The sequence below is a fragment of the Drosophila yakuba genome, unplaced genomic scaffold (genome assembly GCF_016746365.2).
Source record: "Drosophila yakuba strain Tai18E2 unplaced genomic scaffold, Prin_Dyak_Tai18E2_2.1 Segkk2_quiver_pilon_scaf, whole genome shotgun sequence".
NCBI lineage: Eukaryota > Metazoa > Arthropoda > Insecta > Diptera > Drosophilidae > Drosophila > Drosophila yakuba.
Genome location: NW_025048801.1, coordinates 1,530,429 through 1,602,517, shown reverse-complemented (window position 1 = coordinate 1,602,517; position 72,089 = coordinate 1,530,429). Strand labels below are relative to the sequence as shown.

General features: G+C 41.4%; 1 protein-coding gene across 1 annotated transcript; it reads right to left on the bottom strand.

Annotated features, from left to right (window-relative positions):
- Positions 1–59,811: 59,811 nt before the first annotated feature.
- LOC120322247 (predicted GPI-anchored protein 58) lies at positions 59,812–60,336 on the bottom strand. The gene has a single exon (XM_039377303.1). It carries the CDS (start codon positions 60,334–60,336, stop codon positions 59,812–59,814), a length of 525 nt encoding a protein of 174 aa, XP_039233237.1.
- Between the last annotated feature and the right edge of the window lie 11,753 nt (positions 60,337–72,089).

The following is a 72,089-nucleotide window of genomic DNA, read 5'->3' as shown; positions in this document are numbered from 1 at the left end:
CCACACCTCCCGCCCAACCGACCGTGGGGCGCTGCCGTGTATCGTTAAGTATGCTAGTATTGATCGCTTTAAAAACGGCAGAGAGTCAGAATTAGAGATAATATGATACAATCTATTATAGTCAGAACATAATACTCTGTAGGGATCATGCAACTCATAATTAGATCTACAATGATTTAAAATTAGAGGTACGTAATTTCTAGTAAATCTGCTCGGAACAGTGAAGTTTAGCCGATTAACCAAATCGGGACTATCCACTTCACCACGAATAAGGTTAAAAATAAAGACTGTTCCAAGCATCGTTCTACGGTTAGCTAAGGAGGGTAAGTTAATTAACAGGTTATTCCAGGTTATAAGAATATTTGGTTTAATGTATTGAATATAGGATTGTTTACGATATTTTTGAAAAGTACAAGTTTGTGTGTCGTGTTTTATTATGTTAGATATGCAATGGTCTTCGACAATATTCTTTGTTAGTGTAACTAGAATAGTTGTTATGTGAGTAGAATTTGCCTTCAATATTTTCCTTAATAATTTGGCCATTATTGTCGAGGTAAGGTGCAATTATGAAAGATGGTCGTTCAATTGAATTCATAGGAATGTGGGACATTAGGAATTTTTTATTAGTAGGTACGTTATACCAAGCGGAAGTTTTTATGTTTATTAGTTTTTTGTAATTAACGTTGCCAATATTGTCATATTTTAGAAATTTAGGATTAAATATTCCTAGTCGTGTTAGTTGTGAACCTATTTCAATGTCCTCGATATATTCGGTAAAATCTTCAATGTTAAATATTAATAAATTAATTTTTTGATCTTTTTTCAAAGAATTGGACTGGTTGTTAATTATTTATATGCCATTATTGAGACTGTCAATAACGTGGTTAAGAGTGCTGATCTGTGCTGTGTCTTGTGATAGAGTCGAAATTTGTTCTTCAATATGTTGTCCGTCGTCTTCGTCTAGTGTGCCGAAAAGATATTTTAGTGTGGAACCTACAAAGTTAACCAGTCCTCGTTTGTTTCGTTTTGAGATGCGTATGCCATTCATTTCTCTTTCCATTTGCTCGGTTAAATATTTAATTTGTGTGACATTTTTAAATTCTTGACATTGTTTAATTATACTATTAAATGTTTCTTTAACTTCTGTAATATTTATTGTGAGACAGTGATGCGTAAAGGTGATGGGGATTTGTATTGTTCCAGATTCAAACAAGATAAATCCTTGATTGTTTTCGATTGGGTTGATTTCGATTGTTCCTGCTGTAGTTTGTGTCGCAGAACAAGTTATTATGGTGATTATCCGATGATTGGGAGGTGTCGGTTTGCTGCAAGTAATTGCTGTCATTAACTTTCTTTTTCTTTTTAAATTTGCTTTTATAATAAATAACGTTTTGACCTCTATTATTTTCGTTATAATGTTTTTCGTCTAATTGTTCTATTCTGCCTGTTTTTCTAAAGGGATTCTTTGATTTTGCGCGCGTTAAGGGTGCTTGTCAAATTTTGTGTCGATTTCGAAATCCTGTCGTTTTTTATTAAGATTATTGATTTTAATTTCTTTAATCATCTGGGTATCATAAGTAGGTGTGTCTACTCTACTAAGGATGTTAGCCGGTATCTGTCCGGTGGTGTTATGTTTAGTCTTGTGGTTGTATATGTATAAAATTGTTTCCATTCGTGTTTTTTTATTTTCTCTATTGTTTTCAGTATTGATAATTCTGATTTTTTCATTTATGGTTTTATGAAGGCGTTCTATGTCTGCTATTCCTGTTTTAGTTGTGGTAATATCTATTTTTATGTCTTCGTTGTTAAGCCAAATTTTTAAAGAAGTGCTTATAAACGCGGTTTTTTGTTGGTCTATGTTCTGTCTTTGCAAGGTTAAAAATTTCACAATCATTTATAATGTTTTGAATTAATTTATTATAATCGGGAAAATAGTGAGTTTCTTTAAATAATCGTATCATTTTTCAATACCAGGGTGTAACAATTTAGAATGTTGAGCAACAATGAATTCTTTAAATTCAGGATAAGATTTTATGTCTTTTAACATTATGATACTTTTCAAAATTTTCACGTTACTATGTGGGTCGATATGCTTTTTGAAAAACTAAAAAGTCTTTATCATTTTCCATGTAAATAACACTGTTATTATTTAATAAGTATTTAATAAGTATATCTTTTGCCTTTGTCAGGGTCATGTCAGTGTATTTGATGGTCAGTTTTATTTTGGAAAAGTATTTCGTTGTCTCTACTTGGTCTACGGTATCTTTTTTAAATTCAATTTGTCTTGCAAAAGAGTTTATGGGTTTTTCTGTAATTTCAATGTAGGTTTCGTTGCTTTCTGATGAACTGCGTATTGTTGCTGCTGTTGAAATATTTATACCCGTTACTCGTAGAGTAAAAGGGTATACTTGATTCGTTGAAAAGTATGTAACAGGCAGAAGGAAGCGTTTCCGACCATATGAAGTATATAAATTCTTGATCAGGATCAATAGTCGAGTCGGTCTGGCCATGTCCATCTGTCCGTCCGTCTGTCTGTCTGTCTGTCCGTCTGTCCGTCTGTCCGTCTGTCCGTCCATATGAACGCTGAGATCTCAGGAACTACTCAGAACTCAACTCAGAAAGTTGAGATTAGGCATACAGACTCCAGAGACATAGACGCAGCGCAAGTTTGTCGATTCATGTTGCCACGCCTACACTTTTGAAAAATGTTTAGATATTTTTTCATTTTTGTATTGGTCTTGTAAATTTCTATCGATTTGCCAAAAAACGTTTTGCCACGCCCACTCTAACGCCCACAAACCGCCCGAAACTGCCACGTCCACACCTTTGAAAAATGTTTAGATATTTTTTCATTTTTGTATTAGTCTTGTAAAGTTCTATCGATTTGCCAAAAAAACTTTTTGCCACGCCCACTCTAACGCCCACAAACCGCCCAAAGCTGCTGCGCCCACACTTTTGAGAAATGTTCAGATATTTTTTCATTTTTTTATTAGTCTTGGAAATTTCTATCGATTTGCCAAAAAACTTTTTGCCACGTCTACTCTAACGCCCACAAACCGCCAAAAACTGTCAGTGTTGAAGACTCTCCTTCGCACTTCTACTAGCTGAGTAACGGGTATCAGATAGTCGGGGAAGTCGACTATAGCGTTCTCTCTTGTTTTATGTTAGGTTCTTTAATATTATTTAGCCAAACAAGGGGTTTGTGTTCGCTCAAAGCCTCAAAGGGGACTCCATAAAGATATGGGCGGAGATATGTGGTTGCCCAAACGATTGCTATTTTTATTTCTTTTTCAATAGTGCTATAATTTTGTTCATGATCATTTAATATTCTGCTTGCAAAGCTTACTGGTTTATTATCTTGCGATAACACGGCTCCTATGGCGAAATTGCTAGCGTCAGTAGTCCCCTGAAATGTTTTTGTGAAATCAGGACAAATCAAAATTGGGTCGTTCATTATGAGTGTTTTCAATTTTGCAAATGATTTATTGTATTCTTTGTTTCTTGTGTCTATTTTAGCTTCTTTTTTTTTAGAAATATTGCCATAGGTTTGCAATCTTTGCAAAGTCTGGAATGAACTTATGGTAATATCCGCATAAGCCATAGAAAGATTTGATTTCTTTTGGTGTCTTTGGGAGAGGAAATTCTCTTTATTAGGTCGTATGCCTTCTGGACTTATAATATGACCTAAGAAATTTGTTTGCTTTTTTAAAAATTCGCATTTGTCCAATTGGAGTTTAAGATTGGCCTTTTTAAGTTTCTCAAAAACCGTTCTCAGTGAGTCTAGGTGTTCGTTCAGAGATGTTGAATAGATGATCACATCATCTAAATAAACAAGGCAATGCTTATTTATGAGGTCTTTTAGGACGTAATTAATGCACCGTTGGAAAGTAGCAGGAGCATTATTTAAGCCAAATGGCATGCGAATGTACTCATAGTGACCATGTTTGGTCGAAAACGCCGTTTTTGGTATAGACTAGGGTTCATTTCGATTTGGTGAAAGCCTTTTGCTAAGTCAATTGTAGTAAAATACTGACGTTTTCTTAATTTGCCTAGTATTTTGTCCATATTAGGAATCGGAAATTTATTATTTATTGTTATTTCATTTAGATTTTGATAGTCCACGACCAACCTGAATTTCGGTTTGCCAGAGGCATTCATCTATTTGGGGACAATCCATAATGGACATAATGGATACGCTTTCGCGTATAATACCTTGTTTTAACATTTCCTCAATTTGCTTATTTACTTCTGCTTCGTAGGAAAACGGGTACGAGTATGGTCTTTTGTAAACTGGGTTTTCATGAGAGGTTTTTATATCGTGACGTATTATACTTGTGAATGTAAGGTTTTCATTTTTGGAATATTGAATGTCATTGAACTCTTTTAATAAATTTGTAAGTCTGTATTTTTCCTCACTATTTAAATGTTCTAGTTTGTATGTGTGTTCTGAGTCTATGTGGTTGTCCATGGCATAGTTTATTTCTGATGTAAAGTAGTTTTTTTTTAAGAGTGCATTAAAGTTTTTTTAAGAGTTTCCATCACATGGATCTAATTCTTTGTGAATAAATGTTCTTTCGTTAATTATTGTTTCCCTCCGAGAGTAGTCTATCAAACCGTTATTCTCCATTAGTATTTTTCTACCTATTAGAATGTCATAATAAGGTGAAAATGAATGAATATAGAATTTTTGTGTTTGTTGGAAAAGATTGTTGGCTGGAAGGTCTACATATTTATTTAATTTAGAATATCCTGTCATACTTCGGACAGTTATTTGCCTATCTTTAACTTAAAGGTTGAAAAAGTTTGAGCTCATCATGTTTATTGAGGAGCCAGATTCCACAATACATCTATATCTGTGGTTATTAAACATGATCTCTATGTATTGGTGGGATATCAGGCTGGTATTGGAAAATTTTCAGCTTTTTGATATTGCTGATCTGTAAACATTTCTGTCTGAATATTCTGTAATTGATCTTCGTGGAACTGTTCGTCGTTATTAATGTAGTGTTCAGTTTCGTTGTCGTAAGCTAATTCGTGCTGTTGAAAATTTTCATTTGGGTGCATACGCGATTGTTCGGTGCTTTCTCTAAAACGCCTATTCGGCACTCTTGGTTGTTGGGGGGGGCTGATAGTAGTTTCGGGTGTTGTTTTGACGGTCATGTAGTAAGTCTGTTCTAAATCCGTTGTATAAATTTCTGTACTAATTAAGTTGTTGTTGTCTGGTCGGAGGAATTTGTCTAAAAGGGGTTTCGTTGTGCGGTTTCGTTGTGGAGGTCTCACCTCACGAAGCGGTCCACAAAATTAGGTCTTTAAATTACTCCGATCGCACAGGTTCTTGTGCGGAGTCACTTTAAACGAACCGAAATCACTTTGTTGCGGCCAGTTCGCGGGTACAATCAGAAAAGGTAACTTGGTCGTACAAGTTTCCTCTTTTCATTATATTGTCAAAGGATAACGAGTTTACTAGGACCGATCCGGTCAAATTAGTTGGAAACATAAGCTATTGCGATCCGTGGTGAAATTTAAAGCAGTACGTCGTCAGAAGAAAGCGAGTACATGATTATGAGCGAAGAAAAAGTAGAGCAAGTAAGAACGCAAACGCGCTACGACAGAGAAGTTGGAAGAGGAGAGAAGCAACAGAAAAGACGAGAGTCTTCAACAACGAGAGTCTTCAACAAATAATTCAGTTACTAACGCTGAAAATTCTATCGGACGAAGCCACTGACCGAGAGCGAAATAAAACAACAATTTCATCTGAAAATTTTGCGAATGCGATTCCGGACTATGACGGAGAGACTGTTCCTGTGGAGAAGTGGTTCAATACAACGCCAGCCACCGAAACTCTCGTTGCTTTAATTGCGGGTCAGCACTTAAAGCACTTGAAAAAGGATTGCAAGACAAATACAAAATGCTTTAAATGTGAAGGCGTGGGATCAAGTATCGAGATCTGTGCAGGTGGTTCAGTCTTTAAAACAACACAAAGCGATAAATGTGAACGGAGTGAAAGTAAATTGTCTGGTGGACACTGGAGCGGTACATTTACGGGAGCCGTGTGCGTCGATGGATCGGAGGTAGAACAAAAATTTGTTGTTGTTCCGGATAAGAATATATTTTGACTTCGAATCCCAGTCTCGTGTCACATTGGACGAGGAGGGGTTCAAGCCTATAATTCAGCCGTTGGTCGACAATTACAAGCCAGCTGAGTCTCCAATCGAGTGTCCTGTACAAATGAGGATCGTTCCGGACGAACAGATAAAACCGTCATCAACCAAGTCGGTATTTAGCTTTGGAAGCGGCTGCAGTAAGAGAGCAAGTGGACGATTGGCTTAAAAACTTCTTAAAGTTGGCTTAAAAGCTTCTTACACTTTCCGATCGACGAGTCTAGTCGTCCCTACACTGCTTTTAACACCAAGGAGGGTTAATTTGAGTTCTGCAAAGCACCGTTTGGATTTTGCAACTCACCTGCTGTGTTCAACAGATTTGTCAATGCTATTTTTCGAAACTTGATACAAGAAGACGTCATGTAGATTTCCGTCAACGAATATAACGTATATAATAGTCAAGTTAAAGAAAGGTGGCAGCAATCTTGGGAGTGACTGGATTTTTTCGAAAATTTGTACGAGGGTATACAGTAATAGCTCGACCGCTTACAAACTTGTTAAAGAAAGACATCGAGTTTATATTTGAGGTCGAACAGATGAGCGCAATGAACCAGCTAAAGGATATACTGCCGAATGAACCTATCCTGCAGTTGTATAACAGGGAAGCAAGCATGGGTTTGGCGGCATATTAATGCGGAGATTCGAAGGTGAAGTTCTTCCAGTTGCAAACTGGAGCAAGAAAACTTCAGCAACATATTCAAAGCGCCACAGTTATATTCTAGAGGTTAAAGAGCTGCGTATTTATCTGTCAACAAGTTTCGGCATTACCTACTGGCGAGCTGCTCACTGATTGCGCATCGTTTCTGAGACAGTGAAAAAGAAGGACGTACCCAGAGAAGAAGCTGAATGCATTCTGTATCTTGAAGATTTCACATTCCATTGAGCATCGTGCAGGAGACAAAATGAAACACGTCGACATTCTGAGTCGCTATCCGCTGGATGTTTTCGTAGTAGCGTCGGAGATCTCAGTTCAAATAAAGGCAGCTCAGCAGAAAGATAACAATATCTCAGCGGTTCTTAAAGTTCTTAAGTCGCAACCCTACAAGGATTTCCAGTTAAAAGGAGAATTACTTTTCAAAGTAGTGGATGGTAACGAGGTCATAGTCCTCCCCAAATCAATGGATAACGAATTTTTTTTTCGTCGCCAAATCGGTTCTGCCTTTATTGAGTGGCCAACCCGCCTGGGTAACCCCCGGTGCTGGCGTAAAAGTGCTTACGCTACACACTCATACCGGTCGTCGGAGCGCTTTCGCAAGAGCGCTCGCGTTGCATTTCTGCGTGAGAACGTTTACGTCGCACAAACTCGCCGTCGATGTGCCGGCGTGAGAACGCTTACGCAGCATATGGTCGCTGGCACTGTGCTCCACTTGCCGCTTCAGTTGTTTGTGCTGTGATTGCGATCATGTTAATCGCAAGGGCGAGGGGCGTCTGCGGGGCTCGGCCAAGGCAGGTTGTTTACCTTAACCAGAACGGATCATTGGCTCCGGGTGAGAGCAAGTCGTTAACTTGTATATTGTATTTAGTACGTATAATTTCACCCCCGATTCAAAATAAGGGAAGATGAACTCCTTACTTTTTTCATCACTTGGAGATTAGTTCCTAGCTGCAGGAGACTACAACGCTAAGCACATTGGAGATAGCGCCTCGAGAACCGAAAGGAACGGAGCTTTACAACACTATAATAAAAGCCGTCAACAAACTTGTTTTCCTGGTAGTCCAACATACTGGCCAACAGACATCAACAACCTTCCTGATCTGATCGACTTTGCAATCACCAAAGACATTTCTCGCAGCAAACGTCGATACATACAGAACCAATCAACAACAAGCACAAAGCATTCACTGTGGAGAGCACACCCCACCGACCTCTTTGTCCACCGACCGTCACCGTGTCGCCAATAAGAAATTCAAATAGGCGACTGGGCTCGCCCAGAACATTTGCCACTCACCTACAAAAAGTCTTCCAACCATACCAGGCTACTAACGCATTTACATTACCAACATTCAAGAGAAATTTTAAAACTCATAAATGAGCACAGTAATCCAAAGAAATACCTCTGCTGCGAACTCATGACTCCAAAAATGATCATTGAACTGCTTCTACTCCTGAGGAATCCGCCTCCGTATGGTGATGGTTGCCTTTCCAAGTAAAGTCACTTCAATTCGTTACTGAGGCGGGGAGATATCTTAGGGCTGTTGGGCTTAGGGAAGCGTTACCGTTCTTAGACTAAGGTAAACTGGTACTGGGCTCTCAAGCCGTCCGCCGTGCTGGCCGCAACCTATTCTTTCTTTCTCTGTCCCGGCAGTATATGAACTCAAGATAGCCAACAGCTGCGCTATCCAGGCTACGGGTGGTCGAAACAACAATACAATACTCCCAATAAACATTGTGCTATCCTGGGATACACTCCGCAGTTAGGCACACTAAAGACACCAGCTGATCAGTGCAACCCTGGAATACCGATGACAAGTAATCGGTGCGTTCGAGCTTATCAGACTAGCTAACCAAGGCATTTCTGCGATTTCGATAGCACGCCATCAAAAGTCGTCCACAATCCCATTGAACGACCCGTGCACACTAGCCCGTGGTTAAGAAACATAGCCACGTCTTAGCTAGAATAACTCACGTTCCGACAGTAATCGAATAATGTCAACAGCCAGGAGCTCCGAACAACATGGTATTGTTTTTGGTAGCTAGTAGTGATGGTGGATCCGTAAGAGCCCGGAACTATATTCAGCCATAACAATACACACCGACGAATAATACGTCGACCACGACAAACGATGTACAGCATAACCACAGCTCCGAGGGGTGCAACTAGCTCGCTGATATTATAAAAGAAAATGCAGTTCGACAATCAACGAGTGTTTAATAACCAGTCTAACGGCTATGAAGGAGACTGGTCTGAATCATGGGTGAGGATAAACTAAATCACTAGAGACCAGAAGGGCCAAAGGCGGGGGACAACCGTCGAAAAATACTGTATTCCGACAGAACTAAAGTATTTTAGACCCCATTGAAGCGCTTAGTCTGAGTGAAAGGACAGTGAGAGGACAACAAAAGAGGACATGCAAAAGGACAGTGAGAGGATAACAAAAGGATTCATGTTTAAGGAAGTTCCGTGATTAGCAAAAGAATGCCTCGAATTCTGGAGGAAAACTCTATTAACTTTTCTTGTAATTAAATGAAGTGTATTATTACCGGCGTCGGGATCACCTGTCATGTTTTGGAGAGAATCGTGTCCATTATCTCGTATAAACAAAGAATCAAGAATTAATAATAAAATAAATAAAATAAAAATAAATAAAATAAAAATTGCCCAATAAAAAAAAGGCATGTAAACCTATGCAAAATAAAACAAGAGAGAAGGCTTAGTTGAGTGCCCCGACTATCTGATACCCGTTACTCAGCTAGTGGAAGCTCGAGGGAGAAATTTTCACAGTGATAGATTTTAGCGGTTTGTGGCCGTCAAAGTGGGCGTGGCAACAAACTTGCGCTGCGTCTATGTATGTCTAGAATCTGTATGCTTAATTTCCCTTAAGCTTTTATAGTTCCTGAGATCTTGACGTTCATACGGACAGACGGACGGACAGATCCACTAGGATATTGATCCTGATCAAGAATATATATACTTTTTATGGTCGGAAACTCTTTCTTTTGCCTGTTACATACTTTTTAACGAATCTAGTATACCCTTTTACTCTACGAGTAACAAGTTTAAAAATTACAATATCTAGTTTAGGCGGCGTGGAACTAGAAACCATACGGTCGCTCAAACCCTCGATTGCCAATTATAAAAGGGCTAAGAATTTGCTGATGACTTGATAATAAAGTTCTATACTTCAGGCAATATTTGAGAAGCGCTCATTAATGGGTCTTTTGGGAGCTCAGTAAATTATGAATTCGCATCTGCAGGCAATTCGACCCCTGGTCACTGTGCAACAAATTTTGGATAGACTTCTAAATCACACCATCACTTGAAAACTGGATCAGAGGACGAAAACAGACTCCGTTTTGTCCGCACTGGTTTCTCAACCGGAGATTCCGCCTGTCCCGAATAGCTTACAACCACAAAGGAATACTGAGTCCGGACTACCGGTAGAAGTTGGCACTTCAGAAATACAGCCTGCAGTGCCAAAAACCCTCTCGGTGGTTCCACTAAAGAAACAAATTTTCGTTTCTCGGCTTTCCCCTGATCAAACATCATCTGATGTATTGCCTTATATACTAGATAAAACAATAGCCGACAACATAAAAGTGGAAAAATTTAATTCTTTTTACGCTTAGGACATCTCATCCTTCAAGATAACTGTCCCTTATGAGCTATTCTCGACCTTATTTTTGGCCAAATAGTTTGGTGGTGAAAGAGTTCGAAGCTAAGATTAAAGATAGAAAAAAAGGGCCCGTGGGAATAAACTTCCCGCACGTGGCCTGATCGCTGCCCATCCTCCTCTTCAACTTCTAGTTCTTTATCTTCAAAAAACTGAACTAAACTTACTAAACTAATTTGTATTTAGATAGCCTTTCCTTTGCATCCCATATTATTTTGTTTACACAGACTTGGATAAAACCAGAGATACATAACTCTGAAGTTTTCCTAGGTATGTCCACAATATACAGGCAGGGGAGGCGGAGTCCTAATTGCTGTTAGGTCTACCCTTAAGTCAAAGGAGGTACTTTTTGACGAGTTTCGTAACTTAGAATTTTTATGCGTAAAGCTGTCATTTTTTTATAGCTTTGTTTATATTACGTGCTCTTACATTCCGCCGTCTTCTGAATTTCCTGAATATATAAATCATTTGTCCGCTATCCAATTTCAAATAGACTGTCTATTAGGGACCAACTGGTTGTTCAAGGTGACTTTAATATACCAGGCACTAAGTGGTCTACAGAAGAACAGTCGAATATTCTTCTGCCTATACCACAGCATGACTTTATTGACGGCTTGTTCGACATATAGTTGTCGCAAGTTAATTATATTCGAAATTCTCTTGGTCGATTATTGGATCTATGCTTTGTTACAAGTCCTGAAAGTGTGTTTCTGACTAGGCAGTCAGTCAAGGCAGTCAGTCAAGGAAACACGCGTAGGGCAGACGAGCAAGCGCAGAGTGCGGGAGCTTCGCGTAGTCAGGACACAGGCGTGTGGCCGGACAGTTTACCTTATTTATTAACGACCTTCCCTTAATAATAAAGCATTCGCGTGTACTTATGTAAGCTGATTATGTCTCCAGTATAAGGACATTTCTCGCCATTGGACTTACAATCCGATCTTGCTAGCTTTCAAACCTGGTGCCGTGATAACGTATTAAACTTAAATGGCTCTAAGTGTAAAGTTATGACCTTTTACGTGCCAACTTAATGCACGCGACTTACACTCTAAGTGGGTGCTCTTTGGACAGAATAACACATGTTGATGATCTTGGTGTTTATCTGGACCCTAACCTTAAATTTTCAGACTATATTTCGTCTATTGTCAATAAGGCCAGGGGTGTACTTGGTGGTGGTAATAAACCGGTGGTCAAAGGAATTTGATGATGCTTACAGGACCAAAACCTGATTTATATCTCTAGTCCGTCCGATCCTCGAGTATGGATCACCTGTTTGAAGTCCACAATATGATCTTACTTTTTGTTTTACGCCTTAATTGGGATGCAAACCTTAGAGAACCTCCTTATTCCAGTATACTAATGTCAATAAGCTTACTCTCCTTAGCTAACCGTAGAACGATGCTTGGAACAGTCTTTATTTTTAACCTTATTCGCGGTGAAGTTGATAGTCCCGACTTGGTTAGTCGGCTAAACTTCACTGTTCCAAGCAGATTTACTAGAAATTACGTACCGTTAAATATAAGTCAATGTAGATATAATTATGAGTTTCATGATCCCTACAGAGTATTATGTTCTGACTATAATAGATTCTATCCTATCCTATCTATCTAATAGAAACGTATTTAACCTTAGATCTTACTAGTATATAAATATTTCCTCGTTCTTTACTGTCTTCTATTCGCGTATATCTTCCCGCGATTCGAGCCGTACGATACAAGGCAGCGCCCCTCGGTCGGTTGGGCGGGAGTTGTGGCCGTGGGACTCGGACGTAGAAAAAAAAAATTAGAGCCAGGAAGATCAATAAGGCAGCGATGACTTAATTGCATATTTATACCTGTTACTCGTAGAGTAAAAGGGTATACTAGATTCGTTGAAAAGTATGTAACAGGCAGAAGGAAGCGTTTCCGACCATATAAAGTATATATGTTCTTGATCAGGATCAATAGCCGAGTCGATCTGGCCATATCCTTCTATCCACTCTAACGCCCACAAACCGCCCAAAACTGCCATGCCCACACTTTTGAAAAATTATTTGATATTTCTTCATTTTTGTTTCGGTCTTGTAAATTTCTATCGATTTGCCAAAAAAAATTTTAGCCACGCCCACTCTAACGCCCACAAACCGCCCAAAGCTGCCACGCCCACACTTTTGAAAAATGTTTTGATATTTTTTCAATTTTGTTTCGGTCTTGTAAATTTCTATCGATTTGCCAAAAAACTTTCTGCCACGCCCACTCTAACGCTCACAAACCGCCAAAAACGGTCAGTATTTAAGACTCTCCTTCGCACTTCCACTAGCTGAGTAACGGGTATCAGATAGTCGGGGAACTCGACTATAGCGTTCTCTCTTGTTTTTAATTATGCACTTTGTGGGAAACCGGATGCAATCCAGTGTATGGTGATGGTCTCTTCTCCGCTGTATGGATATCTGGTACATTTTCACTTGCTTTAATAGAGCCAGGAAGATCAATAAGGCGGCGATGATGCTGCACCCTTGCTATTTCCTCCTTGTGGTCGGCGACCTCTATGGTGTTGATCACATTTGCTGTGTTGTCGAACGCTTTAAGCTCCTTGCCGCCCATCCTGAATGTTTTGTGTAACTATGGTTTTCCTTCAAAGTGTGTTCCTTTTTAGTCCTGGATTCTTCCAAAGTAGGTCCTGTTACTTAAGGGTTGATAGCGTCCTTGCTCCTCGATATTTTTCCTTCGACTGGAGTTATCCCGAGTGTTGGCTTGTTTAAGTTTAAGTTTTCCAGGATATTTACTTTTGGATGTTCACCTTGAGTTTTGCCGGCTATAGAGTGACGGATAATCGCCCGGGTATTGACGTACGGATGGTTACCCGGGGTTTGGACTACTGGTGTTTTCCCGGGTACTGACTATTTTATCTGTGGGCCACGGTTATTTTATACCGGCATAGGGCTTTTTCTGATCTTTTGGTCTTTATGCCAAGTGTTCCCACCTAGGAATCATATTTCTAACTTTCCCCAATTTGGTTTGGGTTTTCTTTTCTTTCTGCAACCTATTGCAACCTATTGTTGATAAACTGACCTGTTTATCGGAGACTCGTTTATTCTCGACTTGCATTTTCTTTGTCGCAATCCAACTGAGTCAACGCGATGATAGTACCCCTTCCCTTCCTTTTAGATTCTGGCTTTGAATCTTCAAATTCTTACGATCTCACGAAAAGGTTGTACGCAACAGAACGTAGTTACTAAGTCTAAAGCCAGTCAAGAAAGTCAAATAGAAAAACCCAAATGCCGAATTCAAATAAATTTTATATATAGTGAGTCAATTTTGCGATGTTAAGACGTATGCTCAGGTGCAAATGCTGGGAAAAACAGTAGTGGGTTAACTAAATACAGGTGCACCAGTTAACTGCATAGGTGGTAGTCTGGCCGCAGAGCTGCCAGGACTTTACATTTTATGCTAAAATTAACCACAGGTTTCGGAACAGCCGACGGACAATCCCAAAGAATTACCAGCCGAGTAACCACTGAAGTGTCCTTCCGAAACGAGAATTAAATGATTACCTTTTACGCAGTTTCGTCCTTAGCAGGGGATTTCTACTTAGGAATAGATTTTTGGAAACACTTTCAGCTGTTACCCGTAGATTTCTGTGCTATTATTAAATAGTGGCAGCCTTAGAAGAGCTTGATGTTGCATTGAGCAAAGCCATTAAAACAAAGACGCTATGCCGTATCGCCTGCAACAAAAAAACTAATGTACGCCGAGTTGGATAGGATGCTCAAGTTAGGGGTTATTGAAGAGTCAACCAGCGCTTGGTCCTCCCCAGTAGTCCTGGTCCAAAAACCAGGTAAAGTTAGGCTTAGCGTCGATAGCGGAAAGTTAAATGAGGTAACGGTAAAAAAATGCATGCCCTTATTAAAAATTTAATATTGAATAGACTCCAAAAAGATCTTAACTACCTTTGATCTTAAGGATGCCTTCTGGCAGATTCCGCTAGACCCAAGCTCTAAATACAAAACAGCATTTACCGTGCCTGCATAAGATGATAAGGTGATGCCTTCAGACTTGAGTAACGAGGTGTTTGTATATCTGGACGACCGGCTGATAGACAATCGATGCAGAGATAAGGAGAGCGAGAGGACTCGAGATCACGCCACCGAAAATTGGCACGCGCCCATGAGAGAGAGAGATAAGGGACGATCAGTACAGAAACTTCGAGAAGGAATGAAAAAACTCGACAAGAAGTTCTGGATAAGTTTCGTGAACAAAAGCGAAAGTCAGTTTGGAATGAGAGCCCGTTTGATGATGACTTATTAGTGGAGTTTTCAAATCAGAGGTAGTTTGACGCTAACTTGAAAAAAAGGAGGGGAAGCGAAGTATTGAGACCGGGTGGATGCGAAAACTTGTAACGCGGAGATCGAAACGAGAGTGTGAGGAAGTGAGAGTTTGGACAATTGGACATTTTTGGAGATAACCTAAGGACCGGTGAGTGCCACCTTAGCAGCAGGAGCGTTTTGGAGCAGCAGCAACAGGAGATTTTTGGAAGCAGAGGAGGACTCGGCGAGACCTGGCCCAGGACCAGCGGCGTGGCAGCGCCGATTCACACCGAGCGTAGGCTCGTGGGAGCGAGATGGGTGATTGGTAGCAAGTGAAACGAAACGAGATGGCTAAATGTGTGTGTAAACCCGCTAACCGAGGTTCTTATGGCATTCAGAGTAGGTCGTAGGCGTGTGCGCGGATATCGCTGAGATGTTTTATCAAAGACCTCCAGCAAAGCGACATGCATGTTCACCGCCTAACAAGGGCGACCAAACTCGCACATTCGTCATGCGGGCAATGACATTTGGAATTTGCTGCGCGCCCTGTATTCCTCACCATGTGCGCAACAAAAACGCAAAGGAGTTTTAGGATCAATGTCCCCGAGCTTTCGAGTCAATTACAAAGGCTCAAATATGTGGACGACCTTATAGACAGCTACACCGAAGACTCTGAGGCGATCGCAGTAACATCGGAAATCCGAGACATTCATGCTGAGGGAGGTTTCCCTATAAGAAATTGGATCTCGAACTCTACCGCCATCCTCAAACATTTGGGAGAGCGCCAAATAGCCGAACAACATTCCAAAAAACTTCGTGGCCCGGAGAAGGTTCTTGGTATGTATTGGGAACCCTCAAACGAAGTTTTTAAGTATACTTTTAGATTCGCGAGACTTAAAAGAGACGTCCTAAATGGAGAATCCATACCAACAAAACGAGAAGCCGTAAAAGTAGTATTAATGTCGATTTTTGATCCCTTGGGCCTGTTATCCTGCTACACGATCGGCATTAAAATGCTACTGCAAAAAGTATGGCAAGCAGCCATAGTCTGGGACGAAGAACTGCCCAACGCCCTGCTCACGTCATGGCAACAATGGAAGACGGTCCTGCTTCAAGATAGCAAATTGGAATTTCCTCGCTTCTACTCCACTTTGATGCCGAATGCCGACCAGATTGATCTGCAAATTAATATTGTTGTTAAAAAATTATTTAAAAAAATATTTTATTTTAATATTTTAGTAAATTTATTGGTGATAAACTTTAAACTTATTCAATATTACAAGACACTATTATCGGATTTTTACTTAGATCGTTCTCGATCCGATCTCAAAACAGACTCACTTCTCGATTCTAATTCCTGATCCAATCAACCTCGTCCAGAAGCTTTTCCTTTTAACCTTTTTGAACTTTCAATTATGTTTACAATAAAATCTTGATGCCGAAAATATTTCTCTGCGTTGTGAAATTCAATTATGCAGTTTGATTGGAGCGCAATAAGTTGATCATGGTTTCGTCTCCAAGCGGAAGCTGTGTTTCTTAGAGTTTAATTATTTATCTTAGCGGGTAGCTTAGCGCTGGCAAAGGCAATGACAAAAGCAAAGACAAAAGAAATGCCTCCTAGAGTGAAATTTAAAATTTGTTTATAAAATGGGATACAGTGCTATTTGTAATATTATTTATTTTTTATTCGAGATAATGCGTCTGCAACGACATTTGTTGTTCCGGGTTTATATATTATTTTTGGGGTGAAACTTTCTATGAAAGATTACCATCTTTTTAATTTTACGTTCGGCTTTTTATCCGAGATTGTAAAGTATAAAGATTGATGGTCTATTTGTATTTCTATACCGATTACTCCGTATAAATAATTTTTAAGAAATTTTCATATTTGCTTGTTGTAAAATATTAATTATTTGAATTTTATCAGTATAATGTTGTCCAATTGTATTTGAGAAGATTATTATGTCATCCATATAAACATGACAAGTTTTACCAACTTCTTCTCTTAATATATCGACAATTTGCTCTTTGAAATATTCTAGGGGCGTGTGGTAATCCAAATGGCATACGTAAAAATTCAAATTTCCCATTACTAATAGAAAATGCTGTTTTTTCAAATATCTGATTCTTTCATTAACATTTGGTGGAGTCCTGATTCCAAGTCAATTGCTGAGAAATATTTTGACTTTTTAAATTAGGTATTATTACAGACGGGTCTTGCATCGGGTATATGTCCGGTATTGTGCTTTCGTTTAATTTTTTATAGTCTATAACTAGTCATGTTTTAGAGTTCCGTCTTTGTTTTGACCCTTTTTGGGTACTACTAAGACTGGTGAATTTTAGGGCTTCTACTAGGACTTATAATTTGTTCCTTTAAAATTCTATCGATTTCATTATTAACGAAATATGAGACTGACATAGCATAAAGATATTGTTTGCTATAAATTGCCTTACTTATGGTACAGTAATTGATTAAACGACATAATTGCTTATTAATAGTATATGACGCATCTGTTATAAACTATAGGGTATTTTACATAAATTACTAAGAGTTCTTTATGTAGTACGATTTTGAACACAGAGATATCCATTAGGTCTACAATGATTACAGGTCTTATTTCGTGACTTAATCTTTCTTTTATGTCTTCATGGTTTAAAATTTTAGTATTAAAGACATCAATTTTAGCCAATGTGTTAGTATCGATTACATTTTTCAGGTCAAATGTTAAAAGTTTTAGGCGATGTTTTCTTAATGGTAAATCTTGGTCAATAAATACACGTTTAAAATCGTCAGAAAGAGATTCTATTTCTTCAAACAATTTGGAATTGATTCTATTTCTTGAAACAGTTTGCAATTGATAATAAATTGCTTGTTATTATTTTCTATTAAGTTATTGATTGTATATTGAATTATGACGAAGTCATCATGATCCGGAGTTTCAGCTAACCACTTTCACACGGTGTCTAGTTCATTAATTCCCCCTTTGGATCTAGATGATATTAGCTGTGATAAATTGTGACCTTTTGTTAGTGCCTCTCTTTATGTTTAGAATTTTTGGAATTTTTTCATGTTAAATTTTATTATAGAGAATATCAAAAGGTTTTTGGTTTGTTTTAGAATGAATACTCTGATTGAATTCTTTTGCAGCTCTAATAATTATTAATAGTCAATAAGATTAAATTCTTCCTTCGTGCAGCGAGCTAATTCTGGTAATGTTGAATGTGCCCTTTCAATTTTTCCGTTCGAGGTACTGTGTTTTGGGTCTGCGAAATGTAGAGTTAAACCAAAGACATTAGAATAACAAGATGGGTAACGCCATACGATTTTTTTGCACACGATTTTTTCATGCCGGCTTTAGAACTGGCTCCAGGCTCTCTGTTGTTGAAAAGCCAGAAAGCGGAGAGCTCTAGAGCCAGCAGCTCTCTTGTACGCATACAGCGACAGCTGACCACTGCATTTTAAAAATGACAAAATGTGCCCTTCTTTTTAAAAGTTTCTAGACTTTAAATCTATATTATTTTTTATAAATTGTCTAGTTTTGCATTGCCTTAACATAAGAATTATTCAAATTGAACATAAAAATAATAATAGCACAATCTATGTAATAATAATAATGTAATCATAATAATGCATAATAATTTTCAATTATGACTTTATATTAGAATAATAGAGTATTCAGCGTGCGACGTGTGAAAAATATAATTTGGCAATGATTCTTCGTTGCCTATGTCCGCAATTCGTGCTTCAAGAAATCAATTTCGCTGATTTTACGACTTTTATTAACCCAGGCCAATAACATTACCTCCGAACACGCTCTAGCGTTTTGTGAATTCCCTCGTGCGAAGCCATAGGATGATCGTGGGCATTCTTTAAAACATCCTGGATAAAATCCTTCGGAATCACCAGTAGCACCATCGACTACTTTTATATTGGGTAACTTATCCAAATTCGCTTTGAGCCGATCTACAAAACTAACATACTCTGCCGACTTAAATACTTCTGAGTCCAAATCGACCAGAGAACCACTACTACTTTCCAATGCCTCGACCTCCTCATTTACTCTAGATAGCGCGTCGGGCACGACATTTAGTTTACCGCTCCGATGCTCGATTTTAAAGTTAACTCGCTTCAACTTCAGAGCCCAACGAGCCAATGGCGAGTGTTAGTCCGGCTGCGACTTGAGCCATTTGAGGGAGGCATGGTCAGTAATGACCGTGAATTCGTGGCCTTCCACATAAGCCCTAAATCTGTTAATACAAACTATCCCCTCCAGGCACTCTTGCTCCGTCACCGACTAATTGCGAGGAGCTTTATTTAGCTTCTTAGATACGAACGCTATCGGATATTCGTCGCCATCGGAAGTTTTTTGAACCAAGACTCCGCCGACACCAGTCTTACTTGCGTCGCACTGCACAAAGAAAGGCTTTTCGAAATCCGGGCTGCGCAGAACCGGAGCTGAACATAACATTGTTTTTAACTGATCGAATGCATGCCTTCCTTCTGCCGTCATCACAAACTTCTGTCTTGGCTTCAATAAATCGGTCAGAGGCGAGGCTACTGACGCAAAATTCTGGATAAATTTTCTATACCAGCCGACCATGCCCAAGAATGTCCGGAGACTCTTAAGAGAATTTGGCAGAGGAAAATCGGTCATGGCTGATCGGTTTTTATGACCCCATCTCCGACAATATGTCCAAGATACTTCACGGAACGCATGCATAATTTATTTTTTTATACGTTCAACGTAAGTCCGGCTGCCTTTACATGCCCTGCAACCCCCTCTAATACCTTCAAATGTGATTCGAAGCAGTCCGACACGATCAATAAATCGTCCAAATAGACAAAGACTTCATTCCGCAATTCCGCTGGAATGACCTAGTCCATTAGTCGCGTCATTGTTTGCGAAGCATTGGTCAGTCCGAAGGGCATAACTTTATATTGATAAAGTGGCTTTCCTGGTATCGTAAAGGCCGTTTTTTCGCGAGGATCTGGGTCGAGCGGCACTTGCCAATAGGCATCATTAAGATCTAGGCTGGATATGTACATAGCCTTTGGAAGTCGACACAAGATTCCATCTATCTGCGGGAGCGGATAAGCGTCCTTTTTGGTGACCGCATTGACCATTCTACTGTCCAGGAAAAAACGAACGTTTCCGGGTTTTTGCACTAAGACTACTGGGGAGGACCATGCACTGTCCGACTCCTCAATGACACCAAGCTTTAGCATGCGATCTACCTCTGCATACAGGAGTTTCTCTACAGCCGGTGAGGCCGGAAAGTGTCGCTGCTTTACGGGCTTTGCATCTCCTACATCAATTGAATGCGAAAGAATGGAAGTTCTACCTAAACCGACTTCAGAAAAGGATGAAAACTTGCATATGACTTTTTGTAACCTCTCGCGCTGCAGAACAGTAAGGTCATGTGTTGTAGCTTCGATTTCAGAAACTTGCATCTCTGGCGGCAGTAAATCGAATTTAGACCAAAAGTCAATACATAAAATTAAATCTTGACTAAGAGATGGTATTAGGTGAAGCTCAAGATTTCTTTCCTGAGTTTTATATCGGACCGGAGTATTTATTCGGCCTAACACTTCCTGCTCTTTAGTTTGGGCTTAAGAAATATTATTAAAAAAAACTAACATAAAGACCGCTTTTAATTTGGATATTTTATCCCTAATAATACTAAAAGATTAAATAGATTTAAATTATTTTGAACGATTAAACGAGATTCGATAAATCATAAATAATATTTGCCTTTTGGCAAAATAAAATTAGCAACCTTCGGAAGATTGGGTAAAAGATAGCTGAAAAGAGATTAGACATTTGCTGCTTATGCAGAGTTAATTGGCTATGTTTCGCTAAACTACGATAACGACAACAAATATGTTGCCAGCCAAACTTAGAATCTATAAGCAGAAATATATTCTACTTTTGCGAATCGGCACACCGTTTTCGTTGTGAAGCGTGGCCAATGGATTCCTTTTAAAAGAAAGTTCAACTGTAAATCCTATGTGGTCAGGGGTTGAGTTACTTATAACTCTACCTCCTGTCAGTCCAACGCGTCTATTTAATCTTTGCTGCAGATCCCAGAAACAAATGTAATAGAAAGATTTGTCTCTATTTTACCCACTTAATCAAGCGTGGCTAGCTCTGAGTTTGCGGACAAGTTAACAGGCTATAGATCCTATGCACCGCTTAAAATGAGACGAGAAATAGATTTGAGGTCAGTGTCGCGGCAACCGTTGGCTGAAAGGTCAACACCAGGCCGGTGGGCTGAAACACCGTGATCCTACAGTCCTCCCAAAAATTTAAGAAAATGATGAATAGACGAATTTTCTGCGTGTGCTGGTGTTTTGGTGTTAATACCAATAATTTTCGACTAATGAAAACGACTTTCAGGTCCCATTGTTGGGCGCCAGATTTAACTGATTGCTAATCGGCTTGGGTGGTGGTGGGAGGTATTTGGGACGCACGCGCAATTGTCCAGCTGCTCCTTGTCGGCTATGTGGGGTGGTGGTCTTGTCCCTATACCTCAGCCTGATCCTCCTCTAAATACTCAAATAAATTCGCGTGCAGCGACAAGAATTGGTTAAGGGCTGAAAGAGTTTTACATAACACAGAAAATCGGAAACTACCTTTCCTCATCTTCCTTGCGATCCTCTGATGGCCTCGAGGTCCGCTAATGCCCGCCCTGCCTTGGCCGCCTATCTCCAAAAAAAATACATTGCACACTTGGGCGGCACCTTTTTAGATTACTAACACATGTTCACAAGGGAGTTATCCTAGCTAAAGGCAAGCAAAGGGTTTTCTACCACATTATAAAATTTATTCTTAGCATACTAAATGAGATTCCTTACAACTAAAAACTTGAAGAAAAATGAACATGGGCCAACGGATAGTACCTATGTACGCCCGAAACCAATGTATACAATATGCAGAAATCGCATGCGATATAAAAGTATGCCTTAAACAACTACAACTAAACATAACTTAAAAGTAAACTTCACAAATTAGATCTCATCTAAACTATGCGGCTGCGAACGAGACGAGGCTGCGAACCTTAATCTCTTTGCATTCTTTCTTTAATGCTCGCCACTAAAATTCTAGAGATTTGTACACTCGACTGATGTTGAAATGGTATTTGCTACATAAATACCTGTTTCTAATTCTTGGTGTGGGATCAATATATTTGTATCTTCAATTGAAGTTATATTGATTTTTCGGACAACTTGTGATCTCGCTGGTAATAATATTCTATTACTACCGGTGTTGTATGTTATTGGAACATAAATCGGAAATTTTAAATTATTGGGTCTAATTATAAACAAATCTTCTTTTGGTTTGAAGTCTAATTGGCAGTTCAATTTTTTTATAAAATCAATGCCAATTATTCCATCACATGGTATGGGAAATTGTTGATTAACAATATGAAAATTGTGAGGAATTATGTATTTATCTGTTTGTAGCTCTATTGAGGTTAAGCCCTTAGATTGAATAATCTCTTGGCTTATGCCTTGAATATTTATTATACTGTCATCTTGTATATTATTGAAGTAGTCGGCTTCTTCTTTTAGTATGGAAATATCTGCACCTGTGTCAACTAAGAAAATTAATCTTTTTCCTGTTGCCACATGGTCAAATGCAATGAATATATTTATACTTAGGTTGATTGAATGCACATGAGCTTTATTTATTGCTGTGTATCTGAGGGTTGTTGCAAGTTTCCCGAATTATTTTGGGTTACTCTCACACTAGCATTATCATTGTTATTGTAATTGTTTCGATTTTGATTGTTTCGGCTTCCTCTATTTGAGTTACCACGTCCTCTTTAATTATTACCATTATATTGGTTGCCGATATTGCCGTAGTTGTAATTACTGTTATTGAAACGGTTATTGTAATGGCCTCTGCCGCGACCATTACCTCTTAACCTTGGCCTCTGCTGGAGTAACCTCTCTTCGAATACAATATATAATTCACATTTCCGGCTACTCTGGTGCTAGTTCTTATGTACGCACCTATGGCAGCATCTATAGTTGTGCATGTACCTGCTTCTAGCACAGTTTTCACACTTTCATGTTCGGTCTTTTTAATCATAACATCTATGGCGTCTCTAGTGCTCAATCTATTGGCATGCTCACTTGGTATGCCTTCATCGATATACGAGGCTTCTTATAGCTTACGTAAATGATCGATTTTTGTTGTAAACTGTGTAGCTGTTTTGCCTTTTTGTTGTACTGTGAATAGTTTTGCTTTAATGTTTTGGGATGTTTCCCCAACAATTGAAGTTTGCAATTTTTTCTAAATTTTTCATAAATTTCTTCTTTATATATTTTGTTTGTCACTATTGACATTTACGTTAAAAATTTCTTTAATATTCGTATTTTTACATTTGAAATGTATGTTTGTTAATTATTTTAAATTTTCTTATGTAATTTTTACATATGTTCCTACCTATTGTTTTTGTATAGCTTTACAGGCTATACGGCAAATCGGGCGGAAGTGGTTCCGCTCAATTTTACAATTTTATAGATAGGGGAAAAAAAATATGCATCGCAGTGCAATCAAAAAAAAATTTAGCAACGCAGTGCTATTGAAAAAAAAATTGCACTCTTGGAAGCGCTGTCGGTTCCCTCCAGGCTTAACTTGGCGCGTTAAGCGGTGCCGGTGCTGGTCTTCGCACAGCCCTCCTTCAGTAGGGCCGCCGTAAGGGGGCGGGGCGCAGTTTGGGTAGATTATTCGACGTGATTGCTGTCCGCGGCACTAATTAGCACTGCATTTGCTATGGGTGCCATGTTTAACTGACTTGGGGCTAAATGATAAACTGATGTGTGCTGTGGGCTATTGTGAAAAGCGTTTTTCCCACTTAGATTTGCATCGTACAAGCGTATTTTACTTTTGCTTGCTTTAGATCCTCTCATGAACTACGACTGCGCTTCTCGGACGCTTTGCTCGTTTGAAACTTTTCATCGCCTTCGACTCGGATTTTTCTGACTCAGACTCACGCATTTTTCTCATCCACCTTTATATGCAATATCGGCCGACTGGTTTTCCTTTCTGCTGACGTGTCCTCCTTAGTCCTTACGTCCTGCAATTTTCGGACGTCCTGTCACGGTCGCCATGTACAAAGCAGGATCCGCTAGCCATCATTTCAATATTTATTTTTGGTTTTGTTGTGGAGCATTGCTTCGTTTATTTAATTTGTAACTTCTTTCTTTTGCTTCTCCAAATTGACTGATTCATATTGCTAAATACATATTTCACTTAGGCTATGAAGTGCGCCTTCGCTGCCTGGTGAAGCTGGCAGAAAAGCGGCTGCACTATGTATTGGTTATTTTAAGAGAGTTGGGAGAGAATGCTATATGTGCACATTATGTACACAGCGACTTTTGGTTAGCGTGGGAATGCTGACCATGCACTTTTGCAGTGTGCTCCATAAGTCGGCGATCCGACGAACTTCCACTTGGACATTATTGCTTATGCTAGCACTGCCAATGTATGTATGTAATTGTATTGCTGAATTGTGCAAGTATTTAGAGTACAGTGTATTCTCGATATGTACGCATACCACAACGTATCCCAAACATTCGGCAGAGTCTGGCTCGACGGCCTAATGTTTAAAACTAAAACAGCCCTACCCGAGTCTTCTTGGGGCGCAGCTAAACGCTGACGTTTCTAAACATAGTTTAATTTCACATTTGACCAAAGGTTCGGCAAGTTTTCTTACACTTAAGTAGTTGATTTTAATAATCTCTTATAATTGACATTTTAAGGCTTGGTTACTTTCTGCGCCGCATATGTAATTCATTTGCTCATCTTCTATGTAATCAATGCTAAAGATTTCTATAACTTCTTCTCCATAGTTGGGCATAACTTTAGCATGCAATTTCTGACTAACTAACTAACAGTTGTACTAACTGTTTCAATATCTATTTCGCTAATTATTTCACTAACTGTTATACTATTTGCTTTTCTATATCTTTTACTATCTAATGGGTAACCGTAACCCTTCCCAAATCATCTGGATTCAGTTTCAACTGGCACGCTTCCATGAAATTTCGACGACTCATAGAACCGTTTGGGACTAAGTTTAAATAAAAATAACATTTTGTTCTTTATAACACAAAATTTTTTCATATATTATCAGTTGGCTTTTATTCAGCCCGAAATAGTTTTCCGTGGCAGATTCTAAATTAACTTCATTGGGTATACTGTGTAACGAACTGGTTTTCTTGTTTCTGCTCGCTACGAGTTGCAACGGCTACCTCAGAGAGTTTGTTTGTTCGTCCCACCAAATTTATGATTTGTTCGATTGCCCGACCAAAGAGAAGACAGATGTTCAGATTTAAACCACTTTTATTGGGTGACGCTTGACGAAGAGATTCTGTGATCCTCGCCTTCGGATGCGCGTCGTCGCTCCTTCGTCGTCCTTCTTCGCTGGTCCCACGTTGCTCTCGACGGCGTATCCGTGCCGACTCGACTGGGGCTTAGGATGTTATAGGGACAGGGTGTATCGTCTGTGAGATAAGCTATAGCTTCTCCCCGAACCACCTTTGTCGACCAAAGTCTCCACCGTCCCTTCTTGCGTAAGCCAGGCACTCGGCGACCTTGGCCAAGGACCAACCTGCGGGCTCGTTTGGGGCTTAGGATGTTACGGAGCAGGGTGTATCGTCCGTGAGACAAGCTAGCGCTCCTCCCCGAACCACCTTTGCGAGCAAAGACTCCACCGTCCCTTTCTGACCACGCTAGGTCCTGGTGTTTGCTTGTCCTTAGCTTGCCCTTGCTTGCGGAGATCCTCATCGGATGCCGCTTCAACGCTCACTTGTACTTTAACTTGTTCCGGGTCTTGTTCTGCGTACTTTACTTGTTCACTATTCCGCTGTACTTTCACTGATCGACTATGATACTCTCCGGGCACTTTCTTCACTGACTGTACCGAGCTGCACGTGCGCTGTATCTTTTATAGCCCGTTCCGTTAATTCCCGTTACCGTACGACCTTTGCGCCCTTGACCGGTTCGAGTCCAAGGTACAGCGCGGTACCGTTAGTTCACGGTCTCCCCGCTTTGTCGGGGTCCAATGTCCATTGTTTACAGTTTGACCTGACCGCCCTTGACTCTTCTCGCATTCCAGCCGTCTTCGCTGTTGCTAGGCCGATCTCCTGCACCCGGATTTGTGGGGAGTTTTCAGACTCCTCAAATCTCCCCCTTTCTTCGGAAGTTTTTCCAAAAGGATGTTGTTTCCGGCGGTCCTCCGCTTTGGTGTTTTCTCGCATAGGCAGCTTCCTCGTTCTCCTCTCGTCGACCCCGCGCCCTTCATTCTCAGCCTGGCAGTCGCAGCCTATTAGACCCCGACGTTCAGCGTCTTGACTTGTCATCTCGAACATCCTTGCGCCTTCCTGATCGCAGCCTTGGCGTCTCAGCCTATTTGACCCTGTTGTTCGGCATTTCGAGGTGGCATCTCGATCCTCACCATTCATTGCTCCTAACTCCTCTCGTCGACCTGCGCCTCCATGACCTCAGCCCAGCAGTCTCAGCCTATTAGACCCTGTCGTTCAGCATCGCGATCCTTGCGCCCTTCTCCAGCTTCCTTCATATGTTGCCGTCTGCTTCTCGTCACCAGCTCTGTATTTAAACTTCCCGCCTTCTCACCACATTTCGTCTCTGGCAACTCCACCGATACTCTCCACGATCGAGTTATCGATATTGGCGACAGGCGTTGCCACTTCCTGTTTCTACCGATAGTGCTACGTCGTGCGGACTGCACGATCGAGTTATCGATACTGGCGACCGGCGTTGCCACTGTTCCTATCGTTTTTGCCATATTGTGCCGATTGCTGCCCATAGTGTGACTGCGTGTCGAAAATCATTGTAAATCCAGTATTTTTTGTTCCCCATCGATCTCTACGATTGACCGCTATTATCGTAGCGCCCCCATCCCGATTTTCTTCGCACGTGGTTCCTGGTGTTGCAGCTAGAGCTGGGAAACTATCGATGGTTGGAACATTCGAAATTTTCGATGATTTTTATTGAAGTATTCGATACTATCAAAATAGTGCTTTATTTTCTAAATAGTGGTTATACCCATTGTAAATTGAGAAAGAATTTTTTGGCTTATTTTTTAAACGACTTTTATAAAAAAAAACATGTTTGATTTAACTTATATTTTTTTTTTTTTTAAACAAATAACATTCTTTCATAGAATTATATCACATTCGTGGATAGAAAAATAAAAATTTTTAAAACTAAATTAAGTTAACCTAATTGGAGATCCATTTATTTTTGTTGCGAAACAATAACCGGTCCACTGTTTTAGGTTTAAGCGATGCTCTACGATCGCTTATTAACAGGCCGGATTTACTGAACATCCTCTCCGACTCTGTGGACATTGCTGGGACACACAAATATTTCCGCGCGTACGACTTCATGTGGGAATCATTTGGTGCACACTAAAAAAAAAAACTTCTTTAGGTATATGTGGCTCTGTTATGTATTGGCGCATTTGCTTGACAGCTTCATCGCGGGGATTCCTCACTGTGCTAACATCTTCTTTCCAGGAAATCGAAGAAATTGTCTTCTGTTAAAGTCGCCAAAGTGGTGGTGTTGGCGGCACTGAAGGCAATGTGTCTTAGGTTTTAAGCGCTTTTAATTCCCTTTCTATTATCTTAATGCCATAAGATACATTTAATGGTTACAGAAATGCGCGTTTTTTTAACCGAGGGTCAAGAAGAGTACCGACTCTAGGGCTTGTACGTTCCTCATAGGGCATAAGTCGTTTTTCAATGCTTTTCAGCAAGAAGCTATGGACCGCCAAGGATTTTTCCAATTTTAAGTCTGGATTTATTTTATCCAAGTTCCAAAACAAGCCATATACTGTAGGAATGATGAACGATATTGTTACATTGTTGGACGATATTTGACGTGTGGCCTTATCAAATGATTGCAGCAATAAAATCAACTCTTTAATGAAAGATAGCTGGTCAACATTTAATGGAGCTGGCGCCTTAGAAGTGCTAAGCAGTTCTTTTTTAATGGCCTCGTTAATCATTACGATTCTGTCCATCATATGGTAGGCACTGTTCCACATAGTAGGTACTTCTTGTATCAGGCTGTATTTATTTACAGTCGTTTGTGCCAACCTTAACTTACTATATGCAATACTGATTGATGTGATCATTATCTCCGAAAGAACATCCAGCGCCAAACACTTCTGCACAACTAAATTTATAGTGTGAGCGGAACACGGAAGATGTTTTTTCTGTAGCAATTCACACATCTTGAGCATTGAACTTGCATTGTCAGTCGTTATTACTACGATTTTATTTAGAATGTTCCATTCATCAAAAACTTCTTTTAAAGTATTAGCCATATTTTCAGCAGAATGATTAAATTGATCCAACAATGGTTTTGTTGTCAATACAGCTGAACGCAAAGTAAAATCTGTTGTGATAAAATGGCACGTGGCCGTTATGTATGAAACATTGGCCCTCGAGGTCCAACAATCTGTGGTAATGGCGCAACTTTCAACACTTTTCAAAATTTCATGTAACTTTGCCTTTAATTTCTCATATACACGGCTCATGCAACGGTTTTTTAGCGTTTTTCTGCACGGGAGAACGTACCGAGGGTCTAAAAGCTTTGCGAATTTTCGAAAGCCTGGATCTTCAACTATTGAAAACGGTTGCAAGTCGTCAGCTATCAACTCAGCCAAGGCGTTATCTAAAAATTGTTTCCTTTCTGAGGACGGAGCGTAGTTATTTGTTATAAAAAGAACTATTGAATTCGATTTCTCTGGTATATCGTCCAAGTGAATTCCAGGGTGCTGCCTTTTTAGGTGGTCAAACAAATTCGATGTATTGCCACTTGTTTTTTACACTTTTGCACAATAAATGCACTTGACAGACCGACCGTCGTTTGACTGGTCGAAGTGACCCCACGCTTTTAATTTTCCAACTTTTATTTTTTTCGCAACATGTGATTTATCCTCTTCTTTCCCCTTACCTGCAATTAAAACAAAAAGTTAATATCTATGTAAAGCGACATACATGTTATTGATACCACTTACCTTTGACATTTCCACTTCCGACAAATTTATACATGTTATTTATGGTGAGTGGTCGCCCCAGCTCTAGTTGCAGCTCAATGCAGGTAAGTTTGCGTCTTTTTGTGTAAAAATCGCCATATTTACTCATCCTATCTTTGCTTTTAGTTCCACCAACTCGATGAATGCTCCGGGGCGGCTGGCCCTGTACCCCAAGTGCCCTGGTGGCCATCTTGCGGCAGCAGGTGCCCTCTTCGTTTCCGCTCCTGTGGCAGCCTCGAGTCGAATTGCCGAGTCCGGGTCCGTTCTGCATGGTGGTGCATGCGGCTGCTCCGGTGGCGGCAACAGCGGCTGTGACGGCATCCTCTTCCCGAGGCGGATTCGCCCGTGGCCCTGAGTCCACCGCCCTCGCCATCCGGACTTCTTTATCCTCGTCCGAGGACACCTCTCGGGCGATTGGCCCCTCGACCACCGTCTCCTCCTCCGACAGCTCCATGTCGGGCACTCCCTCCGGATCCTCCTGAACCGGAGATGGGGAACGCGACACCAGGGCTGACGCCAGAAGCTGGAGATAGGAATCGGAAGCCCTATCGCTCCGGGCTGTTCCCCAGGGCCGGTCTTCCGCACCTCCCGGTTGTTATTTGCTGCGCGTGCTGCCATTCTGCCGACTCGATTTGAAAGAAAGGCTCTCACTTTTCTCGCCGCGACGAAACCTCGGTTTTCCTTCTGCTCCTTTCTGCCGTTATTCCGCGGGGCCTGTACCGGTAACGGGATTCTCCTCCGTGCACCTGCCTCCCACGGAATTCGTCCTGTTTGTGTGTGTGTGTGTGTTTGTTTTCGAGTAACTTTTGTGACTTCCGACTTTTCGAAACCGCGTATTGTCTTCCCCCCTTCTTCACTAAAGGGTTTTATTATTGTATTTCGCACTCGGTGTCCTCTGGCCCGCCGGCACCCGCGCATCCCGGCTTTAAGTCGTTAATATGAGGCGTTTTCGTCTTCTTATAATAATATAACCAAGAAATGCATATAACCAAAGAAATGAAATTTCTAATATAATTTAGATTTTTTAAAGGAAATTTTCATATTTGCTTGTAAAATATTAATTATTTGAATTATATTAGTATAATGTTGTTAAATTCTATTTAAGAAGATTATTATGTTGTCCATATAAACATGACAAGTTTTTCCAACTTGTTCTCTTAATATATCGTCCATTGACAATAAGCAAATTATATAGCACCTAAAAAATACTTGACAGGATTGCTTGAGCTCCAAAGAGCACATACAATATATATACATATTTACATTTATTTACATTTTCCACTTAAATTTAACTTTCGAATCTATGTGACAAGTCTAGCGTGTGAAATCTTTTTAATCGTCTAAGACTGCTAGTATTGTCTAATAGACCTATTGCCATTATGTTTTCGTGGTTGTGTAGTCTGTTAATATACCTCGTAGCATTTCTTTTTATTTCTTCTTTAACCGTTAGTAAGTTTAGGTCTTTGTGAATGTCATAATTGGACATATACCAAGGAGCACCTGTTATTGTTCTAAGTGTCATGGACTGAAACCTTTGCAATATTTCGATATTTGAGTTACTTGCTGGTCCCCACAATTGCATCGCATATGTCCACACTGGCTTAAGGATTGCCTTGTATAAACGAATTTTGTTCTCTAAGCTGAGCTGGAAACGTGGACCTAACAGCCAGTACATCTTTCTTGTTTTTGCCTTGAGCTGCATTTGCTTCGCTTTGATGTGCTGCTTCCAGATTAGTCGTCTGTCCAGGTGTACTCCAAGGTATTTCACCGTTTCACTAACGGGTCACAACTGACTTCTGGGCGTTGACCACTATTCTCCACTTCTCCAACCACGCTTCAATTAGACCAAGTTCTTCTTGAAGTAGATTGGATGCTTCTTGTGGGACATTGCCCGTGGCAATGACTGCCGTATCATCAGCATATGTTGCAATTTCAACAGCATCAGTTGTGGGCAAATCAGCTGTAAAAATTGTGTATAATACTGGACCTAAAACACTCCCTTGTGGGACTCCAGCGTGAGCAGTATGTAACCTGGACGATTCGTCGTATTCGTGCACATAGAAGACTCTGTTTTTCAAGTACGATTGTATTATGAGGAAATATGGTGCGGGTAGCCATTTTTAATTTTATAGAGTAGCCCTGCGTGCCAGACTTTATCGAAGTCCTGCTTGACATCAAGGAATACCCCTGTGCAGTACTTTTTGTACTCAAATGCATTGACGATTGTATGCGTGATCCGATGGCATTGCTCGATCGTTCCATGTCCCCTTCTGAATCCAAACTGGTGTTCGGGTATGATGTTAAGTTCTTCCAGCACAGGCAACATTCTTCTCAAAAGTATTCGCTCAAATACCTTAGAGAATGTCACCAGCAAACTAATGGGACGGTAAGACGAGGTGCAGCCTTCCGGCTTGTTGGGTTTAGCGATCATAATTACTTCCGCACATTTCCATTGACTTGGGAACTATTCAAGTCTGATCATGGCATTATAAATATACGTCAGCAATCGGATGCACTTCGGCGGGAGATTTCTGATTGTGTTTGCACAGATTTTGTCATATCCTTGTGACTTTTGCCTATTTAACTTCTTTATCTCGTCTTCTACCTCTGTGAAGGTTGTTTGGGTTATTGGGAAGCTCATCTGGCAGGGAGATTCGAGAAAGTGATGTACCTCATCTACGAAGTCTGGGTAGTTTTCCGGATTTGGCTTAAAAACTGAGCTTAAATGTTCTGCAAACGCCTTAGCCTTCTCGTCATTGCCCTTGCACCGTTGGCCTCTGCTGTCGACTATTGTGGTAGCTCTTCGGGTTGGTCTTTTGAGATATTTAGTTGCATTCCAGAGGCTATGGTCAAGGTCGCTTGTATTTGGGTCAAGGTATCTTAGGTATGCGCCTGTTGCTTCATTTTTAATTTCCCAAAGTCTGCTTTTTAATTCCTTTGCTGCCCTGTTGAACTTTCTTTTGTTAACTGGACTTCGCGTAGATTGCCAAATTTTTCGAAGTTTCCTTTTTTCAGCAACTTGTGCTCTCAGGTCTAGAGGTAGAAATGTGTGTCTGATTCGATTTTCGTTTGATGGTGGTGTGAACATGTGTCCAGCTGCATGGATTGAGTTGGTAAATGCCTCAATTGCAAGATCAACTTCGTCACCTGATTTAAGCGATATGTCTAGACATGTTCGGTCTTCAAGCCAGTTTTTAAAAGCACTTATGTTCGTTTTTGCATTTATTATTCTATAAGGCTTCTGCTTGAAACAAACTGTTTGACCATAGGTGACAATGATCGGCGAGTGATCGGAGCTAAGATCAAAATTCTCTTCTACTTTGAACCTGGTTTGTGGTAGACCAGAGTAGACAATAAAGTCCAGCAAATCAGGAATTTTGCGGGGGTCAGTTGGCCAGTACGTTGGCTTGCCCGTAGATAAGGTTGAGAACTTATTTTTGGTTATGCATTTGTACAGTTCAGCACCTTTCGGGTTTACTAATCTCGATCCCCACCATGGGTGTTTGGCAATAAAGCATCTGCCAAGTGCTAGAAAGAGAGAATTGAAGTTGTCAAGCTTGCAAGGATATCTTGGTGGTAGGTACACTGCAGCTACAGAAATAATTGCATGCATACATTGAATTTGGATCGCTGCAACTTGCATATTGTTTGTGCTGATGCTGTCTAGTGTTTTATATTTTAAGTTTCTTTTAACAATAACTGCACCTTGTGCTCTACCTGATGGGTGATTAGTATTTACTATATCGTACCCATTAATGGCTATATAATTTTTCTTTGTAAAATGTGTTTCTGATATAAGTACTATGTCAATGTTGTTAATTTTAATAAATAGAGTTTTTGCATTTCGATGATTGGAAAGCCCATTGGCATTCCATATGGCTATACGAAGATCTACTTGCATAATTTATTTACAAGCAACATTATCATGTTGAGCAGATTGGTTGTAAGCTCTGATTGTTTTATTAATAATTGCTCAATTCTATCTAGTGCTGATTTTTCTTGTGGTAAAGTCTCACCTCGTATCACTTGCGCATAATTTAGTTGGTTAGAGTAAACGTTTTCTTGGTTTGGCCTTGTCGGAATATTTGTTGTCAGATTCTATCGATCACGAGCTACAGTTGGTGCTTGCCTGGTTTTGGATGCATTAGTCTGGTGTTTGGCGATGTCTTGGTAGATTCTGCAACCTTTGTAACTAGCAGCATGATTTTCATGGCAGTTGGCACATGTGGCTAGTGCATTCTTTTCCTTTGGACAGTTTACGCTTGGGTGATTCTGAGCACATTTAACGCACTTGAATGTTTTATTGCAGTATGTCTTTGTGTGCCCGAATTCTTGGCATCGAAAACATTGCACCATGTCACTCACTTTCCTTGGTGGTTCTATAGTTACAAATGCATTATTAATGTGCCTGATTTTGTAGATTTCCGTGTTATTGTTTTCTGGTTCCAAATCTATAAAGAACATCGGTAGTGGTTCTTTGGTAATACGGCTTTGAATGTTATGAATCCCCCTAACTGCATGGCCTTCAGATTCTAGAGCTTCCTTTATAGTTTCAACTTTTGTAGAGTGATGAATGTTTTTGGCTACAACCCTAAATGCCCTATCCTGTTTGAGCTGAAATGTATGGTAGCTTATCTTATCTATCTTCAGAACTTTTACTACGTCCCTGAATTTTTCGACACTTATTTGCTTATTGATCTTCATTTTTGTCTATGCGTTTGCGCGACCGTACTCTTTGCGGTCCGCAGGCACGTCTGCACTCGTTAAGTGTTCGATCGCGAGTGTTCGATCCGAAAATGATCATTGAACTGCTTCTACTCCTGAGGAATCCGCCTCCGTATGGTGATGGTTGCCTTTCCAAGTAAAGTCACTTCAATTCGTTACTGAGGCGGGGAGATATCTTAGGGCTGTTGGGCTTAGGGAAGCGTTACCGTTCTTAGACTAAGGTAAACTGGTACTGGGCTCTCATGCCGTCCGCCGTGCTGGCCGCAACCTATTCTTTCCTTCTCTGTCCCGGCAGTATATGAACTCAAGATAGCCAACAGCTGCGCTATCCAGGCTACGGGTGGTCGAAACAACAATACAATACTCCCAATAAACATTGTGCTATCCTGGGAAACACTCCGCAGTTAGGCACACTAAAGACACCAGCTGATCAGTGCAACCCTGGAATTCCGATGACAAGTAATCGGTGCGTTCGAGCTTATCAGACTAGCTAACCAAGGCATTTCTGCGATTTCGAAAACACGCCATCAAAAGTCGTCCACAATCCCATTGAACGACCCGTGCACACTAGCCCGTGGTTAAGAAACATAGCCACGTCTTAGCTAGAATAACTCACGTTCCGACAGTAATCGAATAATGTCAACAGCCAGGAGCTCCGAACAACATGGTATTGTTTTTGGTAGCTAGTAGTGATGGTGGATCCGTAAGAGCCCGGAACTATATTCAGCCATAACAATACACACCGACGAATAATACGTCGACCACGACAAACGATGTACAGCATAACCACAGCTCCGAGGGGTGCAACTAGCTCGCTGATATTATAAAAGAAAATGCAGTTCGACAATCAACGAGTGTTTAATAACCAGTCTAACGGCTATGAAGGAGACTGGTCTGAATCATGGGTGAGGATAAACTAAATCACTAGAGACCAGAAGGGCCAAAGGCGGGGGACAACCGTCGAAAAATACTGTATTCCGACAGAACTAAAGACCCCATTGAAGCGCTCAGTCTGAGTGAAAGGACAGTGAGAGGACAACAAAAGAGGACATGCAAAAGGACAGTGAGAGGATAACAAAAGGATTCATGTTTAAGGAAGTTCCGTGATTAGCAGAAGAATGGCTCGAATTCTGGAGGAAAACTCTATTAACTTTTCTTGTAATTAAATGAAGTGTATTATTACCGGCGTCGGGATCACCTGCCATGTTTTGGAGAGAATCGTGTCCATTATCTCGTATAAACAAAGAATCAAGAATTAATAACAAAATAAATAAAATAAAAATAAATATAATAAAAATAAATAAAATAAAAATAAATAAAATAAAAATTGCCCAATAAAAAAAAAGGCATGTAAACCTATGCAAAATAAAACAAGAGAGAACGCTATAGTCGAGTTCCCCAACTATCTGATACCCGTTACACAGCTAGTGTAAGTGCGAAGGACCGTTTTTGGCGGTTTGTGGGCGTTGGAGTGGGCGTGGCAAAAAGTTTTTTTGCAAATCGATAGAAATTTACAAGACCAATACAAAAATGAAAAAATATTAAAACATTTTTCAAAAGTGTGGGCGTGGTAGCTTTTGGCGGTTTGTGGGCGTTAGAGTGGGCGTGGCAAAAAGTTTTTTTGGCAAATCGATAGAAATTTACAAGACCAATACAAAAATGAAAAAATATTAAAACATTTTTCAAAAGTGTGGGCGTGGCAGCTTTGGGCGTTTGTGGGCGTTAGAGTGGGCGTGGCAAAAAGTTTTTTTTGGCAAATCGATAGAAATTTACAAGACCAATACAAAAATGAAAAAATATTAAAACATTTTTCAAAAATGTGGGCGTGGCAGTTTTGGGCGGTTTGTGGGCGTTAGAGTGGGCGTGGCAACCTGAATCGACAAACTTGCGCTGCGTCTATGTCCCTGGAGTCTGTATACTTAATCTCAACTTTCTAGCTTTTGTAGTTCCTGAGATCTCGACGTTCATACGGACAGACAGACGGACAGACGGACGGACAGACGGACATGGCCAAATCGACTTGGCTATTGATCCTGATCAAGAATATATATACTTTATATGGTCGGAAACGCTTCCTTCTGCCTGTTACATACTTTTCAACGAATCTAGTATACCCTTTTACTCTACGAGTAACGGGTATAACAAGAGAGAAGGCTTAGTTGAGTGCCCCGACTATCTGATACCCGTTACTCAGCTAGTGGAAGCTCGAGGGAGAAATTTTCACAGAGATAGATTTTAGCGGTTTGTGGCCGTCAAAGTGGGCGTGGCAACAAACTTGCGCTGCGTCTAGAATCTGTATGCTTAATTTCCCTTAAGCTTTTATAGTTCCTGAGATCTTGACGTTCATACGGACAGACGGACAGACAGATCTACTAGGCTATTGATCCTGATCAAGAATATATATACTTTTTATGGTCGGAAACTCTTTCTTTTACCTGTGACATACTTTTTAACGAATCTAGTATACCCTTTTACTCTACGAGTAACAAGTTTAAAAATTACAATATCTAGTTTAGGCGGCGTGGAACTAGAAACCATACGGTCGCTCGAACCCCGGATTGCCAATTATAAAAGGGCTAAGAATTTGCTGATGACTTGATAATAAAGTTCTATACTTCAGGCAATATTTGAGAAGGGCTCATTAATGGGTCTTTTGGCTCAGTGAATTATGAATTCGCATCTGCAGACAATTCGACCCCTGGCCACTGTGCAACAAATTTTGGATAGACTTCTGAATCACACCATCACTTGAAAACTGGATCAGAGGACGAAAACAGATTCCGTTTTGTCCGCACTGGTTTCTCAACCGGAGATTCCGCCTGTCCCGAATAGCTTACAACCACAAAGGAATACTGAGTCCGGACTACCGGTAGAAGTTGGCACTTCAGAAATACAGCCTGCAGTGCCAAAAACCCTCTCGGTGGTTCCACTAAAGAAACAAATTTTCGTTTCTCGGCTTTCCCCTGATCAAACATCATCTGATGTATTGCCTTATATACTAGACAAAACAATAGCCGACAACAAAAAAGTGGAAAAATTTAATTCTTTTTACGCTTAGGACATCTCATCCTTTAAGATAACTGTCCCTTATGAGCTATTCTCGACATTATTTTTGGCCAAATAGTATGGTGGTGAAAGAGTTCGAAGCTAAGATTAAAGATAGAAAAAAAGGGCCCGTGGGAATTAAACTTCCCGCACGTGGCCTGATCGCTGCCCATCCTCCTCTTCAACTTCTAGTTCTTTATCTTCAAAAAACTGAACTAAACTTACTAAAGTAATTTGTATTTAGATAGCCTTTCCTTTGCATCCCATATTATTTTGTTTACAGAGACTTGGTTAAAACCGGAGATACATAACTCTGAAGTTTTCCTAGGTATGTCCACAGTATACAGGCAGGGGAGGCGGAGTCCTAATTGCTTTTAGGTCTACCCTTAAGTCAAAGTAGGTACTTTTTGACGAGTTTCGTAACTTAGAATTTTTATGCGCAAAGCTGTCATTTTTTTATAGCTTTGTTTATTTTACGTGCTCTTACATTCCGCCGTCTTCTGAATTTCCTGAATATATAAATCATTTGTCCGCTATCCAATTTCAAATAGACTGTCTATTAGGGACCAACTGGTTGTTCAAGGTGACTTTAATATACCAGGCACTAAGTGGTCTACAGAAGAACAGTCGAATATTCTTCTGCCTATACCACAGCATGACTTTATTGACGGCTTGTTCGACATATCGTTGTCGCAAGTTAATTATATTCGAAATTCTCTTGGTCGATTATTGGATATATGCTTTGTTACAAGTCCTGAAAGTGTGTTTCTGACTAGGCAGTCAGTCAAGGCAGTCAGTCAAGGAAACACGCGTAGGGCAGACGAGCAAGCGCAGAGTGCGGGCGCTTCGCGCAGTCAGGACACAGGCGTGTGGCCGGACAGTCGAAGCAGACTCAGAAGGTGTAGGTAAATTATATCACCATGTCAGCAAGGGTTCATGAAACGCAGATCAACAACTATTGACCTTCTGGAGCTAACCTGCTTCGTAGTACAGGGCTTCAAAAATAATCTTCAAACAGATGTCATTTATACGGGATTTAGTAAAGCATTCGACTCTGTTAATCATTCACTTTATTAAAAAAAAACTTGATTTATTAGGTTTCCCTGCTGATCTAAATTGGATTCTAAGTTATCTGAATGGCAGGACGCAACGGGTCCTCTTTAAAAATTCTCTTTCTTGTATTCTCCGAGTCACATCCGGTGTCCCACAAGGGAGCCACCTAGGTCCGCTCCTTTTTACCTTATTTATTAACGACCTTCCCTTAATAATAAAGCATTCGCGTATACTTATGTAAGCTGATGTAAAATTATGTCTCCAGTATAAGGACATTTCTCGCCATTGGACTTACAATCCGATCTTGCTAGCTTTCAAACCTGGTGCCGTGATAACGTATTAAACTTAAATGGCTCTAAGTGTAAAGTTATGACCTTTTACGTGCCAACTTAATGCACGCGACTTACACTTTAAGTGGGTGCTCTTTGGACAGAATAACACATGTTGATGATCTTGGTGTTTATCTGGACCCTAACCTTAAATTTTCAGACTATATTTCGTCTATTGTCAATAAGGCCAGGGGTGTGCTTGGTGGTGGTAATAAACCGGTGGTCAAAGGAATTTGATGATCCTTACAGGACCAAAACCTGATTTATATCTCTAGTCCGTCCGATCCTCGAGTATGGATCACCTGTTTGAAGTCCACAATACGATCTTACTTTTTGTCTTACGCCTTAATTGGGATGCAAACCTTAGAGAACCTCCTTATTCCAGTATACTAATGTCAATAAGCTTACTCTCCTTAGCTAACCGTAGAACGATGCTTGGAACAGTCTTTATTTTTAACCTTATTCGCGGTGAAGTTGATAGTCCCGACTTGGATAGTCGGCTGTACTTCACTGTTCAAAGCAGATTTACTAGAAATTACGTACCGTTAAATATAAGTCAATGTAGATATAATTATGAGTTTCATGATCCCTACAGAGTATTATGTTCTGACTATAATAGATTCTATCCTATCCTATCTATCTAATAGAAACGTATTTAACCTTAGATCTTACTAGTATATAAATATTTCCTCGTTCTTTACTGTCTTCTATATCGCGTATATCTTCCCGCGATTCGAGCCGTACGATACACGGCAGCGCCCCTCGGTCGGTTGGGCGGGAGTTGTGGCCGTGGGACTCGGACGTAGAAAAAAACAAGAGAGAACGCTATAGTCGAGTTCCCCGACTATCTGATACCCGTTACTCAGCTAGTGTAAGTGCGAAGGACAGTTTTTGGCGGTTTGTGGGCGTTAGAGTGGGCGTGGCCAAAAGTTTTTTGGCAAATAGATAGAAATTTACAAGACTAATACAAAAATGAAAAAATATCAAAACATTTTTCAAAAGTGTGGGCGTGGCAGCTTTGGGCGGTTTGTGGGCGTTAGAGTGGGCGTGGCAAAAAGTTTTTTGACAAATCGATACAAATTTACAACACCAATACAGAAATGAAAAAATATTAAAACATTTTTCAAAAGTGTGGGCGTGGCAGCTTTGGGCGGTTTGTGGGCGTTAGAGTGGGCGTGGCAAAAAGTTTTTTGACAAATCGATACAAATTTACAACACCAATACAGAAATGAAAAAATATTAAAACATTTTTCAAAAGTGTGGGCGTGGCAGTTTTGGGCGGTTTGTGGGCGTTAGAGTGGGCGTGGCAGCATGATTCGACAAACTTGCGCTGCGTCTATGTCCCTGGAGTCTGTATGCTTAGTCTTAACTTTCTAGCTTTTGTAGTTCCTGAGATCTCGACGTTCATACGGACAGACGGACAGACGGACAGACGGACAGACGGACAGACGGACAGACGGACGGACAGACGGACATGGCCAAATCGACTCGGCTATTGATCCTGATCAAGAATATATATACTTTATATGGTCGGAAACGCTTCCTTCTGCCTGTTACATACTTTTCAACGAATCTAGTATACCCTTTTACTCTACGAGTAACGGGTATAAAAATTAGAGCCAGGAAGATCAATAAGGCAGCGATGACTTAATTGCATATTTATACCTGTTACTCGTAGAGTAAAAGGGTATACTAGATTCGTTGAAAAGTATGTAACAGGCAGAAGGAAGCGTTTCCGACCATATAAAGTATATATGTTCTTGATCAGGATCAATAGCCGAGTCGATCTGGCCATATCCTTCTATCCACTCTAACGCCCACAAACCGCCCAAAACTGCCATGCCCACACTTTTGAAAAATGTTTTGATATTTTTTCAATTTTGTTTCGGTCTTGTAAATTTCTATCGATTTGCCAAAAAACTTGCTGCCACGCCCACTCTAACGCTCACAAACCGCCAAAAACTGTCAGTATTAAAGACTCTCCATCGCACTTCCACTAGCTGAGTAACGGGTATCAGATAGTTGGGGAACTCGACTATAGCGTTCTCTCTTGTTTTTAATTATGCACTTTGTGGGAAACCGGATGCAATCCAGTGTATGGTGATGGTCCCTTCTCCGCTGTATGGATATCTGGTACATTTTCACTTGCTTTAATAGAGCCAGGAAGATCAATAAGGCAGCGATGATGCTGCACCCCTGCTATTTCCTCCTTGTGGTCGACGACCTCTATGGTGTTGATAACATTTGCTGTGTTGTCGAACGCTTTAAACTCCTTGCCGCCCATCCTGAATGTTTTGTGTAACTATGGTTTTCCTTCAAAGTGTGTTCCTTTTTAGTCCTGGATTCTTCCAAAGTAGGTCCTGTTACTTAAGGGTTGATAGCGTCCTTGCTCCTCGATATTTTTCCCTCGACTGGAGTTATCCCGAGTGTTGGCTTGTTTAAGTTTTCCAGGATATTCACTCTTGGATGTTCACCTTGAGTTTTGCCGGCTATAGAGTGACGGATAATCGCCCGGGTATTGACGTACGGATGGTTACCCGTGGTTTGGACTACTGGTGTTTTCCCTGGTACTGACTATTTTATCTGTGGGCCACGGTTATTTTATACCGGCATAGGGCTTTTTCTGATCTATTGGTGTTTATGCCAAGTGTTCCCACCTAGGAATCATATTTCTAACTTTCCCCAATTTGGTTTGGGTTTTCATTTCTTTCTGCAACCTATTGCAACCTATTGTTGATAAACTGACCTGTTTATCGGAGACTCGTTTATTCTCGACTTGCATTTTCTTTGTCGCAATCCAACTGAGTCAACGCGATGATAGTACCCCTTCCCCTGCTTTTAGATTCTGGCTTTGAATCTTCAAATTCTTACGATCTCACGAAAAGGTTGTACGCAACAGAACGTAGTAACTAAGTCTAAAGCCAGTCAAGAAAGTCAAATAGAAAAACCCAAATGCCGAATCCAAATAAATTTTATATATAGTGAGTCAATTTTGCGATGTTAAGACGTATGCTCACTAACTAAATACAGGTGCACCAGTTAACTGCATAGGTGGTAGTCTGGCCGCAGAGCTACCAGGACTTTACATTTTATGCTAAAATTAACCACAGGTGTCGGAACAGCCGACGGACAATCCCAAATAATTACCAGCCGAGTAACCACTGAAGTGTCCTTCCGAAACGAGAATTAAATGATTACCTTTTACGCAGTTTCGTCCTTAGGAATTTTCTTTCTACTTAGGAATAGATTTTTGGAAACACTTTCAGCTGTTACCCGTAGATTTCTGTGCTATTATTAAATAGTGGCAGCCTTAGAAGAGCTTGATGTTGCATTGAGCAAAGCCATTAAAACAAAGACACTATGCCGAGTTGGATAGGATGCTCAAGTTAGGGGTTATTGAAGAGTCAACCAGCGCTTGGTCCTCCCCAGTAGTCCTGGTCCAAAAACCAGGTAAAGTTAGGCTTTGCGTCGATAGCGGAAAGTTAAATGAGGTAACGGTAAAAAAATGCATGCCCTTATTAAAAATTTAATATTGAATAGACTCCAAAAAGATCTTAGCTACCTTTGATCTTAAGGATGCCTTCTGGCAGATTCCGCTAGACCCAAGCTCTAAATACAAAACAGCATTTACCTTGCCTGGATAAGATGATAAGGAGATGCCTTCAGACTTGAGTAACGAGGTGTTTGTATATCTGGACGACCGGCTGATAGACAATCGATGCAGAGATAAGGAGAGCGAGAGGACTCGAGATCACGCCACCGAAAATTGGACGCGGCCATGAGAGATAGAGAGATAAGGGACGATCAGTACAGAAACTTCGAGAAGGAATGAAAAAACTCGACAAGAAGTTCTGGATAAGTTTCGTGAACAAAAGCGAAAGTCAGTTTGGAATGAGAGCCCGTTTGATGATGACTTATTAGTGGAGTTTTCAAATCAGAGGTAGTTTGACGCTGATTTAAAAAAAAAGAGGGGAAGCGAAGTATTGAGACCGGGCGGACGCGAAAACTTGTAATGCGGAGATCGAAACGAGAGTGTGAGGAAGTGAGAGTTTGGACAATTGGACATTTTTGGAGATAACCTAAGGACCGGTGAGTGCCACCTTAGCAGCAGGAGCGTTTTGGAGCAGCAGCAACAGGAGATTTTTGGAAGCAGAGGAGGATTCGGCGAGGCCTGGCCCAGGACCAGCGGCGTGGCAGCGCCGATTCACACCGAGCGTAGGCTCGTGGGAGCGAGATGGGTGATTGGTAGCAAGTGAAACGAAACGAGATGGCTAAATGTGTGTGTAAACCCGCTAACCGAGGTTCTTATGGCATTCAGAGTAGGTCGTAGGCGTGTGCGCGGATTTCGCTGAGATGTTTTATCAAAGACCTATCCAGCAAAGCGACATGCATGTTCACCGATTTCTGTGGCCTAACAAGGGCGACCAAACTCGCACATTCGTCATGCGGGCAATGACATTTGGAATTTGCTGCGCGAAAACGCAAAGGAGTTTTAGGATCAATGTCCCCGAGCTTTCGAGTCAATTACAAAGGCTCAAATATGTGGACGACCTTATAGACAGCTAGACCGAAGACTCTGAGGCGATCGCAGTAACATCGGAAATTCGAGACATTCATGCTGAGGGAGGATTCACTATAAGAAATTGGATCTCGAACTCTACCGCCATCCTCAAACATTTGGGAGAGCGCCAAATAGCCGAACAACATCTCAAAAAATTTCGTGGCCCGGAGAAGGTTCTTGGTATGTATTGGGAACCCTCAAACGAAGTTTTTAAGTATACTTTTAGATTCGCGAGACTTAAAAGAGACGTCCTAAATGGAGAATCCATACTAACAAAACGAGAAGCCGTAAAAGTAGTATTAATGTCGATTTTTGATCCCTTGGGCCTGTTATCCTGCTACACGATCGGCCTTAAAATGCTACTGCAAAAAGTATGGCAAGCAGCCATAGTCTGGGACGAAGAACTGCCCAACGCCCTGCTCACGTCATGGCAACAATGGAAGACGGTCCTGCTTCAAGATAGCAAATTGGAATTTCCTCGCTTCTACTCCACTTTGATGCCGAATGCCGACCAGATTGATCTGCAAATTAATATTGTTGTTAAAAAATTATTTAAAAAAATATTTTATTTTAATATTTTAGTAAATTTATTGGTGATAAACTTTAAACTTATTCAATATTACAAGACACTATTATCGGATTTTTACTTAGATCGTTCTCGATCCGATCTCAAAACAGACTCACTTCTCGATTCTAATTCCTGATCCAATCAACCTCGTACAGAAGCTTTTCCTTTTAACCTTTTTGAACTTTCAATTATGTTTACAATAAAATCTTGATGCCGAAAATATTTCTCTGCGTTGTGAAATTCAATTATGCAGTTTGATTGGAGCGCAATAAGTTGATCATGGTTTCGTCTCCAAGCGGAAGCTGTGTTTCTTAGAGTTTAATTATTTATCTTAGCGGGTAGCTTAGCGCTGGCAAAGGCAATGACAAAAGCAAAGACAAAAGAAATGCCTCCTAGAGTGAAATTTAAAATTTGTTTATAAAATGGGATACAGTGCTATTTGTAATATTATTTATTTTTTATTCGAGATAATGCGTCTGCAACGACATTTGTTGTTCCGGGCTTATATATTATTTTTGGGGTGAAACTTTCTATGAAAGATTACCATCTTTTTAATTTTACGTTCGGGTTTTTATCCGAGATTGTAAAGTATAAAGATTGATGGTCTGTTTGTATTTCTATACCGATTACTCCGTATAAATAATTTTTAAGAGCCCAAACTATTGCTAACCATTCTTTTTTATTTGTGGCGTAATGTTGTTCGGTTTAATTTAAAGTTTTAGATGTGTAAGTAATTTTATTCTCTATTTGATAGAAAATTGAGATTAAGCACCAGAGATACAGACGCAGCGCATGTTTGTTGACCCATGTTGCCACGCCCACTCTAACGCCCACAAACCCCTCCAAAACTTCCACGCCCATACAAAACGTTTTGAAATTTTTAAACCCGTTACTCGTAGAGTAAAAGGGTATACTAGATTCGTTGAAAAGTATGTAACAGGCAGAAGGAAGCGTTTCCGACCATATAAAGTATATATATTCTTGATCTGGATCAATAGCCGAGTCGATTTGGCCATGTCTGCCTGTCCGTCCGTCTGTCTGTCCGTATGAACGTCGAGATCTCAGGAACTACAAAAGCTAGAAAGTTGAGATTAAGCATACAGACTCCAGGGACATAGACGCAGCGCAAGTGTGTCGAAACATGCTGCCGCGCCCACTATAACGCCCACAAACCACCCAAAACTGCCACGTCCACACTTTTGAAAAATGTTTTGATATTTTTTCATTTTTGTATTGGTGTTGTAAATTTCTATCGATTTGTCAAAAAACTTTTTGCCACGCCCACTATAACGCCCACATACCGCCCAAAGCTGCCACGCTCACACTTTTGAAAAATGTTTTGATATTTTTTCATTTTTGTATTGGTCTTGTAAAATTCTATCGTTTTGCCAAGAAAGTTTTTACCTCGCCCACTCTAACGACCAAAAACTGTCAGTGTTGAAGACTCTCCTTCGCACTTCCACTAGCTGAGTAACGGGTATCAGATAGTCGGGGCACTCAACTAAGCCTTCTCTCTTGTTATACCCGTTACTCGTAGAGTAAAAGGGTATACTAGATTCGTTGAAAAGTATGTAACAGGCAGAAGGAAGCGTTTCCGACCATATAAAGTATATATATTCTTGATCGGGACCAATAGCCGAGTCGATATGACCATGTCCGTCTGTCCGTCTGTCCATCTGTCCGTCTGTCTTTCCGTCCGTATGAACGCTGTGATCTCAGGAACTACAAAAGCTAGAAAGTTGAGATTAAGCATACAGACTCCAGAGACATAGACGCAGCGCAAGCTTGTCGATTCATGTTGCCACGCCCACACTTTGAAAAATGTTTTGATCTTTTTAATTTTTGTATTGGTCTTGTAAATTTCTATCGATTTGCCAAAAAACTTTTTGCCACGCCCACTCTAACGCCAACAAACCGCCAAAAACTGTGTTTAAGACTCTCCTTCTCCCTTCCACTAGCTGAGTAACGGGTATCAGATAGTCGGGGAACTCGACTATAGCGTTCTCTCTTGTTTTTATAATATATTCCTTTAATGGAAGAGTATTATTTTCTAGAATTAAACGCGAGGAGGCCCCTGTATCGTTTAATATTTTTATATGTTTTTTTGTATTTCTGTCTATTCTTGTTATATGTGTGGTATTCCTCTGTAGGACTTGGACTTCAAAATGATCCTTATCAATGTTATTTTTTCTCATACCTTTCTGGGCTGGTTGACTGACTGTCCCAGTTGCTTCCCTTTTTAATGGGATTTGTGGTTCAATTTTTTGTGCTTGGTTTTGATAATAGATATTTTTTTGTGCTAAATTATTATAATCCTGTTTGTTATTATTTTACCCTCTGTTATAATTATTACTCGGACGATAGTAATTATTATTCGAATGATTTTGATACTTTATGAAACTTTCTACTTCCATTGGTTCTGGTGGCGGTTGTACCTTAGAATTGTTATTTGAATTCGAATTATTATATTGCCCAAAGTACCCGTTTTGCGGCCAAATTATTCCAATTTATTATTCATACTGTATTATTATTATTATTCTGTCTTGAATTTACTGTATTAAATCTTAGGTAAATTGTTTCATTCATTTATTTGGTTATTTTGCTGTCTTTTCCTTATGTCATTATGGTTTTATTTATCAGTAATGTAATTTTCTGTTTTACTTCGTTGTAGAATTCTGTAAAAGGTCATGCGTCCCTGCCTAAGAATTCTTAATTCTGATTCGAGAATATGGATTGTTCTTTTATCGTTATAAATAAAATCCAATCTGGAAATAAATGCTTGGAAGTTTAAAACTGTACCATGGTTAGTTAGAGCATCATGTGCTGATTATATTACGTAGAATTATTTCGAATTTTATAAAGACCCATGGCGGTTTCTGCCGCTTCTCTCCAGCCTACATATTGGGTTATTTCTCCTGTGAACTTTGGTAAAGATGTAACTACCTCTAGGGTAGTTTCACATTTTATAGTTGGGTCGATTGTTTGGGATTAATAATCTTCTACTAAATTTTTGCTAGCGGTTGTCTGCCCTTCTATCCCTTAAATTTTGCTGATTACTTCAATCAATTGTACACTTATTAATCGGTTAATTAATTCCATTGTCAGATTGCTGGGGTTGGATATCCCGCCAACAGAAAGGATTGGTGCTGAACCTCCGGTTGCCATTGTTAAATTCAAATCTTCAAAACGTTTTATTAAATTTTCCAGATGGTTTTCTTTTAATAATGGTTAAAATAGAGTTTAATTTTCTTAAGACTTTATAATATTTCCTGTATCTTGATCTTGTTTTATTAAATTTTTTTTCTTGTAACTTGCACTAAGTATTTAGTCAATTTTTTTTGTTTTACTTCTTAATTGGATTATTGCATTAATTAATGTCCAATTAAGTTTTTCCACGATCACTGTCAAAGTTGTTAGATACCGTTGGAATAATGAAGATGTTTTGATTTATCCTCTAAAAATATGGGTTGTTGGCGGCCCGAGTTCCGTTTAATATTTAACTTATTATCGTTAATATTTATACCCGGTACTCATAGAGTAAAAGGGTATACTAGATTCGTTGAAAAGTATGTAACAGGAAGAAGGAAGCGTTTCCGACCATATTAAGTATATATATTCTTGAACAGGATCAATAGCCGAGTCGATATGACCATGTCCGTCTGTCCGTCTGCCTGTCCGTCCGTATGAACGCTGAGATCTCAGGAACTACAAAAGCTAGAAAGTTCAGATTAAGCATGCAGACTCCAGAGACATAGACGCAGCGCAAGTTTGTCGATTTATGTTGCCACGCCCATTCCAACGCCCACAAACCGCCCAAAACTGCACCGCGCACACTTTTGAAAATTGTTTTGATATTTTTTAATTTTTGTATTAGTCTTGTAAATTTCTATCGATTTGCCAAAAAACTTTCTGCCACGCCCACTCTAACGCCCACGAACCGCCAAAAACTGTCAGTTTTGAAATTTCTTCTTCGCACATCCACTAGCTGAGTAACGGGTATAAGATAGTCGGGGAACTCGACTATAGCGTTCTCTCTTGTTTTTTTTAGACCTTTTGAACTACACCGCCCCACTTTAAGCGCCAATTAAAATTGTTGTTAAAAAATTATTAAAAACAAGAGAGAACGCTATAGTCGAGTTCCCCGACTATCTGATACCCGTTACTCAGCTAGTGTAAGTGCGAAGGACAGTTTTTGGCGGTTTGTGGGCGTTAGAGTGGGCGTGGCCAAAAGTTTTTTGGCGAATCGATAGAAATTTACAAGACTAATACAAAAATGAAAATATATCAAACCATTTTTCAAAAGTGTGGGCGTGGCAGCTTTTGGCGGTTTGTGGGCGTTAGAGTGGGCGTGGCAAAAAGTTTTTTTGCAAATCGATAGAAATTTTCAAGACCAATACAAAAATTAAAAAATATTAAAACATTTTTCAAAAGTGTGGGCGTGGCAGTTTTGGGCGGTTTGTGGGCGTTAGAGTGGGCGTGGCAAAAAGTTTTTTGCAAATCGGTAGAAAATTACAAGACCAATACAAAATTGAATAAATATTAAAACATTTTTCAAAAGTGTGGGCGTCGCAGTTTTGGGCGGTTTGTGGGCGTTAGAGTGGGCGTGGCAGCATGATTCGACAAACTTGCGCTGCGTCTATGTCCCTGGAGTCTGTATGCCTAATCTCAACTTTCTAGATTTTGTAGTTCCTGATATCTCGACGTTCATACGGACAGACAGACGGACAGACGGACGGACAGACGGACATGGCCAAATCGACTCGGCTATTGATCCTGATCAAGAATATATATACTTTATATGGTCGGAAACGCTTCCTTCTGCCTGTTACATACTTTTCAACGAATCTAGTATACCCTTTTACTCTACGAGTAAATTAGTGTACGAGTATTTTAGTAAATTTATTGGTGATAAACTTTTTAAAGTTATACAATATTACAAGACACTATTATCTGATTTTTTCTTAGATTGTTCTCGATCCGATCTCGAAACAGACTCACTTCTCGATTTGAATTCCTGATCCAATTAACTTCGGTCAGAAACTTTTCCTTTGAAACTTCTTGTACTCTCTATTATTTAAGAATAAAAGCTCGATGCCAAAATTATTTCTCTGCGTTGTGGAATTTAATTACGCTGACCGATGCAGTTTGATTGAAGCACAAAAAGTTGACCATGTTTTGGTCTCCAAGCGGAAGCTGTGTTTCTTAGAGTTAAATTATTTATCTTAGCGGGTAGCTAAGCGCTGGCCAAGGCAATGACAAAAGCAAAGACAAAGGAAATGCCTCCTAGATTGATATTTAAAATTTGTTTATAAAATGGGATAGAGTGCTATGTTTACGGGTTGGATAACTTGCACACGTTTGTAGACGCGAGCGAGTACGCCTACCCAGCAGTCACATATCTTCGTATCAAGCGAGGAGCAGGCGTCGACCAGTACTGGTAGCAGCCAAATGTAAGGTTGCCCCACTAAAACCAGTCTCAATATCACGCATGGAACTACTGGCAGCTGTAATTGGAGGGGGCCTCGCCAAAAAGGTCATGAAGTTTAGAAGGCTTAACATCACTTCAAGTAAATTCAAGGACAGACTCTAAGACCGTTCTACCAAAGACATTATAATAACAAGATGCGTAACGGCCATACATTGGTTTTGCACTATGCAGCAACTTTTTTGGTGACGACCAAAATTGGTCTCTTTTGGCTCGCCTAGAATCGTGAGCGTTAAAATCTAAAACGAGAATTTTCTTGCTTCTATGAGTAAAAACAATAAAGGAGATCGTGTGCATGTGTGCGTCTTCTTATGCTAGAAGACGATTTTAGGGCCAAAATCAATTTTGATCAAGAAACAAATTTGATTAATGTTTTGGTCAATTTCGATTCGTAACTCTTATGGTTTGAAAGAAGTTTTTTATACCCGTTACTCGTAGAGTATTTCTTACCGCGTTTTTAAAAATTTCAAAATAAAATATAAAAAAATAATTTAAGTGAATCTTATTTGCATTTTAAATACTGAAAATTGGTAATTATACCCGTTACTCGTAGAGTAAAAGTACTAGATTCGTTGAAAAGTATGTAACAGGCAGAAGAAGGCGTTTCCGACCATATAAAGTATATATATTCTTGATCAGGATCAATAGCCGAGTCGATCTGGCCATGTCCGTCTGTCCGTCCGACTGTCCGTCCGTCTGTCCGTCCGTATGAACGTCGAGATCTCAGGAACTACTAGAGCTAGAAAGTTGAGATTAAGCATACAGACTCCAGGGACATAGACGCAGCGCAAGTGTGTCGAAACATGCTGCCGCGCCCACTATAACGCCCACAAACCGCCCAAAACTGCCACGTCCACACTTTTGAAAAATGTTTTGATATTTTTTCATTTTTGTATTGGTGTTGTAAATTTCTATCGATTTGTCAAAAAACTTTTTGCCACGCCCACTATAACGCCCACATACCGCCCAAAGCTGCCACGCTCACACTTTTGAAAAATGTTTTGATATTTTTTAATTTTTGTATTAGTCTTGTAAATTTCTATCGATTTGTCAAAAAACTTTTTGCCACGCCCACTCTAACGCCCTCAAACCGGCCAAAGCTGATACGCCCACACTTTTGAAAAATGTTTTGATATTTTTTCATTTTTATATTGGTCTTGTGAATTTCTATCGATTTACCAAGAAACGTTCTGCCACGGCCACTATAACGCCTACAAACCGCCAAAAACTGTGTTTAAGACTCTCCTTCGCACTTCCACTAGCTGAGTAACGGGTATCAGATAGTCGGGGAACTCGACTATAGCGTTCTCTCTTGTTTTTATACTAGTAATTTGACTAAATAACTATAGTAAATAATTAAAATGTACATAAAGTAAATTATTAAAACTACTGTAATTTAAAGCAAAGAATTTTCAAAAAAAAAAGAAATTACATTTAAAATATTTCATAAAAATAATTCATAAACTAAAATATTAATTATAAAATAAATAAAAATATGGAAACCCTTTATTGCATAATTGATTTCATTGATGCACGAAGTGCGGACATAAGCAACGAAGAATTATTGACGTCGTATATTTTTCACACGTCGCACGCTGAATACTCTAATGAAAACTATTCTAATATAAAATCATATTTGAAAATTATTATGCATTATTAGGTACATAGATTGTGCTATTATTATTTCTATGTTGAATTTAAATAATTGTTATGTTAAGGCAATGCAAAACTAGAGTTTTTAAGTGGTGGCAATTTATAAAAAATAATATAGATTTAAGGTCTAAGAACTTCTAAAATGAAGGGCATATTTTGTCATGTTTACAATGCATGTGCATACGTGTGCGCCAATACAGTGGTCAGCTGTCGCTGTATGCGTACAAGAGAGCTGCTGGCTCTAGAGCTCTCCGCACTGGCTTTTGAACAAAATTTCGAGAGAGCCTGGAGCCACTTGAAAAGCCACCACGAAAAAATCGTGTGCAAAAAAATCGTATGGCGTTACGCATCTTGTTATTCTAATGTCTTTGGTTCTACAGTGGCTTGATATAGACCCACGGAAATTTCAAGCCTTCGTTAGGCATAGAGTTGGGAAGATAATAGATAACGCGAGTCGAATCCAATGGCGATGGATTCCCACAAAGCGAAACGTTGCGGACTCAGCTACCAAATTCATCAAAACTCCTGACGCTGGTTAAAAGGCCCTCAGTTCCTAGTCAAGCCAGAAAGCGAATGGCCACAAGACATTATTCTCGATAACAGCGAGCCGTGTGAACTACGTAAGCATATCTTCGTTGTAAACAAACTAAAGTGTTTGGATTTTGCAGTAGAATACTTCTCTGATTGGAGACGCATGAACAGAGCTGTGGCAACACTCATGCTATACATTCAAAGAGTTCGTGCTAAATGTCTTAACTGTCGTAGCTATATAAACAGGCGCAATCCAGGGCGTATTCAGCTGAAAAACTGCTCTTAAAAATAATTAAGCCATTGACAAGTCAAGCTCGTTGATTGCCCTGAATGTTTACCTGGACGAAGACAGCGTACTACGCATTCAGGGAAGAAACGTTAACATAAATCCTGACAACGCCATCTTTCTGTCAAAGAAGTCTTAAATCGCATTTTTAATCACAAAATATTACCATTAAAAATGACATCACATGATGCATGAGGCAACGATAAATCGTATTCGAAGCGACTTCTACATAGCTCGTCGTAAGTACTCGATTTACGAGTGTATAAAACAGTTCGAAAGGCCTGTCAACTGTGCAAAATTTGCCACAGCCAGCCCCGAAGTACCTCAAATGGCGGAGTCGCCCGACTAGCTTGCTTCGCGAGGCCCTTTACATACACGGGAGTCGACTACTTCGGTCCCATACTGGTCAACGTTGGCAGACACAAGGAAAAACGGTGAGGAGTCCTCTTCACCTTCTTCTACGTTGAGAGCCGTACACATAGAAGTAGAACATAAACTCGATGTAAGCTCAAGCATTATGTGTCTGCGGAATTTTATGACACGTAGCGGGACTCCTAAAGAAATCTTTTCTGACAATGGCAAAAGCTTTAATCAGCATAAAATACGAAGCAATTGTGAGGAGTCTTAAAAGACGGCTGGAATGCGAGAGGAGTCAAGGGCGGTCAGGTCAAACGGGAAATAATGGAAGGAAGACGCTGTCCGAATTTATCCAGCAGACCGCAGACGAGCCCGAAACGGTCGCCATACTAGAGGCGTTGGAAAGGGAGTACACAAGGAGAACGACGTCGGAAGTCAAAGTCACAGGCGTGGAAGGCCTGATGAGGAGCCTCGATGTCCACAGCATGATGGAGGCCAGCGGGAGCAGACCCGAAAGGCAGGGAACCGGGAGTGAACGGCGGGAAAGCAGCCGCGAGAGAAGGGAGAGGCGGGAGTCCAGCCGCGATCGGCGAGACATCGCAAATCTAGCCCCTCCGGATTACGCAAAGGTGGCGAAACAGGTGCGGGAGTGAAGCTTCCGGTACGACGGTCACGACAAGCCATTGGAGTTCCTGGAGCAGGTGGAGTGGTCAGCAATGACGTACGGCCTAGAGATCAACCAAATACCGCGAGCGATGCCGGAGCTGCTGAAGGGCAGGGCCCTAAAGTGGTTCATCGCCAACAACAGATTCTGGGAGACATGGGCAGAGTTCAACACAGCTTCCAAGAATTTTTCCTGCCCAGAGGCTTCATGACAAAGCTGGCAGACCAGGTCAGGCAGAGGAAGCAGCGGCATGGCTAGTGCTTCAAAGATTATATGGTGGACATGCAGACCCTAATGCGGCCTTTGGGGATGTCCCAGAAAGAGATCTTGGAGAGGATAAGGAAGAACAGCACTCCAGCTCTACGAATGTTTGTCCGCCTGTACGATTGCCGACACCTGGATGCTCTGATGGCCCTGGCCGACGAATTCGAGGAACTGGACTCCGAAAGGGAGCGTTTCGAGTCAGAGCGGACCCACAGAGCCCGCCACCAGCGGGATTTCCCAAGAGGGGAACAGCACGCGGTGTGCAGAAGGTGCCAAGAGGAGCCCACAGGACCATCGAGGCACGAAACGAACGGGCGAGGGCCAGACCCGGTGCGGCGGGGGTTTGTATTAAACCCAGCACAGGCCTGCCATAGGTGCGGAGGCTAGGATCACTGGATGCGGGAATGTGGACGTGAGGGAGAATCGGCCCGAAGACCGCAGAGTGCTGTCCAAGATCGGGAAACGCCACGCGACCCCAGCCTCAGAGGGGCAACCACGGTTCGCAAGAAGCTGCCCCTCAAAATTAATTGGCAAGCTGAAGGCGGAAGAAAGGCAACTGTCCGCCACAGTGCTCATAGACGGCATGGAAGTTAAGGCCACGATGGACACGGGAGCCACAGCAGTGTTGGCGGACAGGTTGCGGGCAGTGGGAGAGGTCGTATCCACGAGAAGAGAAGTGCGGATGGCTGATGGACGGTTTGAGGAGGTCACATCGCTGCTCGAAGTGGACATAGGACTGGGAGAGAGGACCGTAAGAATGCAACTGCTAATCCTCCACAACATCATCGACGCTCTAGTACTCGGATGGGATTTCCTAACGAAAGTCGGAGCTAGGATAGCATGCGCTGGTCTAAGCGCAACGATACCAGCGGGACAGGTGGTTCGAAGCGGTGCACGCGAGAAGCTGTCAGTGGCAATCGTGGAGAGGAGGACCGACTTTGCGGAGAAAGGTATTGATTGCTTCCTGAAGGCAGAGCTAGCAGAGTTGGGAAGAGTCCAAGGGACGTCAACGGTGGCGGTGCACAGAATCACGATGAAGGACGATCAACCGGTCAAACAGCGCTACTACCCAAAGAACCCGAAGATGCAGGTGGAGATCAACGCCAAGGTCGACAAGTTGCTACAAAAAGGGTGCATCGAACCGTCTAGGAGCCCGTACAGCTCTCCCATAGTGATGGTGAAGAAGAAGACGGGTCAATGGCGTTTGTGTGCAGATTTCCGCCAGATAAACGCAAAGTCCGTAAAGGACGCGTACCCGATGCCTATGATGAACTACATTCTGGATCAATTAAGGGAGGCGAAATACATAAGCAGTCTGGATTTGAAGGACGGGTACTGGCAGATTCCGTTGGAAGCGGCAAGTCGGCAATATACGGCATTTACGGTGCCGGGAAAGGGCCTATTCCAGTGGAAAGTAATGCCATTCGGACTGCACTCCGCATCGGCAGCGTTCCAGCGGGCGTTGGACCAAGTGATAGGACCCAAGATGATGCCACACGCGTTTGCGTACCAGGACAACATAATTGTGATCGGACGGACACTACAAGAACACAAGCGCAACCTGAAAGAGGTTTTCCGGAGGGTAAGGGCGGAAAACCTGAAAGTTAACGCAGATAAGTGCAAGTTCTTTCGGAAGAAGCCACAATACCTGGGCCACCGAGTGACGGATCAGGGCATCGGAACGGATCCGGAGAAAGTGGCGGCAATAGGTCAGCTAAAGCCCCCGGGAAACGTGATGGAGCTGCGACAGTACCTAGGAGTGGCGTCGTTTTGACGTTTTGTACCAGATTTTGGTACAACCGCTGAACGCACTCCTAAAAAAACAGGCAAAATGGGAATGGACAGACGCCCACCAAGAAGCATTCGAGGCCGTCAAAACCAGCTTGGTCGCCGACCCGATCCTGGCATGCCCCGATTTAACAAGGACGTTCGTGCTACAGACGGACGCCATTGACTACGGGCTGGGCGCTATCCTCACACAGCACTCCGAGCAAGGCGAGCGGGTCATATCCAGCTCCAGCAGAGCTCTGAACGGAGCGGAAAAGAATTATTCTGCAACAGAGAAGGAGTGTTTAGCGATAGTGTGGGCTGTCAGGAAATTAAGACCGTACCTGGAAGGCTACCTCTTCAAAGTGATAACGGACCACATGGCCCTGAAGTGGATGAACAGCATCGAGAGCCCGTCCGGAATGATCGCGAGGTGGGCATTGAAGCTCCAACAATTCGACTTCGAAATTGCATACAGAAAGGGCCAGCTGAACATCGTCGCGGACGCCATGTCGCGACAGCCGCTGCAGGAAACTAGCCGCAGGATAACGGCGAAGGAAGAAGGGCAACCGGACGAGCAACCGGGTGGCAGCCAGGTACCACTGGCCAGGAATGCACCGAGACGTCAGAAGGTACGTGCGGAACTGCGAGAGCTGCATGAAATACAAGCCCAACCAGCTGCAAGCAACCGGAAAAATGCTGACACAGGTGCCGGAAGAACCATGAGCCACCGTATGCGCGGACTTTGTGGGCCCCTTGCCGAGGTCAAAGCACGGGAATTCGATGCTCCTGGTCCTGGTGGACAGGTTCTCCAAGTGGACCGAGATCGTTCCATTGCGTAGGGCGACCACAGATACGCTACGAAAGGCAGTGCGAGAGCGGATAATGGCCAGGTACGGAGTGGCAAAAATCATGATCACGGACAACGGAGTCCAATTCACGAGCAGGGCGTTTAAGAGGTTCTTGGAGGAGCTGGGTGTAAAAAACCAGCTCACGACTCCATATACTCCGCAAGAAAACCCGACGGAAAGGGCCAACGGGACCGTGAAAACAATGATCGCGCAGTTCACAGGGGCCGATCAGAGGACATGGGACGAGAACTGGCCAGAGCTGCAACTGGCTATAAATACGAGCGTGGCGGAAACCACCGGATACTCACCGGCATTTATAACGCAGGGAAGAGAACCGAGGCTGCCAAATACGTTGTTCGACGAACAGACGGCCGGAACGGCAAGATGTCCATAGACGCCGGTAGAAAGCGCGGAAAAACTCAAGGAGATCTTCGAACTGGTGCGGAGAAACATGGAAAAGGCAGCGCAGGATCAGGCACGCCACTATAATCTCCGAAGGAGGCCGTGGAAACCCAAGGTGGGAGAAACTGTGTGGGCCAAAGAGCACCACCTGTCAAAAGCCGCTGAGGGCTTCGCATCAAAGCTGGCACCAAGGTTCGACGGGCCTATCAAAACAAAGAACTTCACGTCACCGGTAATTTGTATATTGGAACACGCAACAACGAGGAAAACAAAAACGGCTCTTATTAGCGACTTGAAGCCGGGAAGCGCGGGCGCCGGCAGGCCAGAGGACAATAAGAGCGACAATCAACAATAAAACCCTTTCGCGAAGAAGGGGGGAAGACGATACAGGGTATCAAAAAGTCGAAAGTCGCAAATAAACACACTCACACACACACACACAAAAGGCCCGTTGGAGCGCGAGAGCGGGACAGGGAGGGTACACAGCCGGAAACCCGTTAACGGCTAACGGACACAGTTGCGAATTCCGTGGGAGGCAGGTACACGGAGGAGAATCCCGTTATCGGTACAGGCCCCGCGGAATAACGGCGGAAAGGAGCAAATCGAAAACCGAGGTTTCGTCGCGGCGGAAGAAGCGAAAGTCGGTCTTTCAAAATCAAGTCGGCAGGATGACCACACGTAGCGAACAGAACAACCGGGAGGTGAAGGAGACCGGCACTGGGGAACAGCCCGGAGCGACATGGAGGGCGGACGTTGAGTCCTATCTCCAGCTTCTGGCGTCACCCCTGGTGTCGCGATCCCCATCCCCGGTTCCGGAGGACACGGAGGAGGTGCCCGACACGGAGCTGTCGGAGAAGGAGGCGACGGCCGAAGGGCCAGTGGCATACGTGTCCCTCTCTTCGGAGAGCGAGGAGGACGACGGGGGTGGTGTCCTCGGAAGAGGACGAAGGAGGCCGGAGTGCGAGAGCGAGGATGGCCTACCGCAGCGTGCGGCGGGCAACGCAGGGCCACGGGCGGATCCGCCTAGGAGACGCGATGCCGTCGGGAGATCTGCGGGAGATGCGCGAGTTCGCGCACGCGCGGAACGCCACGCTGCGACGTTTCGAGCGGATGGTGGTGGAGCGGAAGGCAGCGCTGCCAAGGCCGCGTGGCAGGAACGCTTGTTGGAGTGGCAGAAGGAGGAGGAGGCGCTGTGGGTACCACACGCACCGGCATCGTTGCCACAGTCGCCATCGCGGCGGCAAGAGCTGCCGCAGCCACCGACACCGCAGCCGCAACCACAGCCGCCGTTGTCACCGACGCCGCCCCCGCCGCAGCCACCACCACGCCGACACCGCCGCCAGCACCACCAACGCCCTTGCCACCGCGCACACCGACGCCGCCACCCCAGCATTAGGAGGGGTCCCGGTGCGAGCGGTAACAGTTCTGGGAAGTGGAACAGGCACAAGTCGCACAGACGCTGCGCACAATCGGCATGGGCGGCCGCCGGTGGCACCAACAGACGGTGACGTCGACGTGCCCCGCACCAGCGGAGGACACGCCGGAGGCCAGCGTGTGGGAGGAGGTGGGCGCGGTCGGGTGGAGGCCAGTCGAGCAGCGGGCGCGAGTTCGCGTCCGGAGGGATGACGACGGCCCGGTGGACGAAGGGCCGGAGGGGAACCGGGAGAAGGGTCCGTGGATGTGGCCCGCACCACCACCACCGAAACTCGCGCGGCAGCAATCATGCCCCGAGACGAGACAGCCGCCGCAGCGGCAGACCCCGCTATGTGAGACGCCGTGGCGAGAGACGCGGCGGCGAGATCAGGGTTTACATACCCCAATAAAGGTGTTGAACAAAGAATCTGCGATTTGTGTGGGTGCGAAGACATCCGCAGCAGCCAAGGCCAGGCACGCGGGCCAGCAGTCGGACGCGAGGCCAGGCACGCGGGCCAGCAAACGGACGCGGGGCCAGGCACGCGAGCCGGCAAGTCGACGCGGGGCTGCGGCAGGCGCGGAAACGAAGACGGCAAGCTGACCTCCAAGGCGCTTGAGTCCAGGGGCAGCCGCCCGGAGCATGCAGTGGGCGCTCATCATGGATCCCTGCAGAAGGGCCTCCAGGGTACCTGTGTCCAGGGCCAGCAACCCTGGAGCATCAAGGGGCATCATATCGTATTCGAGGAGCTAAAACAAAGAGAGGATAAGTAAAGATGGCGGTTTTTACGCAAAAATCCGTAACTTACCTCCATTGAGCTGCAACTCCGAAATCCACGTGCTTGGAGAAAATCGGGATGGGGGCGCTACGATAATAGCGGTCGATCGATAGTGAGATCGATGGGGAACAAAAAATACTGGATTTTATATTGATTTTCAACACGCTGTCACACTATTGACAGCAATCGGCACGACATCGGAATTACGGAACAAGAAGTGGCAACGCCGGTCGCCAACATTGATAACTCGATCATGGTGAGTATCGGTGGAGTTGCCAGAGATGGAAAGCGATGAGAAGGCGGGAAATTTAAATGCGGAGCTGGTGACCAGAAGCAGACGGCAACAGATACAGGAGGCTGGAGAAGGGCGCGAGGATCGAGATGCCGAGTCGAGATGTCGAACGACAGGGTCTACTAGGCTGAGGATCACGATGCCACGTCGAGATGCTCAAATAGGCTGAGACGTAAAGGCTGCGATCAGGAAGGAGCAAGGATGTTCAATATGCCAAGTCAAGACGCTGAACGACGGGGCTATTAAGCTGCGACTGCCAGGCTGAGAACGAAGAGCGCAGGGTCGGCTAGAGGAGATCGAGGAAGTTGCCTATTCAAGGAGGAACCAAAGCAGAGGACCGCCGGAAGGAACATTATTTTCAAATACTACTAAGAAAGGGGGAGATGTGAGGAGTCTTAAAACTCCCCACAAATCCGGGTGCAGGAGATCGGCGTAGCAACAGCGAAGACGGCTGGAATGGAAAAGGAGTCAAGGGCGGTCAGGTCAAACGGGATATAATAGACCTTGGACCCCGGCAAAGCGGAGAGACCGTGAAATAACGGTACCGCGCTGGACCTTGGACTCAAACCCGCCAAGGGCGTAGAGGTCATACGGTAACGGTGAGGAATTTGGACAGGCACAAAGAGGACGCACCGTGAACTAACGGGACATGTTTGGACCTTGGACCCGAGCGAGCCGTGTGCAAAAGGGGAAATACCGGGACTCCCGCTGCCGATATAATGGACGGCGCCGGCGCAGCAGGGGACAGTCAAGAAGAAGTACGCAAAGGGCCATACAGCCACACAGTCGGTCGGAAAAGTTACGCGAAGTACACGGAGGTCAGCGAAAGTACGCCACACGGGCGTCAGTCAATACCGAGTGACAGTGAAGCAGGGGAAATACAAGTGCGTCAAGCGAGCATCCCGAGTGGATCTTCGCAAGTAAAGATCAGCGAAGGACTAGCGAACACCAGGACCTAGCGTGGTCAGAAAGGGACGATACACACCCTCACGGACGATACACCCTGCCCCATAACATCCTAAGCCCTGGTCGAGCCCGCAGGTTATCCGTCGGCGAGGGCGACAAGTGCCTGGCATACGCAGGAAGGGACGGTGGAGTCAGTGGTCGGCAAAGGTGGTTCGGAGAGGAGCACTAGCTTGTCTCTCGGACGATACACCCTGTCGCCATAACATCCTAAGTCCCAGGCGAGCCGGTGCGGATTCCCCATCGGAAGCGACGCAGGCATACGAAGGAAGGACGACGAAGGAGCAACAACGCGCATCCGACGGCGAGGGTCACCGAATTCTGTTCAGCAAGTGACGCTAAATAAAGTTGGTTTAAACCTGAGACTCTGTCTTCTTCTTGGTCGGGCAATCACACAAATCATAAATTTGGTGGGACGAACAAACAAACTCTCTGAGCTAGCCGTTGCAACTCGTAGCGAGCACAAACAAGAAAATCAGTTCGTTACACAATTAAGTGGCACTTCAACCTGCCTGCAGCACCTTATATGGAAGGCGCATGGGAACGTAACCCTGAAAACCTTTGGAAAAAGTGTTACCCATGATCTGCGGTTATTGGGTAGTTGTACGATACTGTACACTGTCTAAGGAGAAAAAACAATGTTTTTTAAAGCTGCTCGCTTTTCTAAAAAATTAAATGAAAAGGCGGCAAGGCGGTTCCGTGTGTCATAGTCACGTCGGGCGTCTGTGCGGATTCCTGCCAGTCATGGGTCATCGCCCTCCGCTGTTATTCCTTACACGTGGGCCTCGGTAGGATCTTTTAGCCGGATGGTGGCGGTGTTTCTGGTCGGGATCCGGCGGCGCCGGGAGCGACGGAACCGAGGTCCGTCTTTCTCGTCGTCGCTCTCCGCGGAGGACCACTCCATGGCCTTCCGGGAGGGTGCGCGTGCCGGCGTCACCTCATTGACCTCCATTTCGGTTTCCGGGGGTGGTTCTAAGATGGTCGACACGGGGGTGCATCGGGTCGGAAAGTCGTTGGGGGCGGGGGCGTCTCCGGCCACCCGAAGGCGGGCCAGGTTGGCTTTTCGGGCGAAAGCGGGAATTCGACTGTGGGCTCGGGTGTCGGGCGCCAGGGTGCCTCCTGGACGACGTGCGTAACTCGGAGCCGCATAAGGTGTGTCGACTCGTCGAGGCGATACCCGTACCTTTCGTCGCTCTCGAAGACCGCGTGAGGCACGTACTCGGGGGCGCCATTCGTTTCCTCCTCGTCGTCCTTGACCCACGCGTCGTTATCGAGCCAGCTGGGCTCCTGGGCGTCTTCGTGTGCGTCAGCGTACCTCGCGGACGGCGGGCGATCCGGCTCGTCGGCATTCCGTGGGGCTGGCGGATGGTCGGCATACCGTGGGGATGGCGGACGATCCGACTCGTCGGCATACCGCGGGGACGGACCGCGGCCTCGGGGCGTGGGTTGTGCCTGTAGGGCCTTCTCGTCGCTGTCACTGATGGTAATGACGTCCATCTCTGCGGTGAGGGTAAACGTTGGCTTATCTATTTTACATATATATGGAGGTTATTCTTATTCCACACCTAATGGTGGAATGGTGGGTTACAAAGTCTTCTCTAGGAATTACAAGTATTTGATTCTTTTCTTAAATACACCCCCCGATCTTCTATCCTTCTTTTGGTCGCTCTTTGGCGGGACGGTAGGATGCTTGCGTCCGACAATTCATCCTCCCAGTGGTCGCAAACGATGTTAGGTGACGTGAAGGCGACAGCTTTGTAAGAGTTATCAAACTTGGGTGCCAGTTTTGCAGCAAATCAATTGGATGCCTTGGACAGATGGTGCTAGCGAACGAGGACGAAAGAGCCTAGAGTGGGTCTCCATTCCATACGCCGGAAGTTGTGTTGTCGGCCTTACTCTTGGCTGGCTCGTTGCGTGTTCATTTGGACCATTCGGTAGATGTCCCGTTGTTGCTCGGCTCGTTGTTTGGGGGTAAGTGGCCCATAGCCGCTGCCGTTGGTGGCTGGGCGTACCAGCATCCAAGCAGACGGGGCTCCCGGCCTTGTATGACTCCGCTTGATTCCGAACTGGGACTAGTTCTACCCATTTGGAGAAGGGAACGAAATCCGCACAAATTAAGGCAACATTTTCCACTATGGGAAATTTGACCCCTTTTTCCAAAACCCTTTGGCCAAAACCAATTTTCTGAAAGTCGAAATATTACCATAATATTTTGTGTACGCATTCATAATTGACTAATCTTTAGTGCTGGATAGAAGAAATGTTAATAGATGTTCGCTGCGCGAACACAACAACAACAATCTGCTACGTTAAGTTTTTCTTTCGTTAGAAAAGTTCTAATATCTTTGGAACCATTCTGTAAAAAGTATTTTAATCAGAGGGCAACCTATTAAGTGTTTGCAATCTTCCACGCCTACTCTAACGCCCACAAACCGCCCAAAGCTGCCACGCCTACACTTTTGAAAAATGTTTTGATATTTTTTCATTTTTGTATTGGTCTTGTAATAATATATTGATTTGCAAACGCCCACTCTCACGCCCTCAAACCGCCAAAAACTGTCAGTGTTGAAGACTCTTTTTCGAACTTCCACTAGCTGATTAACGGGTATCAGATAGTCGGGGAACTCGACTATAGCGTTCTCTCTTGTTTTTTTATTATGGTTATTCTGTAAAATAATTTAGTATGAAAACACTATCACGAAATCAGTTGATTTTGCTGAAATTAGAAAAAGTATACAAAATTAGAGAAAGCCGTTACGAAAATTAATAATATAAATATAAGGGACGGTGCCACGACCCCCGTTTTTGGGGGTCTTCAGTTAGTGCCAGTTTTTTGCTTTTGTCGCTGCTGCGCATCATGGTCTTTTTTTTTAAAAACTTGTTGAAGACTTATTTAAGACATATTGAAAACTGCCTCGTACTTGGTCTTGAAGAGTTCAAGCTAGCCAAATGGAATCCGTCTACGCCGGCAGAGAGGCCGTCTGCAGAGACGTTGCTTTGCTCTTATGTACTTAACTTAGGCAGCGAGAGCGCCGCTGTTTGAGAGTCATGTGCACATAAAGATCGAGCAGTCGCGCATGTCAATTATTCCGAGTCTGCACTTCTGGTCTGAATAGCATTCTTGTCAGATTGCTGAGCACTCAAGATATGCCTGGGAATTAAAAAGTCTTAGATAAAGATTATTGCAAAAGTGCTACGATGTGATTGTTTCCAATGTTCAGATTTGATACAGTGATTATTCGATATGTGTGCACATTACATCTCCCTCCTTTTGGAAAATAACGTAATTTTATGAAGTTATTTTAGTTTATAAAAATATTCCACTTTTTTTGTTTTTTTTTTTTGTATTTTAAAGAAGTATTTTTTTCTTAAATTATTTTTATGTATTTTAATTTTACTTTTAAGGAAACATTGTGTACAAACATACATGTTCTTAGGTTTTTAAATTCAAATTTTTATATATCAAATTTGTTTTTGGTGGCCACCATATTTCTTTTAAGAACTAAACATTTTTAACCATCCTTATGTACCGTTTGTTGTTTTTTCTTATCATTTGAGATTACAATATTATCCCTTTCTTTTATCTTTACTACCGTATATGGTCCAGTGTATTTGAAATCTAACTTATCTCCTATTATAAATGGTTTCTATTCTATCTGTGCTATTAAAATGCTTTGGTAAATTGCATGTTTTACCAAAAATCAACTTAAATGGACAATAATTATGTACCATAGAGGGTGTAGTATTAAAACAAAATTCGAAATATTTTATCCATACGTCCCAGTCAGTTTTATCAACGGGATGTATTCATTAAAAGTTCTATGACTTCTTTCCACCGCTCCTACCGTCTGATGATGGTGTGCTGAAAAAGTTATATTTTCTACTTTCAGGTATTTGCATAAATCTTTGATTATTGAATTTCTGTATTCAGTTCCCATGACCGAAATGAACGTCTTCATTGGACCGACTTTAGTACAAAAAAAAATCAAATATTGCATTCGCTAATGTATTTGCGCTTTTGTTTGGGATTGAAATGGTTACCAAATATTTTGTCGAGTCGCATATAAGTGTAACAGCATATTCATTACCGTTTTCTGACTTTGGTAGTGGACCTATCGTGTCCACTATGACTCTGTCAAATGCGCTTATTGGTGTCTGTAATTGATAACTGAATTTTTGTGTGTTTTATAATTTTTGCTTTTTGGCATTTTTGACATTTCCGTATGTACTCTGTTATATCCCGATTCATACCTTTCCAAAAGTAATGTCTTTTAATCCCAGCCAGGGTTTTTGTAATGCCTGCGTGTCCTCCTTGTGTTGGATCCTCATGGTGTGTAGACAGGATTGCTTCTTTTTCTTTCTTTGTATTCAATAAGGTCACCGGGTTGAGTAGCGATACTCTTAATAGTTTTAATGTTTGACCATTTTCTTTAATGTATCTATTGAAATGTTATCAAAGATAGTTTCCCACGGTGCCATTTTAGGTTGATTGATATTATGCACCGTACTGCTTTTCAAGCCTTTGGAAAAATTGACCTAAGTCGAGAAATCCATTAATATACAAATCTTCAACATTGTATCTTGCAGTAATTTTTCTTCCATGTATAAAAAAACATATCATATTATTTACATCAATGCCACTACTTTGCGTACTTCGTCATTATTAATGACTCCGTATACTTTGGGCTTAGAAGCTTCATGAGTAGTTTGCTTAGGCAATTCTACTTTATCATTTGTATTTCCGTTTCCTGCGCAGGATTCCCGTATACTTTGATTTCTTGTAGTGGCTTTAAGTACTTGCTTGGATATATTTTTTAGCTGGTCGATAGTTATTCTTGATAACGCATCTGCTACATAATTGTCTTTTCCCTTAAGATATTCCACAGTAAATTCATATTCTTCTAAATCAAGCCACATTCTGGTCAGTTTTAAACTTGGATTAACCATCGAGTACAAGTATGTTATTGGTCTGTGATCTGTTTTGACGGTGAAGTGTCTACCATATATGTATGGTTTGAAATGATTTATTGCCCAATGTATTGCTGACAACTCTTGCTCTGTTGTTGACTTGTTGCTCTCACACTTAGTGGAGCTACGGGATGCATAAGCAACTGGCAAGTGGATACCATTATAGTTCTAGGTCAATACCGCTCCACATACCTCTTTGTTAGCATCAGTTATGATATAGAACTCTTCAGCAAAGTTGGATTCATTAGTACTTTTTTAAGGTGTTTGAAGGCATGCTGGCAATCAGCTGTCCGTTCGAACTGTACATCTTTCTTACATAATCTTGTTATGTGACGGGAATAATTTGCAAAATTTTGTATAAAACGTCTATAATAGTTACAAGGCTACGAATCTTCTGGCACTGTCTGCGTCAGTAGGAACTGGATATCTCTTTATAGCATCATATTTAGTATCGTCAGGCAATATGCCTTTATCAGTACATTTGTATCCAAGAAAAGTGACTTCACTCATGAAAAATGAGCACTTATCTGGATGCAGTTTGAGGTTGTTTTTTCTGCATAGTTGAAAAACATTTGTAAGATTCTTGGCCATGTGTATTTCAGAACAGCCTATGACAATTAAGTCATCCATGTACAGAAATGCTTGAGATGGTTCCAGACCTGTAAATCCCATTGTCATCATTCGTTGAAAGGAATCTGGAGCTATTTTTAATCCGAAAGGTAGTCGCGTGAAGCGATAAAAGCCACTGCTCGTAGAAAAGGATGTTATATTTCGAGAATCGTCTTCTAGATCTATTTGATGGAATCCCGACATAAGATCCAGGCACGAGAAATATTTTGCTCGGCCTAATTGATCAAGTATGTCATCTATTCTTGGCAAGGGGAACTTGTCAGCCAACAACTTTTTAACGGCATTTTTTTTCTTTTGAATCCCATTTAGTTACCTGTCCCGATATTTCGGCTTTTTGTTAATGGGGTGTTCTATACTTCTTAATATAGTTTGGTTCATCATCTCTCAATCTTATCTTTTGTTTGTAAAAATTATTTGTAGTGATTGGCTCTGTCTCCATTCCAAAAATATCAGTATATTGTGAACACAGTTCAGTCAACATTTTCTTATGGAAAATGGAAAGTTTTTCCTTAATCTGCTTAAAATTGATTCGGCTCTTATGGAGTCGTTTTGGTTTGCTATTTTGTAGTTAGTTAATGGTTCGAAATTGATTTTGCTAATGTCTAAAATTTTATTGCCGTTAGTTGTGTTTATTATTAGGATGTACGTGTTTTTTGAATCTGATATTGAATTTCCCACAATACACCATCTTCTATTTCCTGTTTGGGTATTAGAATTTGGTTATCCACCGAACTTACGTTAATTTGCCTGATAACCTCACAACGAGATGATATGGTTATCTCAGTGTTATCAATATTATGAAAAATTGGTATTTGTATTGATTGTTTAATATTATTTGGTCTTAGAATGAAAAAATCACTTTCTGTAGTAAAATCTAATTGGCAATTGAATGTTTTTATGAAGTCGGTTCCAACTATTCCGTCACCAGAGATCGGAAAATTGTCGTCCACAAAATGAAAATTGTGCAGTACCATATAGTTACCGGTTCTCATCTCGAGAAGTATTAAACCTATTGAATTTTTTGAACCCTTTCCAATTCCTGTAATTTGGGTTATTTTTTTTTTATTTTTTTTTTTTTAACGCGCGAGTCCCACGGCCACACCTCCCGACCAACCGACCGAGGGGCGCTGCCGTGTATCGTACGGCTCGCATCGCGGGAAGATAGACGCGATATAGAAGACAGTAAAGGACGAGGAAATGTATATAATTAAATAATCGCAATACTCATATGTAAAAAAAATATAATTTTATTTTACTGAATGATTACAATATTTTTAGTTGAGAAGAACACCGACCGATTATAATTAGGTCTCAAACTGAACTCTGATAATTACTCTGATTTGATTGACGTTCAAGCCTCGGTTTCGAGCTTTTCTAATATGGACTTTAAACTTTAGGGTTCTGATCAAATGAAGAGAGAAAGCTTTGGAGTTGCTGACTTTAATAGTCTTCGCATTTCTCTTGGATTCAAGTGCATTCGCTCTTGGATACAAGTGCTCTTAGATTCTTATAATTTTGTTTATTGAAATCTAATACTTCTGTTTTTCGGGATTGCGAGTCCGAGCTTTGAACGTGGGAACGCAACGATGATGCGAGGGCTTAAGCATAGATTGTTTAAATTAGACAACGGATGTTTAGTCTACCAGTGGGTGACTTATCAGGTATCTGGTATCTGTTGGGTACATCCAGAGTTGTGTTGGGTGTGTGGGTGTGTTTGGGTGTACATGTTGTATGTGTATTAGTGTGTAGGCATGTGCTTAAGTCTTAGGGACTTATGGATATGTCACTCCCCCAATCATTGAACTTGGCCTGTCCTCAGGTCGTTAAATTTGGATATATCATAACGTTGTTTTCTGGTTGAATATTTTCCTTGACATTAGTTTCAAGGTGCGGATGTTCTTCTTTTTGTTTACAATATTTGACAATAATTTTCTTAGGTATATTTTTAAACTTATATGCTAAATACAGAGTCAAACTAATTATCATGATGACAAAAGTTGTAATGCATATAATTTGGAAAAAGTTGTAGTGTTTTACATGCAATTTTATCATTTCTTTTGTTTCTAAGTGATTTATTGGTTCTAAGCGTGTAACATTGTTGGTGATATAAATCGTTTGTGTAAAATCTGCTACATTATTAGAAATTAGGAATTCATCTATTTGCATGGTACAATTTTTAATTTTAATGATGTTGTTTCCTGATATTAATATTTTGTTGTTTATACAATCTTGGTTGACAACTGTTTCAGGAATATTCCATGTTAAAAGTATATTTGGTTCTATATAATTTATTTGAAAATATCTTTGGGTTTTAATGTATTTGCATTGAGTTTGCTCTTGTTTAATAAGTCCAACAATACATTTGTCGAATATTAATTTATCTGTATCTTTATGAAATACTTGGTTATTGAATACATAAAACTTATCGAATATTTGCTCGGTTAGAATATAGTTATGTTCATCTGGGTACGGAACTATTTGAAATATCGGAACTTTAGTAACCTCGCTAGGAACGTGGGATATAATCAAAATTTCGTTCGTGTCTGTCTTGAGCCAAGTTGATGTTTTTATCTTTAGCATTTTCTCCGAATTTATGTGTTTCAAATAATCATGTTTTAGTAATTTTGGGTTAAAGATCCCTAATCTGGTTAATTGCATACCTAACTCGATGTCTTCTATGTATTCTGTAAACTGCTGTAGGTTGAATATCAGTATCGCAATTTGTTGGTTCTTTTCTTTTTCCACCTTGAGCTTATTAATTATGTCTATACCGCTGTTGATTATGTCGATAATCATGTTTAGATCATGGGTTTTAACGGAGTCTTCTGACATGCTATTAATTTTTTCCTCTAACTCCTCCCTGTCGTCTTCATCTAATGTACCAAATAAGTATTTATATGCCTTCCCTACTACGTTCAAGAGACCTCTTTTGCTTCTGTTAATAATTCTTAATCCATTTATTTCCCGTTTTAGTTTATCGACTAAATATTGTATCTGAGGTACATTGGGATAGTCTTTTGCTTCAGTTACTAGATTTTCGAACATAAGCATTGTCTTTGTTATGTTTATACTCAAATAGTGGTATTCGTAGCTGGTTGGAATTTCCATCGTTCCGGTTTGGAATATAAGGTATCCATTTTTCGCACTTATTGGGTTTACTTCGATGTTGCTGCATTTGACCATAGTGATAAGTGATAACATGCAACTAAGCATTATTAGAAATATATTGCGTACTTTGCGCTTCTCTGGCTGGTCTGGAATTATCGTATTTGCTCTTATTAATCTTTTTTTGTTTCTTGAATTTTGATTTATAAAGAACGATTTTCCTGCCGCGGTTTGTTTCCTCAAAATGTTTACTGTCTACTTGTTCAATTCTTCCTGTCTTTTTAAATGGATTGGTGATTTTACTCTTCACGAGTGGAGCCTGTCTATATTTTATATCAACTTCAAAATCATGCCTATTCTTATTAAGATATTCGATCTTATCAATTTTGTTTTGTTGTATGTTAAAGTCTGGGCTGCCTGCATATAGAAAAATGTCTGCCGGAGATCGTTTTGTACTATTATGTTTAGTTTTATGATTATAGACGTATAAGATTGTTTCGAACCTTGTAAACCTATCTTCGATATTTTGTTCACTACCGATGATTCTTAGCTTTTCGTTTACGGTCTTGTGAAATCTTTCTATATCGGATACACCATTTTTGCTGGTTGTTACAGAAATTTGTACGCCTTCGGATCTTAACCAATTTTGCAAAGCTATACACATAAAAGCTGAATCTTTGTCTGCTTTAATTTCTTGTGGCTTTCCCATATCAATGAATATTTTAGTAATGGCTCTTTTCGCTTCTAGCCAATCTCTACTTTTTACTTCAACTAGGGAGGCAAATTTTGAATAAATATCAATACAAGATAAGAAGATCTGGTTACCCGTGAGATAAAAATCTATCACATATTTTTCCCTTGTGTTAAATATTTCTGGTGTTGTTTCAAATGTCAATTTAGTGTCTCGATGTTCTGTTTTTGCTAGATTACAGATCTCACATTCGTTAATAATGTTTTGAATTAGCTTTTGACTATCTGGGTAATAGTATTCTTCTTTAAACCAATTAATGGTTTTTTCTATACCTGGGTGTAAAACTTCCTTATGTCTCTTTAAGATTAAATCCTTAAATTCTGCATAAGTTAATATATCAATTAGCTTCGTGGTACATCTCAATAGTTTTGTGAAATTGTTAGGGCTTATGATTTCAGTAAATGCCCTCTGAAAGATCAGAAAATCCTCATCATTAGTGAAGTAAATTGCGCTTTTCTTGGTGCACACATATTCCTTAATGAGGGTTTTGGAGAGTTCAAGTGTCATTTCTTTATAGATTATTTTAATCTTTAGTTTTTGAAAGTAGTGACTTACACTTGTTGTGTCACTGTCGCCTTTTTCTATCTCTATTTGTCTAGAAAAGAAATTGATTGGTCTCTCCGTTATAGATATGTAATTTAGATTATCTTCATTAGCACTATGTATAGTTGCGTCTGCGCTGTTTGCGACTTCGCCAACCATGACTTCTTCTATCTTTGTGCGGGAAAGAGCATCCGCGACATAGTTTTCTTTGCCTGGAAGATATTTTATTTTATAATCGAATTCATTAAGTTTGATTTTCCATCTTTGTAATTTCATGTTCGGCTCTTTGATATTATTCAGCCATACCAATGGCTTGTGATCACTCATTATTTCAAATGGCCTGCCGAATAAGTATGACCTGAAATATTTTGTCGCCCAAACTATAGCTAACAATTCTTTCTCAATGGTAGCATAGTTGATTTCGTGTTCGTTCAGCGTTCTGCTGGCAAAACAAACGGGCTTATGATTCTGTGAGAGCACTGCACCAATAGCTACATTACTCGCGTCAGTTGTTAGAGAAAAAGGCTTCGAAAAATCGGGGTAGATTAATATCGGATCTGAAGTTATCAAAACCTTTAGTTTTTCAAATGATTCGATGTAGTCTTTACACTTAATATCTATTACAGCACCTTTCTTTAGTTTGAGGGTCATGGACTTAACTATCTTGGCAAAGTTAGGAATAAACTTGCGATAGAACCCACATAATCCCAAAAATGATTTTATCTGTTTAGGTGTCTTAGGTAACGGAAAATTAGTGATTGCATTGGTTTTGCTTGGGTTTGGCTTAATGCCATTTGTTGTGACAATATGTCCCAGGAATTCAGTTTCTTTTTTCATGAATTCACATTTGTCTAGCTGCAACTTCAAGTTGGCGTCTCTCAGTTTCTCAAAGACTTTCTTTAGAGATAAAATATGTTCCTCCAATGAAGTGGAGTAAACAATAATATCGTCCAAATAAACTAAACAATCTTTGTAAATCAAATCTTCCAAAAGATTATTCATACATCTCTGAAATGTAGCTGGAGCATTCTTTAGGCCAAAAGGCATACGTGTATATTCGTAATGCCCATGCTTAGTTGAAAAAGCTGTTTTTGCAATAGAATTTTCGTCCATCTGGATTTGGTGAAAACCTTTAGCTAGATCAATGGTGGTAAAATATTGGCATCTACCTAATTTATCCAATATCTCATCCATTCGAGGGATGGGGAATTTGTCATTAACAGTTATCTCGTTTAGATTCCTGTAATCAACTACCAACCTAAATTTTTGTTTCCCAGAGGCGTCTGCCTTCTTGGGGACCACCCAAATAGGAGAACAATAAGGGGATTTTGATTTGCGAACGATCCCTTGCTCTATCATTTCTTTGATTTGTTTGTTGACTTCTTGGTCAACACTTTGGGGGTACTTATAGGGTTTACGGTATACTGGATCCTCATGCTGAGTCTGGATGACATGTTTAATAGTACTGGTGAAGGTCAAATTTTCGCCTTCCTTGTACTGAATGTCTCTATATTCGTATAGAACTTTCTTTAAACATTCAATTTCCTCTACATTTAGATGTTCGAGTCTGTACTCGTTACATTCGCGTAACTCATTGTTGATCGCGAAGTTGACTATATCGTTGTCAACGGACATGGGATCGAGATGTGTTACATCACTGTCCACTGTGTCACTAACAACTTTTGAAGTGAGGCATTTTGGTAATGCGGTCTCCTTCTTCTGTTGTTGATGCTTTGGTTTAAGGCACTTAGGTGCGGTCTTAACCTTTTGCATCTTTGGATTGATTTCCTCCACTTGAGCAGAATCATCCTTTTGCTGTGGGTCGTGGCATTTAGATGCGGTCTCGCCCTTCTCTTCTCCATAAAAAACTTAGTTCTTGAAACTAGAGTTACCGTCTCTTTATCATAATCTATCTTAGCTTTCGTATCCTCTAGATACTTTCGACCTAACAGGAAATGTCGGAAAATTTGTGGATATAGAATTTCTGAACAGACGGACATAGTGATGTGGGCTTCATTATAATGTTTTTCTTTAATTTTATTTAATGGTAACACTGTTAGATCTTCTTCTTTTTCTTCTAAAATTTCAAAATGTTCCCTTATGATATTGATTGATGAGCCTGTGTTGATCATTTCCTTGTAAATTTTGTTATGATAACCTATTCGCACATGGGGACTGGTACGTCCTTCTGTGTCACTTGAGTGTCCGAGGCAGTTCGATTAAAATTTACGTCCATTCTGCTTTTGCCACTTTGACTCTCGCGTTGCCTTTTAACCGGCATCTGACCGTTAGTATTATTTGAAGTTGAAGGTTGGAAATTAAGGGAATTGTTAAGAGGATTGTTTTGTTGGCCTTGTGTTAACTCCCTTCTAAACGTGTAATAATTTCCCCTTTGATTAACCGGTATGGGACGAGTGGAGTACTGATTTTGATTTATTGTAGGTTGATTTGAATTTTGATGTTGTGCATTGTTATTCTGATTCGTTCCAGGATAATAATTGCTGTGATTGTAATTTCTATTATTGTAATATCTTTGATTATTGCTTTGACTATGATTTCCCCTGTTCCTGCGTCTGTTCCCTTCTGATCTATTAAAACGCTGATTTTCTGGACTGGCGTCATAGAGGCCTAGCTCCATTGAAGCTTGTTTTAATTTATAAATAGTATCAATATCTTTGCGTGCCAATGACATATAAATTCTATCCGGCAGTTTTCGATCTATTACAGATTTAACAGTTCTTTTTAACATTTCAGTGTAATTTGATTTATCTACAGGGTCGCTTTCTAATTCTAACTTGTCAAACATAATCCAATATTGCGATTCGAGCTTCTCAATGAACTTACAGATGCTTCCGGGGTATGATGTATCCTCCAGTTGTCTTATAAGTTGTATGTAGGGCCTGTGATCCTTGAATGCCATCGCCAGGACTGTCTTTGTATCCAGCCATGTGTTTACTCTTTCTTGGGTCACGACCTCCAATGCTGCATCCACTAGTAACCGTTTCACTGCTCCGTAGATAACGTGTGCTTGTCTGGCATCTTGGGTAGGGTATAAGTTGAGTAGCTGCTCGACCTGGTTAACAAACATAGACAGCTTGCCAGGTGTGCCATCGTAGTAGTTCAGTTCTTTAATTTGATTTAATAATTGATTTAGGTGGGTTTCCGAAAGTTGCGGAACTGCCATGGTGTATTTGTATAAGTATTTGGATACACGTTGTTTATTAAAATTCTTTGTTTTAAGTTACGGAATTAA

What these genes read in the sequence shown, in the direction of transcription:
- LOC120322247 (XM_039377303.1), bottom strand. Translation starts at nt 60,336, where the DNA reads ATGGACGTCATTACCATCAGTGACAGCGACGAGAAGGCCCTACAGGCA.